At 39.9% G+C, this 55,202-nt stretch overlaps 3 protein-coding genes across 5 annotated transcripts; 2 read left to right on the top strand and 1 right to left on the bottom strand.

Annotated features, from left to right (window-relative positions):
* Nucleotides 1-12,039: 12,039 nt before the first annotated feature.
* On the top strand, nucleotides 12,040-30,076 carry LOC106940430 (uncharacterized). 2 transcript variants are annotated; one of them, XR_001423088.1, is made up of 6 exons: nucleotides 12,040-12,563; nucleotides 19,955-20,036; nucleotides 20,187-20,704; nucleotides 24,579-24,632; nucleotides 28,583-28,763; nucleotides 28,996-29,085. XR_001423088.1 is itself a non-coding variant. In XM_015023178.1 (5 exons), exons 1-5 carry the CDS (start codon nucleotides 12,495-12,497, stop codon nucleotides 29,119-29,121), a joined length of 849 nt encoding a protein of 282 aa, XP_014878664.1. In that variant the 5' UTR covers nucleotides 12,040-12,494; the 3' UTR covers nucleotides 29,122-30,076. The 2 variants fall into 2 exon arrangements, 1 of the variants encoding a protein (XP_014878664.1); XM_015023178.1 differs by lacking the exon at nucleotides 28,583-28,763 and having other exon boundaries at nucleotides 28,996-30,076.
* Nucleotides 25,384-37,695, bottom strand: slc4a1ap (solute carrier family 4 member 1 adaptor protein). 2 transcript variants are annotated; one of them, XR_001423087.1, is made up of 15 exons: nucleotides 36,936-37,695; nucleotides 36,265-36,463; nucleotides 36,056-36,184; nucleotides 35,917-35,977; nucleotides 35,701-35,840; nucleotides 35,474-35,634; nucleotides 34,705-34,774; nucleotides 34,402-34,591; nucleotides 34,228-34,324; nucleotides 33,911-34,148; nucleotides 33,381-33,452; nucleotides 33,018-33,106; nucleotides 32,870-32,939; nucleotides 32,123-32,564; nucleotides 25,384-25,394 (listed from the first exon to the last, which is right to left on the bottom strand). XR_001423087.1 is itself a non-coding variant. In XM_015023177.1 (14 exons), the coding sequence occupies exons 1-14, from the start codon at nucleotides 37,632-37,634 to the stop codon at nucleotides 32,515-32,517; spliced, it is 2,265 nt and encodes a 754-aa protein (XP_014878663.1). In that variant the 5' UTR covers nucleotides 37,635-37,695; the 3' UTR covers nucleotides 31,886-32,514. The 2 variants fall into 2 exon arrangements, 1 of the variants encoding a protein (XP_014878663.1); XM_015023177.1 differs by lacking the exon at nucleotides 25,384-25,394 and having other exon boundaries at nucleotides 31,886-32,564.
* Nucleotides 37,696-38,787: 1,092 nt separating this feature from the next.
* Nucleotides 38,788-42,313, top strand: supt7l (SPT7 like, STAGA complex subunit gamma). Its single transcript, XM_015023176.1, has 5 exons — nucleotides 38,788-38,878; nucleotides 40,018-40,478; nucleotides 40,938-41,262; nucleotides 41,380-41,617; nucleotides 41,896-42,313. Exons 2-5 carry the CDS (start codon nucleotides 40,042-40,044, stop codon nucleotides 42,183-42,185), a joined length of 1,290 nt encoding a protein of 429 aa, XP_014878662.1. The 5' UTR covers nucleotides 38,788-38,878; nucleotides 40,018-40,041; the 3' UTR covers nucleotides 42,186-42,313.
* The last annotated feature ends 12,889 nt before the right edge of the window (nucleotides 42,314-55,202 follow it).

Raw genomic sequence — 55,202 nt, forward strand, 5'->3', positions numbered from 1 at the left:
CCCAGGATTTTCTGCACAAATTAGTTATTTTAAAATTTACACAACCCAGTGGAGCTTTCTATATCCAGCTTCTTTTATGAAACGTCACTTGGTATTTATATTATCAGAGGGAAAAGCAGAAGCTCCGAATAATTACACATTTAATGTTGAAAATCCTAATTAAAACAGCAGCTCTCATAATGTTGGTTGTTTTTTTTGTTTTTGGTTTTTTGGACTTTGAGGACACTTTTACACCCACATCTTTACTTGCATTGGAGTGCTGAACCAAAACACATTCTCTCTGGGGATTCTGTCAGCTTGTCCTCACTTTCTGTCTTCAATTCATTACCAGTGAGGTTGTTCCAGAAAATGCTGCATGATCACATCACACCATGCCCTTGCCTTGGCTGTCACTGGGGCTTTTGAAGAAACTCATCTGCGACTGAACATCTTTATTCAGCTGTCCACTCTCATTGGGAAAAGCACAAGAAAAATCTCTCTCAGAGTGGATGTTTTTGCTTTAAGGATGACCCAGATTTGACTGTTCATGTTCTGCCTCGCTGTGAGAAGATCTAATCTCATGTGTACACTATGCTGGAAGTCTCATTTCTTCTTTGTTTTTGTGTAAATCCTGTGAGCAACATTTGCATTTGAACATGCTGTATTAATAGTATCCTGTGTGGCATTTAGAAACCAGCACAGCTGATTTATTTGTTGCCATCATTTTTTAGCTGGCATCCTATCCAACGCCTGTTTAAAGTCATCAACAAGAGCTGGTGAAGGCAAAAACAAACAGCAGAAGGGCCTGAATGGTCTCCCCACTTGCGTAAATGGGAGCAATTGAGTCATTTATGATGTCACACACCGATGTGCATCTGATTGCTATGGTTACACCAATCTCTGGATAATGAAGTTCTCATATTGGATTTCCACAACACCAGCAGGTCTGTAGAGATAGGCGTACTGTCTGTCTAAGACGATAATTTAAAGAGTTTACTGTAACAAAAACACAATGCTTAATAGTTGACCTAGTGTTTGTCAGATTTCAGCTGATGTGAGCAGCTTTGAAATGATGTTCACAACATGATGAGTTTCATTTGTTTTTTTAAGTTTAAGTCTGACAAATGGTCAAAAAAAATATTTTGACTAAAAGTTTGAGTTCTGCCTTGTGAGGACTTCAGCCTCTATGCTTACAATGAAGAAGAGGAGATTTTATTCTGGGGTGGGAGGAAGATTATTAGTATTTTTTGAAAGAATCGACATGAAAACTTCAGTAAAGACAAAAGAAGAGAAAACATGTAACACTAATAAATTATCCCCTCACTGCTTACAAACTATATGAACAGGAAGTGACAGACCTGATCTGCATCTCTTTAATAGAAACATATTTTTCTACGATTAAAACGTAAACATTACAAACAGCCTGACTCTGATTGGACCATTAAAATAATTTTAATGTTCCAATCTGAACTTTACCAAAGTCTCTTAAATAAACTTTTGTGGCAGTAATGGCCTTTATGCACAGTGACCAGACAGAAAGTGGACGGACATAAGGGAGTAAAATATGTAATAAAGATCATCGTCAAAAATCAAATCTTGAATGATTGAGTAAATGACTATTTCTATGTCACACTGCCATAAATGTTATTACCTATTGGTCATCCTCATGAAATAGACTGAACCTCTTTACTGAGTCCAGTCTGACTTTTCTAATGGACTAGGGTTTCTCTGAGCTTGATTTTTCTCTGTGTATTTGAAGATAGTCCAGACTTTTGGGGTGAGGAGTTCTGAGGAGGTACTGATCAGCCAATCAGAAATGAAGAGTCCGGTAACCATGGCAGCAAGCCATGGTGGAGCAAATATTACAGCGAAAGGGTATCTGAAGGACAAAACGTATGCAGATGTAAAATATTAATAATGGAAAAAAATGGTAAAACAACAGTTTCGAAGTTTGCAAAACAATTTAAAAATTTGGGAAACCAGTAAATCAATTTGAGAAAGCTGCTCTAAAGGTGGGAGGAGTAAAACAACGAGTTTGAGGTATTTATTTGGCCTCTATTTTTCCCAGATTCTAGGCAAAAAAGTGCCATAATTCCCAGTTTGCAGGATTTTAAGTAACTGTTACTGACATCTTAGTGCTAAATAACATGGCACACCTTAAGAGGTCAATGTGCCTCAGAGCCTGGATTGTACTTTGGACAGCAGTGGGTCAGGGGGTAAATGAAACCTTCAATTGGCTGGTCATATTTCTCAATTCTGCCTTACAAACATATTTCATATCCTTCATGGATTTGTTTAATGACCTTGGGATGATTTTGTATCACTTTTACATTACATGTTGATTACTACTACTGTCAAATAAACGTAAGTACTTAAACTGTGCATATGGCTTTGAGGTGATTTGTAGAACCCAAAGAAGGTCAAAAGGTTTTCTATATTTAGCCCATAGATCCGCCTGACGAGTCCATAATCGGCTGCTGCCTTACAGAGTGATGACCACCGTGTTTTCAGGAGTAATGTTATAAAACAGGCATCCAGTGTGTCCTCCTCCCATCTGTTCTCGCTCCTCGGTCTCTATTTCTCCGTGTTCCATGACGCAAAGCAAGAGTGGGAGTGGACAAACCTTCTGCTCCCCGAGAGGACTGAGTGGGCTGCCGCCATCCGCTTCGTACGCAGTGGCGATGCAGCCAGAGATGGAGGTTTATGGCAGAGAGGAGAGTGAGGGCGGAGGGAGGTAGAGAGGAAGGGGAGGAAAGGCTTTTGAACAAAAGTGAGTGAAAGTCTAAGAGAAAGACATGGTGGTGGAGACAGAGAGGCAAATAATGGCACTGAATGGGGAGGCAGGAGAGGAGAGAGAGTAAATGATAGCTCAGACTGAAGGATGTTTTTAAAGGGGAAGAAGGACGGCATGAGGGAGACATGGATGGGTGAGGAAGGAGCCTGTTAATGAGGAGATTAGGACATGAAGCAAGAAGAGAAGACTGATCTTAAAAAACAAGCCAGAATCAATATGATAGTGCCTGAACATCTAAAACGTAGCTAACACACAGTATTAATATAGCAAATCCGTAAGACATCAGAACCATAAAGCCAAGAACATTAGAGCTTCTCTTAAGCTTCTTATTTATGTCCGTTACCTTTTCATAAGTATAGAATCAACTTAATACTTTTATTGTGACTAATCACTGATACCAAATAAACCAATCGTTCATTAATTTTCCATACTTTGATTTGTGAAATGAACAAGTCACTCTTTAAGAAAGCCCCAACCACGAACCCAAAATTTAAATAAATTGCTTAAATTAATATAAAGAAAGTAATAAGTGGTTAATGGAAAGAAGTGATACAACCATGGCTTATCCTGCTGCCAAAAGAACAGTTCTTTGTGTTAGTTTAACTTTCAACTGTGTTTATTTCAGTTCAAAAGTTAATTACAGCACAAGCAACACACACATAATCATTTGTAGATCAAATTATATGACAGTTTTCACAGAAATATTTATATATATATATTTTTTTATTCTGCAAAGATCTACAGTTTGGTTGTAAAGTTTACGGTTACATTAAAAAATATCTCAACATGTGAAAATGTTAAAGAATTCTATGATTCTGATGTCATTAAGTTTTCCTTTGTAGTATAAAAATGTAGATATATTTATTGTTTTAGGCTAAAGGACATTCCCTAATCCAGACTCATTTTTGTTGGTGGCCCATACTTTATGACCATCCTACCCTTCACAGGCTATTTTAAATTTATGCATAAAACTCACTTCTTTCGCAAGTTTTTAGTTTCCGTTTCAGGATTCTATGTTAAGCGATGTAGTTAATGACAGTAACCATTACAAACGCACACAAGGTTTTAACAGATTTTAACTGAACCAGGATGTTTGCTTTGTAGATCTCAACAAGCATTTACCAGATATTCCTGCAATTCCTCTCATCAGTCTCTTGGACCAGTTTCTGTCTTGTCTTTTTTTATCAGCTATAGAAAAAAATCAGTTATGGTAATGTCTCTGGTGTCCTAAATTGTCTCTAATTATGGATGGCTTTCTTTAGTTGTTTTTTGTGTGTGTGTGTGTGTCCTTGCCTTGAATAACATTTTTGCACAATGAGATTGTTTTAATCTTTTATAACCTCTCTGCAAAGTATGGCTTTAGTTAAATGATCCAAATAATCAAGTGTTACGAAAACCTTAGACAGCAGTCAGATTAACTATACTTGAGAGACGGGTGAACACAAAAAGACTGAATGTGCAACTAAAATATGATTCACCAAAGAATTAGTCTGATGAATTGTACGCATGTAACCCGACTGTAATAACTTTTTATTTTTAAACGTTCTAATGTTTGTTTTCAGTTGAATTACACAGGATATGTCACATTTAAGTTGGACAAAGTGGGTGTGTATACTTTGCATCCCTGCTATAATAACCTTGGCCATTCTTCTTGAGCAATTTGTCTGAAGGTTTTTTTTGTTTTTGTTTTTGTTTTGTTTTGTCTATTCTTGTGTTTTGTATTCTTATCAGCTTGATGTTTGTTAATGCTTTGTTCAGTCAATGCTATTTCTGATCCCAGTTTTCCCCTGTATTTACCTGGTTTTATTCATTCCCAACAGTCATCCTCTTTCAGTTGCTGTAACCACTCACCCGTTTCAACTCCAGCAGTCACCAGTAGATGTACTGGTGTGCTTTGCCCATTTTATCTTCTGCTGATTTCTCACTGAGTTGCCTCCAGTATTATTCAGAAAATGTGATATTTCATTTGGATTATCTAACTATCTTTAAATGGCAGTGACTGCCTGCACTTGGGTTCTACAACATCACAAAATATGCCATACCTGTTGATTCTCATGTAATTTTCTTAGTTTTATGACTTGATTTGTTGTGGTGCATTAAGCGAATTAACTCATAAAACCTTTTTTCCTCAATGCAATGAAAACATTCAGTTATGCTCATCCAATTTAATTGCGTCTGGACAATGATCCGAGACACCCAGCAAATCCCTCTCAGACTGACCAAAACAAAAGAAAGGGCGGGATTTCCAAGTGGCCTAGTTAAACTCTGGGTTTAAATTCCATTGAGATTATGTGGCGCAACATCAAGCAGACTGTTTGTGTTAAAAACTCCCCATTTTGGATTTTCTAAAACCCTTCTGCAAAGAAAGTGGGCTTGATGGCAGCCCTTTCAAATGTTGCACGGCTGGCTGTTAGATTTAGGAGACAATTACTTTTTTCACACATGTCAATGTTGGTTTAGAAAATTTTGTCTTTAATAAATACACTATTTACTTGAAAATTGTATATATATTAAATTTATTTATTCAAGTTAACTTTGTTTGAAACTAAAATTTGTTGAAAAATCTGAAATGGGATTTCAGTGAAAGACAAACTGTGGAAAAATGTAAATGGGCAAATCCATAGAGTGCTACAAACTCCTTTTATTTTAAAATTGCTCCTACCTGTAGTTTTGTGTTTTTCACTAATCTAGCTCTTCCCAGTTAAGAATAAATGGTCCTCGCGTTGACCTCTATCTATTTTCTGATCCCCCCCCCCAGTCCTCCTGCCTTCTGCTGCTTATCTTTAGTAACCAAACCCCCTCATGGCCCATTGATGGCTATTTTACAATTTGGCTAAAAGCAGCTCTGATGTAACAAGCGACACCTTCTGTTTCCAGGCAACCTCAGCAATTATGCCTCTGCCAGGAGAGAGGGAACGGGAGGAAGTAGCACCCCTAAGCCCCCCTCCTTTGTTCGTCTTGGCTGGCCCTGGCTCCATCCGTCATCTAAGCGCAGTGCTTCCATGCAAGGCCAGTGATGAGGGCCATAGCAGCATGCTGCCCTTCCTGCCGCTCTCATTAAATCGTCTCTGTTTCCTGTACTGCAGCGGTCTGGTGAGGACGTCTATGAGAACTTGACTGGTTGCACAGAAACTCTCTGCTGCCCTCTTTTGTTCAGCAATGCTCAGAATGACTTTCACAATCTGATAGCCTGTAAATTACTAAAAGGAGTATAAAAAAACAAACAAACTTAGGAACACTGATTAGAAAGTGCTTCACACCATGATGTAAATTGTAACCATTGATTAGAAGTGAAAGTGATTTTAGCATTTGAAGTCGATTTTATTTCCTGTTCAAAAGTAAGCTTTGTTCCTGCGCTAGATTTATGCTCCATGGCTTCAATCTGATAGATATAACTTCCAAAGCTGTCATTTTCTACTATTTTCTGCTAATATCAAACAAAAGAGCCTGGAGCAAATGTTTGGGCATCTTGCATCAGTGGAGTTGCTTGCAAAATTGCCAACTCCCAGAATTTTTTTTCAGCAGGATAAAACATACCTGGACTAATACTCACTTTAAAAGAAAAAAAATGTTTTCAAAGATCAACATATTGTGGCTAATAGAAATAATTGCACATGTGCATTGCAATTTTAATCCATGAAGTTATGCCTTTAAGGAGTGGCATGGCACATAAAAAGTTTGCTTAATTTTATCCATTTTCTCTGTGAGAAGGGAGGAGTGTCTCATTGTTTGTCATGTGGTGTCATTTGATAAAGATAATCATGGTTTAAGGAACAAGACTGACCAGTGGTCAACGCAGCTATTTTTGGTGGCAGTGTCAGCATCAGCTGTTTAACCTAAAACTTAGATCCGTAGTCTCTGTTTTCCTCAGCCTTCATCACAATTCTGAATGACATAGTGCTTAAAATGATAACTTCACCCTTCACATGATAGCACATTTTAGTCACACTTGGATCCCTCTTTACTGCAACAAGAAGAGAAGTGCAAAAAAGAAAAGCATGTGTAGGTTTTATTTCCTCCAACAAGACTTATGACATTTTTTAGAGGTCAAACGTCTTAAAAGCAGGGTTATAAAAAAGCAATGTGCGCCATTTGTTTTTGAAAAATATAAATATGAACACTTAGATGTAGTTCTTCCATAAATTATGAAAATCCATTCTTCAACCAGTTATCAAAAGTCAATAAATGCTATTTGTATGCTTCAGAAAGCTTTTAGTTTTAGTTTATTACTTGTTCAATGTAAGACTTAAATATTTCAGGAAAATATTTAGCACAGTTACATTTTTTAGTGCCAAATCACAACAAAATGACATCTTAGGGTATTTTTTTTAATAAAATGACTGGAAACAAAACTTTAGTACATTCTCCTTCATTCTAGTCATTCTTCATGTGATAATGTGCTGCCGTTGCTCAAGTGCACTATAGTGTAAACAGAATCTGTGAAGCGACATAAAAGAGCCAGAGACTGAGACACGTATTGCGTAAACAGGCCGGTACTTTGTGATTTTAAAAAAAGACTGAAGAGAAAATAGCGGCCTGGAAGACTAAAAGTAGCCTCTCCACCACAGATGGCCCCCACGCTTTCCGCCAGTGGGTCAGTGGGTGAGCGAAGAATGGAGGCAAGAGGAGAGGAGAGGCTGTGGCTGTGTGCCGCCATCCAAGGGAGAGCGTGGGCGAAGTGGGCAGCAGGAAAAGAGAAACACAAGGACTTCTAAGGCCAAGTGGGCCGAGGTATTTTGTGAACAGTGCTAAAAAGAGACATGATGACGCGCAGAGGTCAGTCAGATGATTCGTCATGAGCTATTTCAGCAATGATGGAAGGAAAAATGTTGACATCACAGTGCTCACATCACTTTTTCACCCACATTCTTTCTGATTATGCAATTGTTAAAGCAGATACATTTGATACGGTTTGCTGGATGTGATAATGTGGAAAATTAGTGAACCGCAAGGTCAAAGGAGCTGAAAACTGACCTTGTTTGATCACCTTTTGGTGGGTTTTGTTGTCAATATGAGGAGCTTTTAACCTTTCATCTGCCTGAAAATATTAAGATCTAATTATTTGAAGCAAAAAAAAAAAAGAAGAAAAACTCCCTTCTGAATATTTTAATGGTTTTTAAATTATCTTATTGAATTTATTTAGTGCAAATACACAATAAAATTCTTCTTATGGCACTTTACAGAAAAAAACAAACAAACAAAAAAACAAAAAACAAATCATTCCCAATGATTGTTTTTTTTTTTTTTTTTTTGGTCCTGTCCAAGCAGACGTAGTCAAACACAGAGAGATAAAGTGACAATTAATAGGAAATTATTTTTGCACAACTAAATATCTTAGAGTCATAAGATTGTTTTGTGTCTCACTGAAAGAAACAATAACCTCACACAATTACGATAAAGCAGGAAAGTCCGAATGAAATATGTAGTAACAGCCAAAGGCCACCAGAGGGAGAAAGAGGGCCCTACTCATTCTGGTTGCGTTTACTGCCACAATACCTCGTAAGCAATAAAATACGTACACAAAGTTTGTAGAAAGTTTTTTTTTTTTTAACTTTTAGCCATTTTAGAGATTTGCATTGGCTTTATTTTAATTACTCCAATCATGCCTAACTTTACCAGACCTGATGAGCAACAGATTTAAAATGTTTCAGTTATTTGATCTTAGAAATAAACTTGACTTTCTTGTAAATCAATGGGTTTCCTCCCTAACTTAATAAAACAAGTCAAATGACACCATTTTGTTAACTTCTTTGTTTAAAAGCTCAGAATTAAATCCTTTCATTGCCACACTGTTAGATAAAAATTTCCACTGCTTTTGAATCTGTAACTGTTGCAAATGTGACTTCCTCTGAAGTAGTCATCCAAATCTGCTTTGTAACTTTGCGATAGTAGCATTAGATGAGCCGAAGTAAACCCATTCCTTACGCTTAAGATAGATCAAGTCCTAACAGCATTTCTGTCTTAACAGCTGTCTTACAGGGCCTTGTTACTGATGAATCCTATTGTGAGATTAGTGACAGCAACAGAAGGGTACATATAAGGAGATCTACAGCAGGAAGAAAAAGAAAAAAAAGCCAAAATGTGTCTCAAATCAAGAATGGACCCTAATGAAGGAAAAATTCAGGATTGGAACTGAATGGGTGGAAACAAAGCACCTCAACTTCGTCCTACGAGACATCCTCCATGTTTAATTGTGCAGGAGGACTAATTCTTCTGGAAGTTAGAAGAGCAGAGCAGAGCATGTCTTGAAGATTCATCCTTTCCGAGAATGACTTTTCTTAACACCTCTAACACTTGAATAACTCACACTTACACCTCTAACACTTGAATAACTCACACTTACTCTGTTCTTCTTTACCGGGTTAATGTGAACTTTGTCCCTTTTAACTGATTTAGCTCTTAATGCTCAACACAGGGTTTGAGCTTACTTCAAGTTCCCTGCTGTAAATTGTTGAGTGCTGCTAGACTGAACGTCTCAAAAAAGCACATAAACTTTTCCAAACTCTCACCTGATTTCAAACCAAAGTGGACATTTATGAGAATTATGGTAGTTATTAAATTGAAAAAAAAAAAATAAATGTTGTGCAGTTCAACTAGAAGGGCAAAAATATAAAGACGTGACTCGAGATGCAAAGGAGACCTGATCTAACACGTATGTACACATTTGAACCTGTGTGTATAGATTGTAGACTTGAGAAAATCCTGAATCTTCATCACTGAATCTTAGACAATTTTTTTTACATATTTCTCAAAACTTGGTATCAGCCAGAAGGGAAATGCTGCCCTCGTGTGGTATGTTGTGATTATATTTTAGAAATATTCCAGCTTGCTTTACTGTACTAATGACTTTATTCAGCATGCATTTGCATGCTGTGTGCGTATTTCCTCTCTCAGCATTACGTCAGATAGTTTCTGCTCGCTAGGAAAAGCAATGCTTACGCTGGTCCTGAGTGTAGCTGACCTGCTGGCTATATTCAGAAGCAAATTGGATTTGCATTGAGCTTGACCTGGAACCAAGCCACAGGTTGCTTGGAAAGTTTACCAGGTCATTGACCGGAGGAGTTAAGGGAGAAAGCCTCTCTTGTTCACACACAAACACACATGACGAAGCTGTTGTGAAGGCAAACCGGTAAAACATGTTAATAGATTCTCTGACAGAATGACAAGGAAGCTTCCGTAAAGCATAATGCAGCAATCTCCCTAACTATGGCAGAAAGGTGAATAACCTTCAAAAACCAACAAATATTTAGCAATACAAATCAATATTTGCAGTGCATTGCAGAAAAACAGAGGCTCTTTTTACAAAATGCTGTTGTGAAGACCAAGTTTGCCACATGTGCTCACAAGCATCGACATCTAAAGTGAAGAATATGCTTTCTAGGATGACATCACTGAAACTGAATACCTCACTTACACCAATCACACTCGGCATTTTCCTCCTCTTCACATCCCTGTCTCTTTGGCAAGAAAGGTCTGTGTATTTGCAAGTTCTGATGTATGTTTAAAGGATGTTGTCACACTCTGTATCAGCAGTGAGCTGATTTTTACTCTAGCTCACAATTACTTCCAGAGTAATCAGTGTCGGTATTTCTCCAGGATAAAATTGAATATTTATTTGTCTTGTTTAAAGATCTAATAAAAAACAATCCTACAAACAAAACCTGTAGGATTGCAGGTGTGGTGGAGAAGTGGGGGCCGGTGCCTATCATTGACTGATGAGAGGTGGGGAACAACCTATACATGCCACTAGTCCGTCACAGGGACACACAGAGACGCAAAGGACATTCAATGCTGCATGCCAACAATCAGAACTTAGGGCAGTGATTCCCAACCCTGGTTTTAGGTGTTTCCTTGCTTCAGCGCAAGTGATTTCGATTGACGGTCACAGGTGTTTGCTGAACTGCTATCATGTGAATAAAGCAGGGAAAGCTCTAGAACATGCAAGGCATTGTGTTTTGAGGACTAGGGTTGGGAAACACTGCCTTAGGCCAAATTAAGTATTTAGTTGAACTAATTGTCATTCTTTTGGACTATGGGAGGAAGCCAGAGTACCCGGAGAGAACAGGGTACAAGCACATGCATGGGGAAAACATGCAAACTCCATACTGGGAGTTTGGAGTTTGTGTGTTTGCAAACTTCAATGTTCTCCCAGTATGTATGGGAGAACATACTGGGAGTTTGCGTGTTCTCCCAACCCCAGGTTATTGACGTAATTTGTTTTATGAACAATGTCTGAGAAAACTGAAATTTTGTTTCTAGTTAGGGGGAGTATTATGGCATTCTGTTAACCTGGAATGTTGATGGGAAATCTATTAACATTTCCCATATCAGTCTATCATAGAAAAGTATTTTCTATGACAACTGAATTTAAGGCATCAATAAGATTAACATAAAAGACTGCCTGAGGAAATGAATCCTTCCTGAAACGAATAAACGTGATCAGAAAAAAACGGGGGTATGGGAGTGGGTGAAGCAGATAGAGGCACATACGAATGAGTTGTAAAATCAAGCCATGTTTTAAATGTATCTATGTATTTGTTTAAATGTAAGCAAATAAATGCATTCGTTTACATATATGATAACCTAATCTTATTAGGTTCATATACAACTACATACTGAAATGTAGATGTGAATAGGATTCATGGTGTTCTGGTTGTTCTAGCTCATTGGTTTGAAGCAATAATAAAATTGCACCTGCTACTGAGTTCTCTCATATGAAATTTGAAAATGTAGGTTGCTGACCTATTTTGTTATAATAAAAAAAATATTGGAACATCTTAATTTTTATTGGGAAAAATGTTTCTGTTTATCTGAAACTTTCTAGTGAAGTACGGTAAATAACAGTTTGTCGCATGGCAAATGAGCGCAACTGTGCTCTCCTCTGCTATTAAGACTTCAAAAATAAAAGAGGCTCTTCAAAGTTAAGATTAGGTTACCTAAGAAAAATAAATGTGGGCTTGAACACACTGTGAAAGTCTTTGAGGAGAAAAACATTTTTTCTTTATTTATTATCGACTTATATTAATTATAGATCGTTTTTTATTTAACTACCATTTTTAAATGTATTTATTAATTTATGTCATTTCTACGATCATAAACTAAAAATGTCAACAGGGATCTCTCCGCAGTGTGGCTTTAACTCTTAGCTCCGCCCATTGGCTCAATATGGGCCAATCACAACACACTACGAGCCCGTAGAAAAACACTTAGCCAATCGGTGTGCACTACGGCTAGAGCCGGAGCAGGATTTCTGTGTTTGTGTGTCCGATGATCAGTCAGGCTGTGTGTATGTGTGTGAGTGTGAGAGTGAGTGTGTGTGCGTGTCTGAATGCGAGCGAGTTTGGTGTTATTTTATTATTTTTAAAGGAACATCTTTGAGTTAAAACTGTGTTAGAGTAAAAGAAGGCTTCCGGAGGAGAACATGTTAACCTACCTGGCGCATACGAACTCAGATGAAGTGGTAAAGAAGTAGTTTGCTGCGTACAGCTCATGAACACAAGACGCATCTACGCAGTTTAACTAAATTCGGTTTAACATCTTGATCGACATCGGCTAACCTGAAGTTCAGATTGATTTTTTAAAATTTTGTCGTAACTAGTAGGTTTTCAAGTAAAAATGCCTTCTGTAGGTCGCTCAGGTTAGCTAATGAACTTGTAATCGTCATTTAAAAGACATCAAAGTAGCTTATTATTGGTGATAACCATAAGCTACTTTACATAAAATGCTAAAGACACTGACGAAAAAGCTGAGAAGACATTCACTCAATGAAATCCATCCTTTCCAGCTGAAGGTAAGTTGGAATCAGTTTCTGTTAGAAAACATGGTTGTCATTGCAGGGAAAACATCTGAGAAAGACATTAGCCTTAGTGGGTGCAGCTTGGCTTTACTTTAGTCAGATTGAAGTCCTTGTAATGACTCCTGCAAGGGGTAATAATGAGTTAATTACCATTCTTTCCTTTTCAGTTCTCCATTTTGCCTCGGTAATTTTATTTAAATTTTTTTTTACTTTCGTGTGTTCTCAAATCTGTAGTTTTCTCTGCCTTTGAGTTCATTACGACTCATTCAGTACCATGTTTGAAGGCATTTTCAACTCTTTTCCAGATGTGGATAATATAGCTTTTACTCATGCTTTGCTGTGTGTGTGTGTGTGTGTGTGTGAGTGTGTATGAGTGAGTGAAGGAGAGAGAAGGAGAGTAACACATTTGCACTCATTTTCTTCAGGCTCTATAATTGCTCTATGTGTCAAGACAAACATTGAACAACAATTTGGATCTATAGACAGACTAGAAAAAAAACAAACATAGTACTTTTAAAAACTGCTCTGAGCCATAATTATCCCAACATCTACAATTTTCCACAGCTGAACCCACGTACGTGCTCTCCTTTGTCACTGCTTGCTCAGTTTGCACAATGCCCCTTTTTTACTTAGGAGACGAGTGAATAGTGTCCTCCATGGGTCACTAACTTGCTCCATCTATACTATTGTGCATCAGCCGACTGTATGTCAGTCGCATGGCTGCCATTTTGTGCCAAATTGCTCCCGTTCAAAGGGCCCAGCCGAGGATACTGACACTGAAATCGTGCAACCTCTGTTGTCCACATTTGTTTATGTTTATGTGTTCCCACTCGGTGATATAATCATTTCCTCTGGATGATGGGAAATATGAAGTTCTCCAATGCAGATCATTATGAAAACAACCCCCTCAAACCCAGCAAACCACATTAAACTATTTGACCTTTACCAGAGACAAGATCCATACAAAAATTGGGAAAGTCTTACTGAGCACTACACTGCGAGTCGTTATTGGGTCACAGAAATGTGTCAAAGCGAGTAAATTACCACTTCTTTGTAGTACCCAAATGACAGTGGATATTTGCGACTTTTAAAAATCACTCAGCCAGTTTTTCCATGACAGGCTCTGATTAGAAAATACTTTTTCTAATCTTTGATGTGTTAAGTGCATCAAAACTGTTGAACGTTCTATTTTTCAGTGTATAACTGCATCACCCATGGCATGGACGTTGATGGACTTTTTTCAACTTGAATAAAAAACAGAAAAAAGGTTGCGGACATTATTCTGATGTGAGTAGTGAATGGAGATAATCTTGTTAATCCCTTTATTTTCTGTTAGATTCAAAACTACAGCCACTATCTAAGAGGCTGTAGTAGATTTTATCATGTTTGGCCTTTGTTAAACTGATTTAGTACATCAGACCTCAAGGAGAACAGAAACTTTGCATCGACCAGGACAAGCCAGACTACTAAGCATTGCTAAGAAAGTGTAGGTGCTTGTCCATGCAGGTTCATTGGGATGCTCTTGGCTCACGTGGCAATAGATGGAGTACAATGTGGAAACCACCACTTCATCACAGGGCTCACATTGTTCTTAGGTGTGGTCACCAATTTACCTAACAGTCATAGTTTGAGACTGTGGGACAAAATCAGAATACCCAGAAAGAACAGGCAATCTCCATGCAAAAAGACTCCACGCTTGGGATTCGATCCCAGGACCTTCTCGCTACCATGCAACCTACTTTATGTTTATTAATTTGAGAATTACAGGGTAGATGAGGATGGACTTCTCATGTTTACAAAATCCTGAAATATAGTTTCATTGGGCCATTAGACTCTGGTATTTTTAGTATTTTAAGCTATGATTTTCATGCAGCCATTTGTTTGTGCCCTGGAGATTTGACTCCTTAAAAATGAGGCATTTGCTCATACAGTTTTCATCTCTGATTGTTATTTAAAGATGATAATATTCACTTATGTGCTTAAAAAAAACTCATAGATTTTCAGAGCAGTAAAGTTGTCTTCCATTAGTATTACAATTATTCACCAATGAGCTTCATCATGTTTTACCAGACATGATGCGTATAGCTATAGTAGTGATCATGTTTTGATCCAGTTAACAATTTTATTCACTTTGCTAAAGTGCTAAGCTAACATTAGCAAGCTTACTTTGCTGTGACTGATTGATGGATTGACTTCTAATACAGTTCAGAGCCGGTTAAATGGGGCTGATTGCATGACAGTGGGTTGAAAACATGTAGATTATTAGGGAAACTCTAGATTTGCTACATCGTGTACACAGGCAATAATGTGATTTGCAAGCTGTGCACAGAAAAATAGTAATGATTGTTGCAGACTCGGCTGCAAGTGTAAACAAACAAACAAAAAAATCCATGGCCAGATTGTTTGCTTCTTGTACAACTGATATAAAATCAGTCAGCAGATCAGGAATGGATAGTGAGATTTGAGTTTACTCTTAATACTAATAAATTATAAATACTTGAACCTCAACATCTTGACGTTTAAGTCATTCCTAAAACTTTAGAAGCATGGAACAAAGAAGCATTTTACAGGTTTGCTAAAATATAAAACAAAACAATCCGATAATGCAAATGTGAATGCTACAGCTGCCGTCATTATTTATTAGCCAGTTGCCAGGACATGTCGGAGATTAATTTATATTGAATTGCAGTGGTCATTGTAATACCAGCATGTGAAGCACTAAAATTGTCAAGGACTGCATAGATGCAATATTTAGTGGACCATTGCATTTCAAATCCAATATATCCATTCTCTGCTTCCTCGTAATATACATAGTTGGCCAATTGTTGCCAATATAGTTAGTAATAGTTAACCAATGTAATATAGTTGGCCAACTCTTACTGCCCATAACCTCCACACTGGATAATGATTTCAGTGAAGTTTATAGAAAGTAAAATTTTCATAAAAAGAAAAAAAGAAAAGAGTGAGGAAAATACGTTTGTCTCAACAGATGTTGCCAATGTGACGGTCGGTACAATTATTTCAGTTGCATGTTTTCATACTCAAACCTTAGTGAATAGCCCCAATCGATTGCATGGTGTAGTCAACTCGAGTCTGTCTAAAGTGTGGACTGCAAATATACAGGTTATACAGTAGCAAACCTAAACTTTGCTGTGAGAATTCTAGAAGGTCCAACCACTTTCCTTTGTATAAATGCAACCAAAATCTCCAGTTCAGTAGACAGCATGAACAGGAGCCAGTTTGTTAACAATTAATTAACATCAATTGTTAATGTTTAAACAGCAAAACTTGGCCCATTTATTCCCTTGTACATTTATAAACCCTGATCTGGGGTTAGCATCTTAATGAAAACTATTTATCTGCACTTTGACTCAGGAGCCACATATTCAAGCTTTGCATCACAACTTTGCGCATGCTTGTGCCATGTTCTTTCTTTGCTGCTTCTGGTGCACATGTGCAGCAGTTTCTTGGAGGCTGATTTGCATGGAAGAACATCTGAAGCAGCATTAGATCCTTGTGATTTGTGCTGTATCTCAGTTTGTAAGGTTGCTCTGCCCATGCAGAGCCCACTAAAGCTGGCCTTTTATCTCGTACTTTATAAAATTACTTCCAGCAGAGAAAGCGAGCCCATTGTTCAAATATTTTCACTGATTGGGTTTTACTCCTTAAGTGAGCCCATAGTTTTTTTTTTTAAATCAGCATGGCTTACAGCAGGTTCTCTTTGATGTTGTTCCATCTTGTTCGTTAAAAGTAGCTGCTTATTGCTAAAAATGGCATACCAAAGTCGGACTTCTCTGAATTCTAGACTTCTTCTCCTGTTTCCAAGGGCTGGTTTGCACACAGATTTTAAATTGGAGTTTGGTCTTCGTGCAGCAATCCAGGCACTCGAGGTGATCAAAAATCGGCCTAACTTGAGTTAAAAATCCACATGTGTGCAAGAGAAAAGAAATCGACCATCTCTGATCTTGTACCGGTGTGTTTTGTGAGGCAGTGTCCGTGTCAGTTTGGAAGGACGGAGCAAAGCTGATATGTGTGTGAACTGGGTGGTGTGAGTACGCTTTGACATTGCCATTGATCCAGCTTAGCAAGCTGCTCAGTGATGCAGGGGGCTGACAAGGATTTCATTCAACTGTTCTTGACACACAAGCACACAACTCTTTGTCCGGGTTAGTGTGCATTAATAAAAAGTAGTTTTTTTAATGCTTAAATATAAAGATCAGAGAAGTCTGTTTAAAGCTTAAACAAGGATGGACAAAGAAAGCAATTGTTATGGGCCAAGAAACGCCGTCTCAGTTATTATATTTGACAATGTCATTTTGTCTCCGCGTTTTGTTGCATCTGCAGAACCCAAAAGGAAGCTGAACTAAAAGTGAGTGCTAACTTTGTAAAGATTAGTGTCGTATTCATCTGAGAAGGATGTCTTGACCCCAGTTTCTATTCCTCTGGGCCTTAAACATTTAATTGGTGATATAGATATTAGGAAAATAGCATTTCATGTTTTTTTTCTCAAAATTAGATTCTCTAAGAAAAAAAAAATAAGTCTTGCGTACTTAGCTATTGAAATCATTAGTAAATACCATCTATATTCTTTTTGAGTTGCCATGTGGCTCAGTGATATAATTAAATAAATAGTAAATGGTTCTTATGGTTTCTTTAAACCATAAGAAGTCAGAACTTGTACAAAACATCCCTCTGACTGCTACGAACTAAAGTACTGACGCATGCTTAGCCATGTAGAACTTTGTGCTTTTGACTATGAAAAAATAAAAAATAAGTTACTTTTCTAAATATACTTTTTCCAATGTTATTGCTTTATTATCCAGTAACACATGTACATAAATAGTTTAAAGCAAAGACGGCTGACTTGACTCCCTCCACAGAGAATGTAAGTTACAAAGAATTATTGCTAAAGAAGCTGGCTGTATTCAAGCTTGTGAATAGAAAGTTGAGTGGAAGGAAAAAGTGTGAAATAAAATGTGAATGTATGAGCCTATATAACACAAGAGCTCCTTTTTGTAGTGAATTAGTAAAAATAGATGCATAGTACCCTAATGGAGTTACTAGGCATCTCTTCAGCGACTGAAAGTTTACCTTTTAATTTTGAATATATAAATATTTTGTGTGCTAAAATGCTTTAGCACTACAGTGGAGTTTGAACAAGATACTTCCTTCTCACCTGTTTTTCATATCTACCATCAGACGACCTGTCTAACCATAAGCTGATTGTCAGTTAGGCAGGATCTTGTTTTTTGTTGCAGCAAACTGTGAAATCATGCCAGAGCAGAAACATTATCAGATGTGGGTCACAGAAAAGCACATGCAAAGTTTTCAGGTTCCCTCTTCCACAGTAACAATCCCTCCTGTCAGATGCTGCAAATATGCAACAGACACTAAGGAATGAGTCCAAAACGGCACATTGTCAAGAAACCTACTTTAAATATGCAGGAGCGAAGCTCACTGGCTGTTCGCGTAGTTGCAGTGCGTCTGTGTACCGACTTAGACTCCCGTTTATGTTGATTTAGTGTTGTGTTTTGGTCCATCAGTGTGTTTTTCACTATGCCTACATGTGAGTTGGTCCAGTTTAGAGTCAGAGATGCAGTATTACTATGACATACGCCCGTATCCTACACAAGGGTCCTCTGATCCATGAGCCTTTGAGGTGACTCCCGGGGCGAAGGAAATGCCAAATCATTACTGTCAGCTTAACTTGCTGTCAGAGGGACAGTCATCGCTCTGTGGAGAAGTTTCCAGACAGAAGCTCCAAAAGCTAAATATGGTAGAAGAAAAATGAACTCATTTCAGGGAATACACATGGCTCTCTTGAGGACATCTATAAGTACTTGAGGGATGATTATAGTTTTATTGCTACTTTCCTGCGCTTTTGTTTCTTAGAAAAGAAGAGTTTGAGCAGTTTCATTGACGATGGCTGACAATAGTTAATAGCACTTAGCAAAGACATTCCCTGCATGAAGTTGTTGCTCAGACTGAGTAATTTTTTTTATTTATTTATTTTGTATCGAAACCCCTGGAACCGTGTGGCTCAGGAAAGCCTGACGGTTGTAGAAATACCGTCCAGTTGAGAATTCTGGACATTCCAGCCTATTAATGTATATAATTAGGACGTTATTATTTAAGTATATTTTGATCCACACATATGATTAATTAACTGTGATCTGTTGTTTGGTTTACTCTGCCATGACTCACTACATAGTAAGTCTTCCATGTTCTCTTGTGACTACATCCAAAATATATTAAATCTGATTTCAGACATGAAAACGGGGAAGTTTTGGCTTCGTGATGCAGCAGGACTGTCGAAACAGAGCTCTGCTGAAGAGGCTGCTAAACCAAACAGTGGAATTTCCTTTTAATATCATTTGAATACAGCCTTTGGTTTGTTGGGATTTGGAGCTTTGGCTCCTGTTCCCCCTTTTCACACGTTCTGAGAAGCTTCAGAGCGAAGAGTGTGTGTGTTTTACACACTGTAAGCATATACACACACACACACACATACACACATGCACAGATGGCAGCTGCTCAGCGAAGCCTCTGAGTGGTAATTACTGAGTGTGAGGCGCATTACTTAACTCTCAGCGTTGCATACAGCAGGCTATCTGTATTGTTTCTGCTGCTATAAAAGAGGAATTGATTTTATTTATATATATTTTTAAGCCATGCCTCTTTAGGTCGTGGGAAACAAAGTCTGCAGTTTGTCAACAGGATGACTCAACTTTATGTGTCTATTTTTATTGTGCAATAAAATCAGCTTTTGTTCTCACTGCAACATGAACTGTTGTAGATTTATTGCTGTAAAACAAACACAAAAAACCCCCCATTAAAAACAGTCAAAGAAAGGTAATTGTTTCACGTGTCTAAAATGCAGCTTGTATGTATGTAAACATTTTCTGCAAATTAAGGTGCACTCTGTACACTTTAAATTTTTTCCAGTTGCTCTGTGTATTAGTCTGGGACTACTGAACACCGAGATACTAATTCTGCATTAAGTTTGTCTTGATAGATTTTTGATCTGGGAATGACGTTACAGCTAAAGGCCGACATATAAAACTGAGATAATCGCCGCCGATTTTGTTGCTTTTTGTAATTAAAGCTGTTAGACACAGCCTCCTTTGGTGACCATGTTGCTACAGTGTGTAAAAGTACCAAAATGTAGAGAAATTTACTGGAAATTTACTAGTCATTATGAGATTATGAGTAGAGTGAATTGTTTTGATTGGTTCAGTTATACATAGACCTCCAGCAGAAGAAATGCAACTTGATTTTTTAATAATGTAATACAGTAGTAGTCGCCTGCCTTACTTAACTGTAATATGTGACAAGCTGAATGTTTTTTTTTGTTTGTTTGTTTTTTTGCTGTTTTTTTCTTTTAGATTTCCTATCATGGCAGTGGAGAGGGAGGGGAGAGTGATGACTCAGAAGGCGAGAACCAGGAGCTCGCACAGATTGATAGAGGTACATGAGCCATCTAAATCATTTTTCTTGTAAATAATGATTCACATAATTCAGGTTTGATTTTACTAAATGCACGTAGATAGTTGCATTTGGATTTTTTTTTTTTTTGACTGGGATTCTTCCTGCTCTTTCCTGCTTCAACATCTTCAGAGAGACGGAGAAATTGTGCCCTCACCCCTTTGGCCACCAGCCAGCAGCACAACCAGGGTCCCGTGTCTCCGGCCCGGTTACGACGCCTCCGCCTCCTACTAGATGCCAATCTGGACCGTCACTCATCAGAGGAAGAGCTGGAGCGGATCAGCTGCGGCGACAACAGGAAGTGGGTGTCCGGCTTCCCCCAGCGCCATGGCGACCATCACAGTAGCCCCTCCAGCGATGAAGAAGTGCGGGACCTGTGTGGCTGCCGGTCGCCCCCGGCCTCGGTCAGACCTCTGGTTGAGCCCGGTGCCGCTTGCCTGGCGGCCTCTCCCAGCCCCGTCCTGTTCAGCTCCAGTCCGCCGCGTAACTTGAAACCACCCCCAATGAGGTTTCAGCTCCAGGTGGCTCAGCCACTCGCACGGCCCATCATCCTGACCCACTTCGACCAATCAGCACCTTATAGAAAGTATCGGCACAGCTACAGCGGAGAACCGGGGAGACCCAGTCTGGACCTGGAAAAAATGCAACAGGTTAGTTTCCCAATTTGTCCTCCAAAGTCTACTAACTCTGCAGAATTACAAAGTGCAGAAGAGAAACAGATTGCTTGTTTCTTTTCACAAATTACTCACCAAGTGGGAAAGCTACTTTGGAACTTTGCAGGTTTTAGTTGTGGTTCAGCGTAGCTTTTATTTCCTTTTATAGGTGTTTAGAACCTGTCTTAGAAAGTCAGTAATGAGTAGGAGCAGCACCTTCAGTTTGAAGTCAATACAACATGTTGCAGGGAGAAATGTGCTTTTGCACACCGTTTATATGTATTTCAGAAGAGAGATATTAAGTTGTGTTATTAGTTCTGCTTTAATTCAAATTCAGACTTTTAAATTGGACTGCAGAGGCGAAGCGTTCAGTTTGACAGAAAATGAACAATAATAATTATTATTGCTTTCATATTTTTAAAACTCTGTTTATTTCAGTTAAATAAACTTTTAATGTAAAGTAAAACTTAAAAATGATCTTTTTCATCAGTTAGTGGCAGAATTGGTACATTTCTCAGATATTATTTGCTCCATTTTATGTCCGATTTTATGTATTGTCATTCCAAGTGAAGCTGAGAAAGCTTCATCTCTGTGAAATTGCTCTAATAATCGAGGTAGCAGACTGACGGTGATCTAAAAAACAAAGGAGCACACTGTTTTAGCAAGAGTTGGAGTTGCAGCCATTATCTCTTTGCATTAAAATGGCCTCCCGTGGAGGAAACAGCTGCAAAGAGTATCACCGATAACTAATAACAGTTTTCTGGCTCCTTAATGACTTCAAGTGGAAAGCTTCAGCCTGCAGTGATGGAGACTTCTGGAGGTTCAAGGTCATCTCCTCCTGAGAATAACGCTAGAGAACTGTGGTGCCACCAGTGCAGAGGTTGCTACATATTGGCAGCAAATAAGTCACACATGTCTAAGAAAAGAAAATATGACAGACTTGAAGGAAGAGAAAAGGATGGCCAGCAGAACAGTAGTCCGAACATATTTAAACTGGAAAATCCTCATTTGATCGGAAGATGATTTGCCTGTTAGAGAAAACAATGACTCAACCAGTGTGTCGGGTTGTTCTTCTTTGAAATAATAAAAATAAAAACCACTCTGTCAGTGGGAACTATAGAAGTTACGTGAAGAACCGGGATCAATGCTGGCATTTGATGTTTAAAATACTCTATCTGTTCTTAAGCATACCGCAGAAACGTGTTATGACACAAAGGGAAACTTTTAAAGGAATAATATTAACACTAAGAAGCATGCAGGACAGCACAAAATGCAAAGAAAGCCTTCCATTTCCTTAGCTGGACACTCTCCACCTCGGTGGTCCTGCTGGAGAGGGATGAAGGAGAGGGAGGGACGGACGGCAGATGTCCGCCCTCATTTCTCACAAAGGCTGGTGAGCGAGGGGAAACGACGAAGGGGTGGGAGGCAGAAGGAGAGGATTAAATAAACAAGAGAAAAACGACAGCCGCTAATGAGTCATGGAGAAGCTGGTCCGCTAATCATTAAAATCCAATAGACCTGTTGGCCCACACAGTGGACAGGACAGTATGCGTGCAGGGAGGGGCGCGGGGGAGGAAGATGCAGGTTTCAGGGCTCCATATGTCCATGCGTTGTGTTTTTTTTTTTTTTTTTTTTTTTGAGGGAAAGAAAAGATGATGGGAGACGGTGGGCAGTGCTGATCGAACAGTGTGTGTGCATCCATCATCCAGCCAGCATGTGCACATCCTCCTGCTCCTTTTGCAAGTATCCGTGTGTGTCTGTGAGCGTGTGCACGCTCAGTCAAGTGGAATGGGAGGTGCTGCTGGGTATACAAAAGGGGGCCTGCAGAGGTAGCAAGCAGACTCAGCCGGAGTTTCCCCCAATTAACCCTTTACATGAACGGTCCTGCAGGAGAAACTGGAGAACAGAGTTTAAAAAAATGCGGTTAAGGGTTGGCAAATTTCAAGAATTTGGTGCAAGAAAGCAAAAGTTTCATATGATAATTGTTCTAGGTAAATAGAAAAATATGCAAAGCTTAAAAACATTTATTTTTTTGGTAATTTTCTTACACATGTCCCCAAAGAGTTTGGCCACAGCAAGAACAAAATGCTGCATTTATGCCTGCCATAATTTCATTGAAAAAGGAAGGTTAAAAGGTCAGCGAGTTGCTTTCTTTAAGTCCCCCACTAATCCCTCGATAATCCACGTCACAGATGAGGTTGAACCATTTGTTAGTGTAATAATCCATGGAAGAGCAACAGTTTGCGTGCCAGATGCAGGTCATATAGAGTGTACACTTGATGCTCACGTTTAATGTAAAAAAACGTGTTTTAGGAGACAAAGCAAGGCGTCGTAGGCTTGAAATTTGACCCATAACTGGAGAACCCGCCGGAAGAGGCGAGCAGATTTCTGGACCAAACTGACCGTTCTTGCCTCTTTCTTGTAAACAAACATTTGAACATGTGCGATTTAGTTTGGAAGAGGGGGCGTTCATACTTTCTCAGCAGCAGCTGGGCCATAGTCACAGTCACACTGAAGACTACACCACTTGGATTTTAATTTAAGGTTGGCTGAAATTTGATCCCGTATAACTCCTGCACGAAGATCAATCTATGATCTAAACTCTCTGGTTTCGGAAGGGTTGTTTCTTGTTACATTGCAGCCATGAACTTCAATGTTTTTGTTGGGATTTTATTTGACAGATGATGACCAACACGAAGCAGCATAAATGTTTTACCAGTGAAAATCTGAAAAATGTGTCTTGCATTTGTATTTAGCCTCATTACTCAGATACCCCTAAATGACATTTCTTAAATAGTCATCTCACATTAGTCGTGTTTTTGCACAACTACATTTTGTTTCTTCTAGTATTTCTCCATTCATCAGCCCATCTACTCTAACCAGCTTTAGTCCTTGTGAGAGCGTTGCCTCAGCATGATGCCGCCACCACCATGTTTCACAATGGTGAAATGTCTGCGGGTGTAACGTGACAGAATGTGAATCATTTTGCAGGGTAGGATAATTCTACTGTTTTGGCATAGAAGACGATGATGTGATGATGTAAAAGGTGATGTGGTTGATGGTTTAAAAAGAAACAACTAAATAAATAAAAAAAAATAAAAACCGTGTCCTGATAAGTGGACAAAGTTTAGGTTTATATGAATGGACAATATGGGATCCCAGATGAAACCAGGTGCTGATCTGAACTAAAGTAAATTGTGACTCTTAATCTGGCAGATTGTTGTGACAAACCAGCAACTTCTTATTTCACAGCCGCACATCACATCTGGGTGAAATCCACATAGAAACGTACAAGAGCGTATTTTGAAACCAAGCCTCGGCAGGGAGCCTAATTTCTGTTTTCACCTTCACGTTTAGGTGGTCTGCTCTCCCAGTTGTGCCACTGACACAGAATAGATCAGGGTTGGCATGAGGTGAGGATGGGGGCAAGTGGACGGCAGTTCTCTGTCCCACATCACAACAGCAGGAGTCTTGTGTTTCCATTCTTCCCCGAGGTCCTTGGAAGCTGCCTCCCCAAACTTCAGACAATTTGATGATTGTGTGGTCCCTCCGTCCCCACTGTGTGTCTTTCTTTTTCTTTTCTTTTTGTCTGAGAATGGCGAAGCTGTGTGGACATGGAGGGCAGAGGGAGACAGGATATTGCATAAGCTCCGAGTGTTTAGTTTTAGTCAGACAGCTGGATTTACATCCTGATTCACCCTTTTGTCATGCTAAGATATCACATTTCACGACTGAAATGTTCTGAAATCTTCTGTATTCGGTAGTGTTCTGTGGTTCACTCTATGTTAAGTTCACTCCACCTATGCATGTATGTATAAATAGCATTTTTCAGAAAGCTGTTCGTGCTGCTGAACATGTCTGTTCTCCACAGAAAATGCTGCTTAAGAAGAACTGTGGAGGGAAAACGCGGACAATGAAGATTCGGGTGAGTTTCTTGCGACGACGTTTTCATAAATTAGGCATTTCCAGCTAAATTACTTGTTAAAATCACTTGGAATTTCAATTTTAAGAAACGTATCTTCTTTCTAAATAAAATTGTAGAAACAGACATGGGATCTATGCGGGGTGTTTGGCAGGAGGTTCACTACACGTAGCACACTTTCCTGGAAAAGCAAAGTAGTTATTTACACATAGTTCTACTGTCGTTTTGAGTTGGTAGTGATAAAAAGTGATCGCTTGTCAAAACTGTATATTTACGAGGTTGCGTTGACATTTTACCAAAGTTTAATGCTGCTCTCAAGAGGGGCTGCAGCTCTGTGTAAACGATTATCTGTGGGATTTTCAAAATTCTCTAAATCCCAGCTCCGCTTTTCATAGCAGCTTGATCAGAGACTAGTGCGGTGCTGCCTCTCCCCCACCTGTTGCTGCTCACTGCCAGAGACTGCTGAAAGGATGCACCTGCATTTTTCTAGCTCTCACCAAAAAATGACAAACATTACGATTTGGTATTTTTTCTGCCCACCAAAAAACTGAAAGTCATTGCGTGGAAGCTAAAAGCAGGCCAAAATATCTTTTTATTAACAGAACTATAATTAAGTGTTACAATGTTTAATTTGTGATTCATTTAGCAGCAGGTTAATGTGCTTTTATACACAACACAACCAGCTTTTCAAGTTATTTCTTCCTCCGCTTTACACTGATAATGCAGCTCTTTTTCTTTTTTTTTCTCTACAAGAAAACATACACTCTGCTCTCCTTGTTTAATTTTTGAAAGCAAATTAATTGGTTTCAGGTGAATGTAAACGCAGGCGCAGGTTGACCAGGAATGACTCTTTGTCGAGCGGGACGCAGAGGACGGTGGTTCTCGTTACGGCTAAGGTTGCTCCGTTGCCCTGTGAACAGCCGAGCCGGTCCTGTGGCCGGCTCCTTGATCGCCATCCAACTCCACACTGGGACGGCATCTGGCCTTGCCGTTCGTTCCCATGCCCTCCTAGCTGCAGAAAATCTGATAGCACCATCAGCTCCGCACCGCAGCGATGCTTTCAAGCTTCCTTCGTCAGGTTTATCACACCCAGCGACCTTTGTTGCCCCCAGCTTAGTTGCTTTAAGAGGGCGCTGAAAGCTTTGCGAAAGTGTCCTGATGGATCTGAAGAAAATCTTCACTAAAAAAAAAAAAAAAAAAAAAAAAGGTTTTTTTTTTTTTTTGTGTGTGTGTGTGTTGTTGCTGTTTGAGGGGAAGCTCGACTGGAACGAGCCTCGGCTTCTTGGCGCGGAGCAGCCCACTCCAGAAGGACGCGCAGTGTGCTGAGAGAAGTGACGTTATTATCACGTTGTGTGGGATAGTGTCAGTGGAGCCTTATCACACTCTTGTTTATGTATACACACCAACTGTGGCTGCAGCTCGTGTGCTTCGCGCGCCCCAGCTTTGTGTGTGGAGATGGAAAGCGAGGATGATCTTTGAGTGAGTGGCGGTGAGAGGTAGAGGAGGAGGAAGAGGAGGTGGAGTGCGTGCGGCTCCCTTGTGGTGTTTTTCCAGGGATGGAGTCATTTTCCATTTATAGCCTGGGCCGGCTGCGATCTGTTTAGCTCCACTGAAACACACAAGTATTACTCATTATCCTTCATTCTCTCTCACTGGTTGTGTTGTCCATGTCGGTGACGTCTGCAGGCACTGGGTCCTTTCCAGCTTGTAGATTTTTCCTTTTTATTTTTTTCTTTCCTTGTAGCTGTACACAGCAAGTCTTTGAGCTGCTTGGAAACAGTTTTTTTTTGTTTGCGCCACTCATCTGTTTCCCCGCCTTTTATCTGCAAACGCTCGATTTCCTGGCTGCGGACCAGAAGAGACACTGGAGCTGATGGGGCCCTACGTTTCAAGCAACTCAAGCATGAGAGTAGTCGCAGGGGTCAGGGAGGTCGGCAGTGGTGTGTATGAAGAGGAGGGGTCAGTTGGTAAAACAGATTTGGCTGCTTCTGACTGTTTTTTTTTGTGTGTGTGTGTGTGTGTGTGTGTGTGTGTGTGTGTGTGTGTGTGTGTGTGTGTGAGAACATGTTGGAAGCAGAACTGATGACGTCTGGAGTCAGCCGCCATGAGAAGTTTTTAGCTGAGCCGAGTAACGACTGATGGAAGTGAAGGAAATGGTGCCGTTATGGTTGCGGTGGATAAAAGAACGTGCTGCACAGCATTACTTCAGTTTGGGCTGAGGTTAATTACAAGGATATGATGCAGGTCTTCAGAAAAATATATAGTTTGTTGTAATAAAAAAACAAAAAAACAACAACAAAAGAATACTTTCTGCCAACAAGAGAAGTAAAAAGTGCCACATTACACACAGGCATACTTTAATGGGACCTTATGTCCAAACAAAGTAGCAAATACTTTTGAAGAGTGAGGAAAAGGTTATAAGACATTCCTGAGTATTTCTAAGTGAAAATCTGAAAAGTGTGGCATGCTTTTGTTTCTTAAAATCAATAGTTGGTAGAATCACATTTTCCTGCAATTACAATTTCAAATCTTTTGAAATGGATTCCTATCAGCTTTCTACATCGAGAGCCTTGGTTTCGTTAACCGAATATTAAAATTTTTTGACTGTTGTTTTTTTTTTGTTTGTTTTTCTTTTAACAATGACTGAATAGTTTGAAGACCATCCGTCATTTTACAATTCACACTCCTGACAACTTGCTGCAGAAGCGCAGTTGTTCAGAGCATCATGTCAGACCTGGATGCTACAGTGGATCTCATGATCTGGGAACTAACACCGCATCGAAGGGTTATGGAGGTTATGGAGCGAGTCTGTGACCAATGCAGCTGAACCACTTTAAATTTAAATACACGAATACTTGCGCAAGCACTGTATGACCTGAAGATTTTACAGCTACTTTGTTCAACTACGGAGTGAGTAAGGCAAAGAGAGCAGTGTCAATATCTAAAACCAGATAAGGATCACATCCTGGAAGCTGTTTTATAATCAGAATAGGTTTATATTTAGAGCAAGAAGTAAACTCTCGGTATAGCCAGGCTGCTAGGAGTCAAAGTAATAGCACTGTTTCCTCTTATGGCATTTAACCATGAGCACAGCAGGGAAATATTCAGGGACCTTCCTGAAGTTAGAATGTCAGTCCTCTCTTTTCAATCTTGCAAAGGCAGCAAACAAGCATTTGTTTCAAACTCTTATAATTTCTACAGATGCATTTTGTTTTTTTTTTTTTTACAAACTTTGGTTAATTATGATTTCTCTTTATGAACAAATATAAGACCTAAGAACAACATTTAAATGATTTCTTGTCTTTCCGTTTTGAGTATTTATTTGTTTATTTTAGAAGCAGAGTTCACATTTCAAGCTAGCATTACCATGTTTTGTTAGCGAGGCTAGCGTTTTGAAAACTGCAGTCTCCAAACTCTCGTAAATGTTGAGTCCCTTCACTTAAATCTGAAATCTCTGAAATGTGAACACCTGAACTGATGGTAAAATAGTTCAGTTTAAAGGGTCTTCACTCGGTAACAGCCTGTACGCCGAAGAGTGTTGCTGTGAGTGCGACACAGAGTGTTGCGGCCTAAACATACCCGTGTGGTATGTTTAGTGATCTGGGTTTTTGGGTCTCCCTTCTTACAGTTCTGATTTATGTGAATGTTCAATCAGAAAATGTTTGCAGTGTATTTAGAAGTTTTAACCAGACTTCGCTTCCACTGAGTTTTGTCAAAATTGTTCGGACTTTCAGAAATGTCCTGATTACCTCATTATAGTGTGGCCGACTTGTTGCAGCCACCATATGGAGAAGATCTTTTTAGTATTCACTTTTATGTTCTCAGTTTCCCTCATCTCACTTTTTCCTTTTTTTTCTTTTTTCTTTTTTTTTTCTTTTTTTTTTTTACCGTTTAAATCAACACCACGATTCAACTCTCCTGTGGTTGTGGGAATTGTTGCTGAGTTACGGCAGCTGGATCCCTGAAGCCGTTGGCTGAAGTTATAAAGCTACACCTGTGGCCTCACTACGAAGGATTTATCTGAGAGACACCAGTCGGCCACAGCGATACATCCATCTCAGTTTTCAGTTTCTGTGAGGAATTGGCTCGCCGCAGCCCTGGAGAAAGTGCAGCCTCACTGCCAAATCCAACAAAGTAATTTCCTGCTGTTTCCTGTGGGGAGGAAAATGACTCTGGCTAATTTTAGAATGGAGGGGTGGTGGAGGTGAGGGGAGAGAGGGTGCTTTCTGCAAGTGGGGAAAGTATTATTGTCCCGAAATCCCCTCCAAGATTGAAACAAAATCAGTAGAAGTGTTTCTCCAGAGGAGTCAGAGACATTTAATCCTGTTGTTTATGAACGAATCATTTATTTTTTTTCTGTCTTTAGAATCTTACCGGCAGTCGTCCTCCGCCCAGGTACACCTACGACCCCGCCATCTTCGCCTTCCGCTCCCTGAGCACAGCACCCCCCTGTAGATCCTTGACTCCGTCCGAGGACCCTCCTTGCTCCTAAGCAGACGTCGTCACAACGTCCACCAGACTCCGACCCGGACCGCTTCACCATCTTCTTCTTCTTCTTCTTTTTTTTTTTCTAAAGTCTGTGGCACGTGAAGGACCGAGCTTCGGAAAGGTGTTCATCTAAAGGTGGAACTGTTGCACTCTCAGGTAATCCCTCCCTGCCCCTTGGGATCTCTGCCGGAGCCAGGACACGACTCGGCAGAAATCACTTTGTATAGTTGTAATTCAGGATCATTCGTTACACAAACACGGACCAAGAAGGGGGTTAACCTTGCTGAAGACTGTTTGGATCACACACAGAAGGGAATGATGCATGTTAGACAATCAAGTGGTTCCAGGGTTTCTTCCTATCTAAACAACTAAAAAAAAAAAAAAAAAAAAAGACGACTCTATCCTCTTCCTGTTAAACTGAGATGGCAGTCGCATTTATCTGTCTGACACTACTTCTCTGGATGTGTTGCTGCAAACACCGTACTGTAAGGTCGCGCTATAACAAACATGTATGACCGTAGTTGAATAGTCGACTCTCGATGACGACGACTCGTCGGGAGTTCCTCGTATTCTCTTTTCTTGCATGTATCCCAGACCTCTGCAGAAACCGAGATCTGGTGGAAACATTTATGACTGTAGGGTTGCTGCACATTTGGCTAATCTGTTGTTCTGGATAGCCTACTCGTAGTGTGCCATTTCAGTTTAATTTTTTATTTCCAGTAATGTACCTCGGTTACATTCTAGGTAGAAGAGGACCACTGGTCTATCTAAAGATTACTTAATGCCTTGAAATGACATTCCTGCTATATTAAGGTCTGAGGTACTTCCCACGCCCTGAAACGAGCTCAAACGCGTCACCGCTGTAACTAAGACTTCGCCGAAATGAATGTAACATTGTGACATGTTTTCGTCCATTGTTGCACTAAAACACAATCCAATAAATGCTCTGTGGCCTCTTCTTTGTGAGGTGATGTCATTTTATTTCATAATGTGCTTAAAGCAGTGCAACACCTTGCAAAATTATTCACACGGTTTAGTCTTCTGTTTAGCAGAAGAGACGGATGGAAGAAGCGCAGAGGTGTTTTGCAGAAAATGAACACGGGGACATCACCCTGAACATACCAGCCCTGTTATGAAACACGGTGGTGGCTGCATCATGCCATGAGTACGCTGTCTTCAGCAGAGCTGGTTAGAGTCTGTGGTAGGGCTTTGCAGGCTCTTAATAGTTTTGGCTAAAATGAAAAATGTAATGTTTTGAAATGTAAATATTACAAAAAAATGCAAATTTAAGCACATTTTCGCTTGTTTTTGTGGAAAGATGTCATCGAATTTTAACGAGAGTAACCCTAAAATTACCAGTAATATATTTTTTAAGATGTTTTCTGACTTTTTCCACAAATAGGAAAAAAATGTGTACATCATCTTTGTGCTGAAGTTGTTTTTCTCTACTTTATAGACAAAGAATTACTTACTGGTGGTCATATAAAAATACATTTCCTGTAGAAGATATTTATTGAAAATTTTAAATTTGTTTTTTTTTCTTTTTTTGTCAAAAGATAATTTATGGTTCTGAAGTTATCTTTAGCTGGACTGATGGTAAAAAAAAAACAAAACAAAAAAAAAAAAAAAACGGCTCTTTGGATTGTAAAGGCTGTAGACTCCTGGTTTTTAGGAACATTTCTAGAGCTTCATACAGGAAGAAAACCAGTTAGAAGCTGCAAAGACTTGAGATTGGAGCTTCACTTTCTAACCCTAAACATACAGCCAGAGCTAGAATGGAAAAAGTTTAGATCAAAGCATATTTATGTGATAGAATCTGTGGCATGGCTTAAAAACTCCTGTTAAGACGCTTTCCACTCGGTCTGACTGAGCTTCAGCTATTTTGTAAAGAATGTGCAAAAGCTTTAATCTCCACATGTGGAAAATCTAAGACGTGCAGCTGCAATTGAGGAGTAGTCCATCCGGCCTCTACACCTGCTTGCAGGGTCGCTGGACAGGTCGCACAGGTTAAACGATCATGCACACACTCGTACCGAAGGGCAATTTAAAGAACCCAATTAACCTTAGTCATGTTGTTGGGAGTCTGGAGGAAAGCCGGAGTACCCAGAGATGCAAACGCCTTGAAGAATAGCTCCAGGCTGCGATTCGAACCCATAACTGTTCAACTGGTTCACCTTGTCGTCCCTTCATGCCTTGATGTAGGTATGTAAGAAAGGATGAGGGGATGGAATGATAGATGGAGGGGAAAACTGATTAGTTGGATGAGACGAAAGGAGAGAATGGACTGATTAAAGAATATATAAATGTTTAGGAAAAAAACTGATAAAATAGATGGATAAATACCAAACAAGCTGATGATTAGTTAGCTGAGAAACTAGATTAACATATGGAGGAATAGATTGAATGAGTAGAGGGATAAACAAAGAGATCCATTAAACCTTTAGAGGATAGGAAAAGAGAAAATCCAAAATTTCTCAACATTCAAAGACTATCTAGTCCTGAGAGATAATTAAATTATATTCCATACCACAGAGCAACCATGCATATGAAACAGTCTTTGATTCTCCAGAAGCCCACTTTTAATATGAAATATCCCTTTACTAACACCTGGTGGTTAAACAGAAGATTGCAACCAACTAAAATAAAATCCAAATTTATGCAAAACAAAAACAGAACCGCTCAAAAAAATGTTCTCGACTGTCTTGCACTACGGCTTATATGAGCAGATTGTTTTCGCCACCAGCTGACAGAATTAAAAACTTTTGCTCTTTGTAGTTATGCACTACTTTATTATTTTACAAAATAGAGTTTCCATTCATTATTGTTGTGTTTAAAAGACAGTTGCAGAGAGGGTGGGACGTGTGGCTGAAGTTTAAGAAAACAACACTGAGTGGGATTTCACAGAGAAAGGAATCACCGAGCTCTCACAGAGACAATCTTGTTAAAAAGAGAACTTTGAGAGGGTTGGGTTTGGACTGTATGTGTGTGTGTGTGGGTACGCTCACGGAAACACACACTCCACTTAGCTTGAGTCATTATCAGCTTACGTTTCATCTAGTACGCCATCCAAGTGTCCAGATGGTCAGAAAAGCTGCTGCTATGCTCTCCCTCTCTTCCTGATACACACATACACACACTCCCTCCCTTTTGCAGGGGAGAAGCGGTTAAAGGTTACGCCAGCGATCGACTGAAGCCGAACGGGACCGGGGCGCACACCAGGTGTCAGGTCGGTTCGTCTTGCAGGAAGAGCAGCTAAAGAATAAAAAGCCGGATGATTCGGATGCTGCTTTGTCTCCTCTGATCCAAACAAAAACTGGTAAATTCAACCGCTTCCCTTCCAGCACTGAGGCTGACGACGAGCCGCTTCCTTGCTCGTTGACGTCTGTGTCGGCCCTCCTCAGTAGCCGTACTTGTCGTTGAGGTGAGTTCGACCGTCTCCTGTCTGACCTGTGAGAAAAGAGGAGGCTGTGTATCACTTCCTCGTCCAATCAGACGTGTCTCGGTATCAAAGCTCCCGCCTGGCAGCTGTTTCAACACTCCTTTTATTCATGTTTATCTTGATGCGTGAGAAACTCTGATGTGCATTCCTCGGCGGCACAAATAAACCGTAAAGGCCAGTTTATGACATGCAGCCCACATATTTCTTCCTCACCTTCCTCAAAAGAGATTTAAAGGAAGGTTTTAGAGAAATGTTTAAGGAAACAACTTTTTCACAGAGCTGGGTGGGGTCAGCTGACCGGCCGGTTGTTTACCTGCAGGCGGCAGCCACACAGAGTAGTCAGGGTCATCCTGTGGATACTGTCCTGACAGCTGCACTGGAGGCTGTGGAGACACATGAAGGACTGGAGTCAGTTCATACTGAACGCCCAGCTAACACATTGGGAGGTGTGAGGGGCCTACCCTGCTGGGGCCCATCACTCTCTTCTTCTTCCTGGAATTGGGCCCTGCTGCTGCTGCTGGTGGCTCTGCTTCGCCCCCTGCCTTCGACTCTGTGAACAACACGAGTGACACTGCAGCCTTACGGTTGCCTCCAGCTTTACAGACAAGAAACAAATTCACACAACGATGAACTCTGAGCAGCTGGAGGTCATTGTTACAAGTTTCCCCTTTGGTGCTCGGTAATGTTCTGTCAAATTAAGGTTAAGAAAGACTGAAGGTTTGGTTTAGTCTGAGTCAGTTTCTAAGAGTTAAGCCACACCCTGGTTCCCTGGGAACCAACAAAGCAGTAGCTCCTAATGCAGGATGGAAGACCGACAGACTCACCTGGGCTCACGGTGGCTGACGGCTTCAGAGGAACCTGCGGCTCCGCTTTATCGCTCTTCTTCAGCTTTTGCTCTGAATATGATACGTAACGTAAAATGATCAGATTATAGAAGAAAAGACAGGCAGATTAAAAAAAAAGAAAAAAAGCAGAAGGGAGGAGGAAAGGAAAGACAACTTCTATACAGAGAAATAGAGAACAAAGTCTAGAAATAGAAATATTTTTCCATGTCTGTTTTACTTATAGGCATGGAAAACACCTAGATAAAATTTGCTACTGAACTCGGTTCATCACTGGTTCACCATCTTTATTTTGGGTTTTAAATTCTTCTTTTACAACATTTTTATTCTGATGTCCAAAAAGTGTCTGAAAAACCTAGAAATTACCTTTGAGGAAAATCCGAAGTAGTGAAAGAAAAAGGTCGGAGGAACCATGTAAATTTTTATAAGAAGGCTGGTAGATAATGCTGCCACCTAGTGGCATGAAAAGGTCATAACCAGTCTGAAAAGCAGGAGCAAACGGCTGTTTTTACCTTTGACCTCCTCTGAGTCTTTCAGCTGACCCAGAGGAATGCTGGATTTTTCACAGTCAGTTTTGGTTTGGGCGGCGCTGCATTCATCTCCATCATCTTTACTCCTATCTGCCGCCTCCTCCTCTTTTTCCTCTTCGTTCTCCTCCTCTTCGTTCTCCTCCTCTTCCTCGCCTGCGGGTGGAAGCTCTTTCATGTTGAAGAGCTCAGCGGGCAGGTTGGGCCTCTTGGGAGGCAGCTTCTACAGCAGAGAGGAGAGGCTGAGCGGCAGAAACCGGAGGACAAAGACGAGATTTATCTGAGGGATCCGGAACGCTCACCCCTATGGTTCCCGTCTTCAGTTTGAATTTGCTTCCTCCCTTCATGGCTCCAAACAGCGGTAAGCTCTTCTTGGGCTTCTCCGCCTCAGAGCTTCCACTATGATCGCAGCAACCTCAGCTTTAGAAACAGATCTGAATCAAACAGTTGAGCTTTTGACGGGGAAAACATCTCACCCGGGGAGCAGCGAGGGCATCTGTGCCGGTCGAGTCAGGTCCACCAGCTTACGGAGCCGCTGGGCCTCTTTGCGCAGGTCGGCCACGTGTACGTGGAGCTTCCTGCGCTCCACGCCGTCCATCGCAGCCTCGCTCCGCACTGCCGTCATGAAGGCGTCCAGCGAGTCCTCCGTGCAGGAGGACGAAGAGCCTGCAAGGAGGAAACATGGGGGGGGAAAAAAAAAAAAAAACACCACGGCTTTTCAAAGAGGAATCTAAAAACAAATGTAGAGTTGTTTTTCCTGCAGGTGGAGATGGACGCACCTGGGGTACCGCTACTTAGCTTTTTCTGAGCGTCTGCCAGCTCCTTCTCCACAGAGGACAGCTTGGCCACCTGAGCAACAGCAAATGTGAAATGTTTAATATCTTCATATTGAATTTTAAAGGAATGATAGTAAGATGGTTTTTGTCTACATTCACATTCAAAAAAACATTTATTTTCCAGCTCGTAATGGAAGAAATCTGGCAATGTTGGGCTTTTGTTACATTTTTCTTTATTTTGCAGGAAAAATTTTATTCTTCACATGATTTTATTTATTTATTTATTTATTTTTTTTTTTTTTACAGAAAGTAGAGAAAAAGCAATTTGCTGGTAAATTGTTGTTCGGAATTGGCAAGTTGAAAGTTTTACAACTCTAACCTCTACCCAATATAAAACTCGGTCAAAGTTTCATGATTTTACTAATAAATATATAACAGGAACAGAGAGCCAGAAAAATGGCACTCAAATAATTAAGTCCCGGCAGTTATTCACGACAGGGATTTTGTGTAAAGTGACACTGTGATAAAAAATAATGTGCATGTTGTGCAGCCTGATCAATGATGAAAGCTGACATAAACAATCGTCTGTAAGAAAATTAATTTTGTTGCCCTCTACATATGCATCTCATTTTTTTTATTAATCTAATTTTAATGTGCATGATGAAAACATTTAATCCAAAGTTACTTGTACACCTGTCTGTAGTTACACACCAAGTTTTTTTTCTCTCCATTATTGTTCCACATTGCGTGTAAAACCATGTGTCGTGCTTACCAAAGACTCATAGGTCTCGGTCCGCTCCTCGATCTTCCCGGCCTTCTTCATTCGCTCCTGCCTCTTCCTCTCCACTGTGCCGGTCCGATCCAGGAAAGTGTCGTCGTCGCTGTCGTAGTAGTCCTCGTCCTCCCAGTTTTTCTTCTTTCGTTTGCGCGAGACTGAAACCAAAGCTCAGCTGTAGCACCGGACTCCAGCGGATGTTTCCCTCTGGGCTGAGCTCTCACCTGCTTCCTGCCTCAGCAGCCCTCGGGCCTCCAGCATCCGGCAGGCCTCCAGGCAGCACTGGACGGCTGCCTCCTTCTTCTTCCCCGTGTGCGTCACTTCGGCAACCAGCTGTCGGCCCAAGGCGTCGTCCACTGGCAGCCTGATGGGACGGAGGTGAGTAAAGCTTAAAGGTGTTTTTAGGGAAACTCGTGACATTGGTGCGTCAGATCACTAACTTTATCCTGCAGAGCCACGTGCCGTGATTTTTGTCTTCGTATTCAAACTCCAGCTCCTCGCCTGCAGGCAGAAACCCCAGGTTAGATACTCGGATGAAACACAATGACAGAGAGCCGGCTGGGTTCTGCGGAAAGTCACCCTCTCTGTCGTAGAATCCCTGCAGAGCCTTCTTCGGGTCTTTCAGGTAAGCTGCCTCCTGGTCTTCGTGAAACTCAGTTGAGAAGGGGTTTTCCTCGTTCTCGTCTTCCTCCGGAGCTGCATCCTCTTCTGCGGGATGGATTTATAGACATAGAGGCATCAAACGAAGCGAACGGGGCGTTTGACTCAAAGAAAGCACATTCACTCACCCATTCCCCACGTGCATCCAGAGTCTTCCTTTGACGCTTCCCTCTGGCTCTTTTTGCCTTCGCCATTTTCCTCATCCTCTTCGCCGTCAGAGAGGTCTCCCATCATTCTCTTCTCTAGCTCTGCTCTCTGTTTGCGGGCTCGCTCCCTCAGCTCCGTCACCGTCAGCTCGGACTCCTCTTCCTCATCAGACTCCGGACCCTGTGGAGGAAAAGCGAAGGATCTCGAGTTGGGGACAACCTCGGATATCGTTTCTGCTGGATAATCGACTCCTGAAGGATGGTCCAGAGTTTAATTTTAATTTACTATAGAGAATTCAAACAGCTTTAAAGATGAGGACATTATGTCAGTTATCTGTCTGGGCAGGTTTCAGGTTTTTTAGTAACTGTAAATTAAATCATAATAGGAAAACTAAGTACACCCCCTACAGGTTTAATTGGATTCAAGAGGGGACAGTGGCAGTGAGGTGCTGTATATCTTAAATGGACAATAATCCCAAACACAGATCAACTAATAGTTACTGTTGTTATTGAACCCATGGGCTGCACTTAGTTATTCTTTATTTCAGCATCATAAAACGGCTGAATGAAGACTTTCTGGTATCGCGTTGCACATAAATTACATGATTTTTTTTTTTTTTTCTGGAATCACTTATCTGTAGAAGAGGACCCACCTGCAGGATAAACAGCCGGGTGCTTCCTCCAAACTTCAACACGTGTCCCACCTTCAGTCTGATGTAGGTCTTCGGGGGGATCCTGTTCTTGTTGACCACCGTGCCGTGTGTGCTCCCCAGGTCGTGGACATAGAAGCCCCTCTCCTCACCCACGCAGCCCTCCTCCCCGGTGTGGCCTCGGTACTGGATCACCGCATGGTACCTGGAGATGGACGGGTGCTCCAGGGAGACGTCACACACAGGTAGCCTCCCGACCACAAAGTAGCTCCGGTGTGTGAGGGTAACAGTGTCCACTATGGTGCCGTTTTTGAGGATTTCCAATGCGTAGGGGGATTCTGGTGGAGGACCCCCCCAGGGGGGCTCTGTGTACGGCAGAGGGGGGAAGTTCCCAGCTTTGACAGAAGCTGCCTTCGCTTTAACTTCTTGTTTCTTAGTCTTGTCGACACCTCTGTCATCTTTTCGCTCATTTTCTCCAGCAGCAGCATCGGTGGCAGCTTCACACACATTGTCCACCTTGTTTTCTGCTACGTTGTTTATGCGTTTGCTAGCAAGCGAAGGCGCCGCAAAAATAGCCGGTTTTTTAAAGGTATCCCCTATCTTTGTATCGGATTTGGTTTCTTCTTTCCCCGTGGGCTTGTTCCCCTCTTCAGTGTCTAAATTCTCCTTCTTTTCTACTTCTGACTGTGTTTCTTCCTCCATATTTACCTCACGTCTGTTAGCACGGAGGAAGCGTCAAGGTTTATTTGGTGCAACTGAGAAACTAGTCCGGGTATTAAGTGCCTAAAATGCAAACAAAAACACTATCAAAGCAAAAATACAAGACAAAACATGTTATTAACTTACATTAGATTTGTTATGTTAAAGCGCTAAAAATATAATTTTAATTCTATCAAAGACTGAGTTTAAAAGGTAACGGAACAAATCTGCAAGTCCGCTTTAAAGCCCGGACAAACGGAAATGAAACAACACTGAAGTTACCATTTGATCTGTATCATATTAAAGGACCATCCCACCAGTTGTAAGGAGTCGTCAACTCTATTTCACAATTTAAAGTACTTAATATGGACAAAGTTTGATTTTGCCGAAAATAAATCCAGATTATTTTAAACATGGTTGTTTGATCCCTGAGACCTTGGTATAAAAACTCTAAAATGACTATTTATTAATTTAGATTACGCTATATTGTCATTGTACAAGCAGCAGTACAATGAGTACAGCTCTTCTTAGGGCATTTATAAACAGTTAAAACACATAAGACTAGTGTGACCTGGACAAAAAATATTTATGCATTTATTCAGTAGAAATAACAGACCATTAAATAAAAAAATAATGTGAATCATATAGATAAATAATAAAAGAAACATTTATCATAATCCAAGCTAAATAAATAATATTAATCTGTAAATGCACTTCTCACAAGTCATTGGATCGTCTTTTTTTAATGCCTAACTTTAGAGATTTTCTTTTTTTTAATGAAATTACTTTTAAAATTTGTTAAAAATAATGTTCTTGTTTAATTTTTTTCTTGAGTTTTTCCATTTTCACAAAAAGAAGAGGTCTAAGCAAACAATAATTTGTATTTTAAATAATTTGACTTCAATGTAGACTGATGAACATTCAGTGTATTGGAGTTCTAATTTGGTACATGGTCAAAACAGCATTGAAAATGTTCTTTATTAATACATTGTAGGCTTAAAAAATAAGATGCGTTGTAACGTTTTAGACCTTGTCAAATAATCCACTTTTGACCACTGTAGTGTACACAATTTTTAAATTGAAAATTTGAAAAAATTGGTTTCCTAAAAGCTGCGGAATGGCCCTTTAACAAAGAAATCGCTGGGTTGTACGAATCAGATACGAACTTCAGCGTCGTTCAAAGACGCTAGCCTAGCTGCTATCCAGCTTCCGATCGAAACTGAAGACTTTTTGGTTACCATCCGAGGGTAACTTTTAAGCTTTATTTTATGTAATTATTATCTATATAACGAAATACTAACAAAAAGTGCCTCAATGTTAGCTTAGCTCCTTTGTTGTCGTATTACACGGATTTGTTCTGTATTTTTTTGCACAAAACTCCAAACAAAAATGTGCTAATTTTTCTTTTATTCAACATTTCCAGATGTAAAAGGTTTCATTAATTATGTCTATTAGTTCGTATGAATTAACGAGAGGAACTCCATATTTCGGCTTTGCTGAATCCAAAAGTAATAAATAATTTTGTTTTAATTTTGATATATTGTGTTACTGCCATCCGTCTCGACTTTCATGTTAAGGATCCAGTCACTGACACTTTATGAAAATTTGGACTAAACTATCTGAAAGTTTTCTAGTTAACAGAAACATGCGCATTTTGAAATAGAAATGCAGAATGTGTAGTTCATTTAAATATTTAGCTAATTTACTTACAGAAAGCAGTTTGTCTGGAAAGTTAGTTACAGTATCTTGCAAAAATATCCAGTGCAATCCGGATACTTTTTACATTTAAATGTGAAGTACAAACTTCAATGTAAAATTTAGTGAATTTGAATGCGATTTTTTTTAGACAGATCAACACAAAGTAGGAAATAATGACTGAGTGGAAGGATGCATGGATTTAGTGTCTTTTACAAACAGAAAAAGTAAAAGTTTTAATTTCTTGCATTTACGTGGCTTTTGGCAAACTGTTGTAAGCCCAGTTTAAACTTCTGTTGCTTCATCTTCATGATGATGTTTGTTCACTGAAGTTCTCCAACAAATTTCCAAGGCCTTCACAGAATACTTGCAGTTACACTTGAACTCTTTAATAATTAGCGGACCTTGGATGGTAATTAACTGCAATACATTTTAATTTGAGGTACCAAAGTAGAGAGTGCTGAATACAAATAGAAAGTAGACTTACAATACTTTTTCACATAAAATCCAAATACATTGTATTGAAGTTTGTGATTGCAATGTGACAAAATGTTAAGAGGCCTAGAAGTGTTAATATTTTGACCAGGCAATGCATGTCAGTTATTTTGGTCAGATTTTTTTTTTTCTTAATCAACCTGAAAATACTTTATCTGATAAGGAATATATTTCTTCTCCTTTCTTTCATGTACAGTCTCGACTCAGGTCTGAATCAATCATGATGCGTTACTGGGGTGAGATCCCTGGACCCTCCGGGGCTCCCCCCAGTCGCAGCTCCTTCGACCTGCTCCAGCGAGAGTTTCGGTCTGTGGAGATGCAGGACCCGCCCCTGCACCAGCCGTCGGCCCAGCGTCCCCGGCCCACCACGATGCTGGATATCCCCTCAGAGCCGTGCAGCCTCACCATTCACACGGTGCAGCTGTGCCAGCACGCCCGCCGCCTGCGAGCTCTCCTGGCGGCGGCCCAGGGCCAGGCTCAGGGTCAGAACTCGGCATCCTCAGAGGGCGGCAGCCGACCAGAGGAGACTGAAGCCAACCTGCCGCTGCGTCCTCCCACTCCACCCGCCGTGCCTGACGATCTGCTGCCCGTAGACAGCAAAGACCCCCACCAGCCCTTTCAGCTTCGCCATAGTGACCCTGAGAGTGAATTCTACAAGTAAGTTTGAGATGTCGCCTCTTTAACATTCAACATTGTGCCAATGACAGATAAGGATACCTTGCAAAAAGTATTCATACTCAAACCTTTTCAGATTTCAAACCACAAACTTTACTGTGCTTTCTTGGGCTTCTATGGAATTGACCAACACAAAGTAGTGAATAACTTGCATGTCAAAGAAAAATGTTGCATAGTCTTCAATATTTTTAACATATAAATCTGAAAAGTGTGGCATGCATTTGTATTAAGCTTCTACTGCTGTGGCACCCCTGTCAGTCAGGCTGAATATTCCATTGGTAGGCGAAGTGGGAGCTCATGACTCTTGATATATAATCGGCAACAATAATTACCAACCATTTATTTTCTTTTATTTATTCTGTATACTTTCACAAGACCCTTTGAGACAAGACTTGTGGTTCTGTGCTGAAGAATCCCTTTGTGTTTCTCTCTCCCTTGCAGAGGGAAAGGTGAACCAGTCACAGAGCTGAGTTGGCCCTCCTGCAGGCAGCTTCTCTATCAGTCGGTAGCCACGGTGCTGGCTCATGCTGGCTTTGAGTCCGCCCAGGAAAGCGTCCTGGAGACCCTGACCGACCTTGTCCATGAACACTACCTGCGCCTCACCCAGCTCCTGCGAGTAGCGGTGGACCGCGAGGCCAGGCTGGGAGCCACGCCCTTCCCGGACGTGGTGGAGCAGGTGTTCCACGAGGTGGGCATTGGCAGCATGCTGGCCCTCCAGCGCTTTTGGCAAGTCAGGATCAAGGACTATCACAGCTACATGCTGCAGGTGAGATGATTTCAAGCTTATTTAGCTCTTTATTTTTATTTATTTATTTATTTATTTATTTATTTATTTATTTATTTAAACAGCAGAAAACAGAAACAACAGTTTTTTGTCTTCTAGGTTACCAAAGAGCTGTCAGAAGAATATGAGCGGCTGGTGAATCCAGAGAAAGCTATGGAAGACTCCAAACCACTAAAGATCAAGGACGAGCCTCTGAGTGACATTCCCTTCCCCGTGAGTGAGGAGCTGGAGGCCGACCTGGCCTCTGGGGACCAGGCTTTACCCATGGGGGTCCTCGGGGCCCACGCAGAGAGGCTGGCAGCAGGCTTGGATTCTGACCACTCCCCTCACACTTCAGGTGAGACCACCGCTTGTTGCATCTTAAAGTGGGGTGTTTCTAGCATTTGTAGTCACAATGTGTTATTTAAAGACTTCCCTTAATCTGACATATATGCTAAAGATTCAACTGAAAAACAAACATGAACACAATAACTGCAATAATCTGGCTGCATATGTTAGCAGCAACAGTTTGATTTGCTCATTTACATCCTTTGATTAAAATCATATTACATAAACGTTTGATACATTTTTTTGTTCAGAACAATAACTACAGTTTTAAGTTTATTTCTTCACAAGGTGGTGGCGCGGCCAACAACTCCCCTCTTTGGCCCCAAGTAAAGATGGAACCCCAGGACGGTGACGAAGGTCAGGGTGCTGGTCATCATCATCACCACGGCGTCCTGAGTGGCGACGTGTTCGAAGAGGGGGATCCCATGTCCACCATGAGCGAGTCTGGAGGAGCCATGGCGCCTTCACCAGGAGGGGCGGCGTCTGAAGGCAGCTACGCTTCGCATTCGCCCGACTCGCTGATGGGAACGTCGCCAGTCTTTAACCAGAGACCCAAGAAACGGATGAAGAAGATGTGAATATTTAAAACTCACAAAATCTGTCTTTATCGTTCTTCAGTGAAGACAGGATAGTGAGGGGAATTTTGTACTTTTTTTTTTTTTTAGAAGTGTTTTATGTGTTTCCCAGAAATAATTGTGAAATGTAATTATTGTACTTTGTTAATAAAAAAAACAAACATTTTCTTTACTATCTTGTTAGATTTTTCTCATCAGGATTTTTTTCATTAAACTATACAAGAATTCTCACAGTTGGTACCATGGGAAACCAGATAATTTATGCACGGTTAAAAAATAATAATTACGGGGTATTTACAGAGCATCTAATTCCAGAATATTTACCAGGGTTCTGTGGCTGCACAACAAACCCGAGTCATTAAACCTCCACCACCATGCTTGACAGTTGTTCAGCCATTCAGGATGCAGGAAAGTAAATATCTCTAAATGCAAAATATAAGAAATGTTTAGTTATCCCCTACATTTGAAAACTGGCAGTTTGTGACCTAAAACTATTTGATGAAATTTTCAAAGCTAATAAATGAAGACCAGAGAGAGAGACAAAATACAAATGTGGTTGACTCAGATGCAACTCTGTTGTGATCTTTTGCTTCTCTGGTTGCTTTTGTTAAATTATATGACGGGGTAAAGATGAGCTGATTTTCTTATAACTTAATATGAAAGAACTACATAGGCATCTGAACACATGAATTTGTTTTTTGTTATCCTGAAATACCCTATATTACCATTAAAAGCACAGTAATTTAAAACTGCACCGTCTTCCTTCCCCGTTCCTTTGCTTAATATGGAGCATTCCAGGATTCTCGCCCCCTCCCTCTCCAGCACTCTTTACAAGTATTCGAACACAGTGAAACGATCAACATTCCTGTCAACCTGAAGCTGCCTCACCACATTAGCGTCTGTTCCAGTAATGAGGCAAAGCTGCGGATGCAACACCAGAAGCAATTATGGCCTGGCTGTTTGCATCGTGCAGGCATCATCAATCCAGGCTTAATGGCAAATTAATTATGCAATGCATAACTTTGCATCCAGAATGAGCAGGGCCTTGCTTGAATGCAAGTGATTTTCTTTTGTGTGGACCTCTTTCATTTTCACAATTGGACAGGTAATGGTCTGTTCCCCCGGAAAGTGCTGATGGGGGTCGTATATGTATTGATAATCAGTTTGAGGTATTGATTCACGCTTTTTGCAAAGCTGTGAGAGCCAGGTGGTGGTTTGACGCAGCTGGAAATCTATGTGAGCAATCCAGAATATTGCTGGAAAAACTCAATATTATAAGCAGCCAACACTGGCTAGAAAATGTGCCAGGTGTGATGATTGATGTCCACCATTATGCTTCAGGAAGCTGCCACCAATAACCCATGTGAGGCCGTACTTTTTTTATTTGCCAGATTTTTCCCCTCCTCAAACCATGGGAGGAAAAAAAAAAGAAACAGCATCTCTTATTCATTTTAGGGTTAATAACAATACATAATAAACATGATCTGGTCTGTACTAAGTTTGAATTGAGGTGCTTCCCTACTAGTACCTTATGATTTAAGAATGACGATGAAATGATGCTGATTAAAGGACTAATTTTCCTCCTCATCACCATCATCATCATCATCATCATCATCATCATCAGTGTGACTACCTCTTTGTTAGCTTGCTGTTCTGGAGCACACAGGTGTGCTTCAGGTGTGTCTGCGAACCGAACATAATTGAACCAGTTGTTCAATTCAAATCAATCCACAATCACCTCAAAGTTTTTTCCCAATTGCTTTATTTTTTTATTATTTTTGAGGTCTTTCATGATATTCAACCCTTTCAGGACGATCTTAGGGAGTTTAATAATTAATAATTGCGTGGAACCTGTTGTTTGTTTTTGTATTGTTGTGATTAAGTTTAACTAATGTTAGATATTATTTTTTAATGTAAAAAAAAAAAAATAAACATTTTACAGGCTCTGACACGTAAAACCCTGAAAAGACTTTTGATGAAAAACTTAACAGCTAACGAGTTTTGTTTTGAAACAGTAACCCAAGCTATTTTCTCCGCAAAAATAAGCATAAAATGACACATTTGGATTCTAAACCCTTGAACGTACTTGTGATTTTAATCAACTACATTTTTCAGCCCCTGTGAAAGCGCATGTAGCCGCCCGCCCCCTCGGTTTGTCAACAGCTCGCGAGTTGCTTTGAGCTGCAGAGAAAAAGGTGTAATTATAAAAATGTCAAGATGTTGCTTTTTTGAAGCAGGGGTCTCAGAGTGGGGCCAGATCGTGCTGAGAGCCAAAGAAAGGACCCAGCAAATGATTAATTACCAGGCTAGGTGCAAACCCATTCATTTGCCATGAAATTTAATCTCTCCAGCTGAGATGTTTGCGAGCAGAATGAGGGATAATACCTCCGCAGCGAGCCTGGAGAGACCTGCAGGGCGGTTAAGGTCTTTAAAGTTTCTCTGTAATGCTGATCCTAAAGTACTATCTCTGATTCACTCTAATCACATTAAACAGCCTCTACACATGCATTTAAGGCAAATAAAAATTATGGGATGATGACTTTTAAGAAACAGATGAATGGCCAGACATGTGGGATGTGACAGGAATGAAGCAACAGCCATTTGACTGCAGTTTTGAGACAAGAAAACTGATTAGAGTGGCGTCAGCAGTCTGAGTCAATCAATGGATATTTACTTTCAGGTGATGTGGCAAAAAGATTTTTAAAATAAAGCTGCAGATGAGTCTGAACATGGTGATCATTAATCTCTTCATCTATTGGTTGAGCTTAATACCTGGGAAATATCAAAGATAGGAGTCAACAATCAATAAAGTCGTGGTTGATGTAAAGTCGTGTACCTCACAACAATGTGTGTGTGTGAAATAACTTTGAAATAGGAAGACCACAAAGCTAAAAGTCAGTCGTATTGATTTAGATGTGCAAACTCTGAACTGTAGATGTAGCCCTGATATACAGAGTGGGAAATAAGTAATTGATCATTTTATGAGTCATCAAAATGCTTTTTAAACACAGACAGCTATTTACTTCTCTTCCTATGCCTTTTTGCACATCATTTGGCTCTTTTCACATCAAACCTTATTACGTATATTTTCTCTTAGGGACGGCTTTACTTCTTTGTGGATTGCTTGAATTTTTTATTTATTTATTTATCTTTTTACTAAAACCTGATGTGAATTCTGATGTGAATTCAGGTAACCAACCTGGTTACCAGGCTTGTCCACTTAATACGGCTTTTGGTTCACTCCTCTGTTCAGAAGATCATCATATTCTCTTGGCTTGTTGGCTGTTGCTTGACAAGTCAAACATTTAGTTGCCTTCACATATTCCCTGTACTACATGATTCTTCTTTAATCCCACTATTTTTGGTGTGTTTTGGGTCATTCTTCTGCTAGAAGACCCATCCATGACCCAGCATCTGCTGAGGGCAGAAGGTTCTCATCCAATATTTTCATGTACACCTTACATGGCATTCCTTTTTATTAAAAAAATATTATTTTTTTTTACATATACTTTTTTGTTACATATTTGTTAAAGCTAACATAATATTGTTATATAACTGGTGAAAAAAAAATATATATACAGTATATATATATATACTGCTCAAAAAAATAAAGGGAACATTTCACTTTAATTTTGTGTGTGGCTCCAAATCCAGGCCTCCATTGGTTAATAAATTGGATTTCCATTGATGATTTTTGTGTGATTTTGTTGTCAGCACATTCAACTTTGTACAGAACAAAGTATTCAATGAGAATATTTCATTCATTCAGATCTAGGATGTGTTATTTGAGTGTTCCCTTTATTTTTTTGAGCAGTGTATATTATAATCCATGTCCTGTCCATGCTGTGTTAAGCACTCATTCAGTTCACCTGCCAAGCCTGATTGTTAACCTGTTCCACCTGGGCCTTGCCCTACTTAAACACCCCTCAGCCTCTGCTTCCTTGCCAGATTATTGACAGCCATGAGCCAGTAGAGATCCAGCATTTCCTTCCAAGCCTTCAGTGTTTCCTTGACCCCCACCTCCCCCCTGACCACGGATTAACCCCTCCTGCCAAGCCCTTCATGGATCCCTTCTATTCTGGATTTCTGGACCCTGACCCAAGCTCAGATAAAGGAGGTGTTTGATGACCTCAGTGCTGTGTTTGATGACCTCTCCCTGAGCAGAAACCAGTATCTGAAAAAATAAACTCTTTCCCTTTTTATATACTCCTGTGTGTGGTTGAATTTCTGGGTCCCCTCTGAGTGTCCATATATATAACTCAAAGCCTTTATTTAAACAAGCACAGGGTTTCAGTATTTTTGTAATTTTCTGGAAGTTCATTGTAGACTTGAACCAGTACACATGAGTGGTCTGGAAGTTTGATACATCAACAGACCTTTAATGTATTTTGGTGCCAAGCTATTCGGGGACAAGAGCATTAAAAACGAACGTTGAAATAAAAATGCTTCACAGTTTTCCATGCCATGTCTCCTTTCTCAGCTCTGACTAAATAACGCCTCCCAGTCGGCCACTGGAGGGCAGTGTTGCTCCTTAACCGCAGCTGCACTTTTCTCTTCAGCTCCTTATTCCACCCCCACCACCCCTCTTTTCTTTTTGCATTCATCCTGTTACCACAGAGACCGGGGCACTCCCAAAGCCTTCTGAGCGAGAAACACTTCATGGCATCACAGTGCTGCTGAGATGCTACCAAATGAATACATTCCCCCAACTCAAGGCAATAATTAGCTTGCTGCTGTTGTGTCCATGTCTGGGCAGGAATGCACTGTAACATCAAAGAAGGAATTGACAAAGAGCACAATCACAAGGATTTGTGCCTCGTAATGTGAAACACTTCTGCAGGCTTGCTTCATTTTCCCAATCTCACCCTCTTCTGATTGATCCGCCTCATAATTCTGCCTTTTATTTGACTAATTACCTGTCAATCATTGCAAGCAGTTGTTCAGGGCTTTGCATTTGTAGAGGGAATGATTAAAATTAGGGGATTGGTGATTTTTGCATTTCATTGCACCAAGTCATAACATAAGGCTCTCAAAGCACTGAAGGTACAGATATTATGAAGAATCCCTTACAACAGCATGAGTTGTATATTATGAGCTCATAGTCTTCAAACTCATTAAATTGACACAGATTTTTGCATGCCAGACACAAAATTGCTTGTAGATGAGTCAGAATGCTAAAATATCTTGGTGATATAATTTGTCCTTGGAATAAATGTTTTTGTTCCATAAGTTAGGCACAAGTTACCTCCAAAACCAACAAGGAATCAAAACAAATAGTCACTTAGTGGGCAGAGACTTCCTTAGATGCTTTTCTCATTCAAGTATTAAAGTCACGGTACTCCAACCTACCTTACTCTCTATAAAGCAAAACCTTCAAGGAAAACCTGTGGATATTTTTAAGAACGTCTATTACATCAACTGCCATTTTTACCATCCCTTCCTGTCTGTCATGGTACATGTAGGAAATAAGCCATAAAAGTTCTGGATTGATTACTAAGAGTGAACAACAATGAAGATACAACTCAATGAATCACTGTTTATAAGAAATACATGTTTTTAGTCAGTGCAGCACATGTTTGTTTCAAATCACACAGCATTTCAAACATATGAAAGTATCTTTGCATGTTTTGGTCTTATCTTATGGATATATTTGTATAAGTTTATATGTATATTTTATGTTCTTCCAATTGAGAATGCACTCATCTCTGTTGTTCTGTCACAAGGCATTCACAAATAGGTTGGTGATTGTAACTTGACAAGGGATATTATTAGTTTTTACTAAGCTCTGTATTTATGTGCAACCGACACATGATGGACCGTCAGGTTTCTGTTGATTTTCAAGAAATCAGTACAAAAATAATCTCTTTGTTCCACGTTATACCAAATTCAGCTGCCATACTTAAAGAGAAGTCTCAACTGAGATTAATATGAGCTTAAATATGAGTGTTAAAAAAAAGATTTACCCGACATCTGAAGTAGCTAAAGCAGCTGTGAAGTCTGCTAGGCAGGTTTATTCATTGCTGCTTCAGTCTGTTCTTCCTCTCTCTTAGTTTGAAATCCTCTATGCCAGACATGGCAGAACAAATGTCTGCATTCTCAGTTTTAGCAAGACTTTAAAACCACTCAGTCCATCTTGTGTGATTTTTAAAAATACTTTCTGTGAATGTTTTACACGTAAAAACTAAAGCCAGACTGTAGTTCTATGCGTCGCTTCATACCGAAGGACTGAACCCTCAGCTGCGGCGAAACAATTGCACCTCGTTTGAGGCGTGAACTTTCAAACGATTGGATTTGACTTTACCAAATCCCTAACATTTGGCAATGATGTATGTCATGAACAAGCTCTAAAACGTTTACCAGAAATATAGTGTATAACCCAATGGGGAATATGACATCATTGCCAGCTATAAAAAAGTCTTAAACATTTAATTGTTGACTTTAATTGCTCAATCTTTGGAAGCGTGGCCAACACAGACTGAATTCTTCGTTCACTTCCCCTGCTGCCATTGCCAAACCATAACCCTATGTAAGCAGAGTACAATTTTAAAACGGCACAAAAATCAACATCATCCAGAATTTCTTCAGTTTGCCGAAATTCAACTGGAGAAATGGAGATCAATAAGAGAAATCTCAAAAGGAGCACTGAAGGGAGATTAGAATCAAATGGCATTGCAGAGGAAGACAATAGTGAGTCTACTAATCCCCCTTCAAATTGATAATAACTCAATCCATGCAACCGAGTTTATAATTTTTATGAAGTCTTAGGGATTCAGCTACTAGACCACATAAACGTTAGAGGTGGATTACTACAGCATTAAATCTCCAAATATCTTTCCCTTTACTTGACAACAAATTTTACATCCTAGGCAAAATGTAGAAAAAAAAAATGCTGACATTTCTTTACTGGATAATAGGACAATATTATAATAAAGTCCTAATACTCTCTGAAAAGTCAGTTTTCCAATGGAAGGCTGGATCGCTAATCCTCACCAACATAGAAGCAACATTTTCAGCAACAGTAAAACTGAAAAGCAAACCATTTTACCGCAGTATTCCCAATCCCCATCTTCTACCACCGTCATCAGCTTCAAATGAAAAATCCCCAAATTATGTATGCCTGATGCTAATGTGGCACTTATGCAAAGTAACATTGAAATACCGCCTTTTTGTGTTTTTCCAAATAGCATACAAGAATAATTTATTTTTGTGTTTCAAATAATTTCTTTGAAATAGAGATTTTTTTTTTAAATTTAACCCAAACTCACCAAAAACAATGAAATAGCCTGTTTGTCACCAACAGGAAAGTCTGGCTTCAGTGTTGTCAGTAGCAAATGGTCACACAGCTGCTGCTTTCTGCAAGTGCTTGCAAATGATTTGCGACTTGTTTCCTCACTCTGTTACTGTCTTTTTCTTCAGAATAAGAGCTGAGAAATTTAGGGCAACATGGAAACACAGAGGAGAGGAAATAATACACAAACAAACTCAACATTACAAACAAACCCAACATGTTTTTTTTGATTGTGGCTACATAACCTGCAGTGAGCATGCACATGCTGGAAAGAATAGGGTTGAGTATTGAAAAAAAAATTGGTCTCAAGCATTACTTCAGCATATTTTTTTCTCTAGTAAAATGTAAGAAGTATCTAAGAAATTACTCAAGTAGGAGTAAAGAAGTTCTTGGTAAGATAAGACAACTTTAGTCCTGAGTAACTTAGAACATCTTATTTAATAATTTAAAGTTATATCAGACAGATAAAAAAACAAAGGATTATTAAACAATGTCTCTCTGTATCTGGTGCATTTTGGTTAAGTCATGTTTGTTCTTCATTTAGTGAAGTTACTCAGTGAGTAAGGCATGCAGAAACTTTACTCAAATACGTCATGATAATATTATTTAAAAAAATGGTGTAGTAAACCTAAAAATACCTTTCTTTTTCAAAAAGTTAATTGAGTAAATGTGAAAGTAATTAGTTACTACCCAGTTCTGGAAAGAATATGCAAATTTCCCTCAGAACCGAGATCGAAACATGGGACTTTATTCCAACAACTGAGCCTTTGTGCCTGTTAACCAAGAGAAAGTGATTCAAGTTTTATGGCTGAACTCGAGTCATAAATAAGCCACAAAAACAAAGGCTGAGGACTTGACTTAGAATTGCTGTCTCAAGGCTTTAGACTTATCTTAGAGTCATGGGGTTAGACTTAAGTCTCACTCTGTAGCCCATATAATAAAGAATGAAAGCACAGAGCCATGATAGGCGATGCACTGCAAAGTTGATGTGCTGCATCATATTTCATAGGTCCTTTCATATCTCCTTGCTTTGTCCATATTGTCCCAAGAAAGGGTGTGATGATACCGTAGCCTTTGAAAATTGCAGGTCACTAGAAACTTGACCAAGCTTTGTTACTCAGAGGCTTGACATTGGACATCTGAACTTGGGACCAGACTCGAACATGTCCTTGAAACACTTGAGACTTGCTTTGGACTTAACTCTCAAAAACAAGATATTTAACCTTACTTTAGACCAGAGGGTAACCTTTCCCTGAAAGACTTGAGATCTGATGTGGACTCGCCACTCTAAGACTTTGCACTTGACTTACACTTGCCCAAAAAAGACTGCTAAACTTTGCTAATCAAATACTCAAGACTTGACTCTTGACTTGTGCGTGTCCTTCAAGGTTTTGATACTTACAGTAGACAGTACACATACCCTACAACTTAAGAGTTAGAGTTAGCTTTATTCTTCATGCTGAACATAACTGAAGCTTGCCATTCAAAGAGTTGAGGCCTAACTTGCACTTGCCTTGACTTGTGACTTAACTTGAACGTTTGTTTTGTAGAACTGAGATTTGACTTGACTGCGACAGACTGTCCAGGATGTACCCCGCCTCTCGCCCGAAACGTTCGCTGGAGATGGGCACCAGCACCCCTCCTGACCCCGCTAGGGACAAGAGTGTACATAAAATGGATGGATGGGAGATTTGACATGAGACGGGCTCTCAAAGACTTGATACTTAACTTGGACCAGGTAAAAACTCGTGAACCTCTCTGTAAGACTCTAATCTAGTTACACTTTTCCCCTAGGGGTAGTAACTCAGTCCTAACATAAAAATTAAGGCCACAGACTTTGAGGTTATCCATTTCATTAAAATTGAGAATTAAACCTGAAGCCCACTGAATTAGGGTGAATTAGCTACACTTTGTGGCTACATTTATACACAGTGTCCATAGAAGAGAGAGAGCCACTGACAAACTGCATGGAGTCCAACATTCATTAGCAAAAGAGTTTGAGTTGTCAAGAGTAAATATACCAAGCTATTTCTAAGGCTGTAAAGAGATGAATTGATTCCTAGTACAAATGCAATACTCCTGAGCATGTGAACGTCAACTCCAGACAAAACAGAAAAAAGCTTTGTGAAAGGTTTATATTAGCGTTGTCAGGGCCGAGGAGTCAAATCGGGATTAAAAAGACCTTCACAGCGACAGTTCCAGGAAAAAAAAGAGACAGGCTACTGGGTTGATCCACCTTTGTTTTTGGAGTCTGGCTGTGTGGAATCTGACACAGGAGCTTTTATCAATGTGTCACGCTGTGGTTGTGAAGCTGTGACACTCGATAGCAAAAATACTACTCCATCCCGTCCTGTTCTTCTGGGCTTCAACACATTCTCCAGGCCTGTCAAACACTTTTTAGACTGTGCAAATCTTTGGATCTGACAGAGTCTGTGACGTTCACTTTTTGTTTTGATATGCAACAGATGATGGGCATTAGTTGACTTTCCCTCCATGTGGGTGTACATGTGCAGCAGAGTGGCTGGATGAGGTTTTTTAGTGCTTGAAGTGATAAAAAACTTGACCAAATCTTCCTGTGAAATTGCCTCTGACCACACTTCAAGGGGAAAGTCAGGTTTTCTCCAGACACATAAGCATGAAAGCAACATGTCTCCTTCTCTACCTCCTCTACCTCCTGCTCCTCCTCCTCCACCATCATAATCCTCTGACAGTTGATTGTTCGACTCCCACTCTAACTTAGTCATGACTTTGTTCAAAGCCAGGAATCTAACTTCAGTTTGCAGAAATGTGTTGTCTTCTGGACCTTTCATGCCTTCCTTTGCTAATTATTGTGTCACAGATGATCCCATGCTGGGAGCTCAGTGCTTCTCCTTGTTCACTTTGTCAGGTGTAAAAAAGTACATTGTAGCTCATCAGCGTCTAGATGCAACTTTCCTTTTCCATCCCTGCTGTGTCCTCTTTGTTTCCTATTCCTGAACTTTCAGAGCTCTCTTTTTCGGTTGAGTCTGCGATAATAAGTCTCAACAAAGGGTCCGCCGTTTGTCAAGTTAACCTTATTGATTTGTCGTCTCCTCTCTGGTGCATCTCACACTGCTGCCTCTGAGAAAACTTTCTATACGGTGTCTAACGAGAATCCCTCGGAAATAGAACTGCAGCTGCTGCTTTTTGCTGCCTCTTATTAAACAAACAAAAAAAAAAAAAAAATCGACTGAGTAAAATTCACCCTCCTGGCAAAATGAAAACCCTCCTGAAATGAAAACTGAAAAGAAAAATATATCCTGCTTTGTCTGCTTGCTGAAAAATGGTCAAGGAATGAAATGGACTTCAAGAGTTGGACACTGAACAGCTGAGAGATCGGGTTGACGTTTCAGGTGATGTTCTTCTTCAGTCTACAGAGAGAGACACGCACAGTTGCTCCCGCTCATGTTAAAACATCTGGTTTATGAGATCATGATCAATAATTTCCAAATGCTTTTCAATAATAAACATTTGTCATTGAGGAAAAGTTTAGTAACCCACTTCTGTAAGTGTGCACATACTTACATCATCACTTTGTTGAAGCCTCTTTTTATTCAGTCTTCTTTGACTAGACAATGTTTTGCATTGCACCTTCTTGTTCGGATTTGTACCTGGTCTCTTCCTTTTCTATTCCAAACCTTATAGCCTCTCAATAAGTTCTTATCTAAACCTTATAGCAGGCACGTGCAGCCAGCACCATGACGCACTGTGTTTGCAAGACATATCCAGAGATTCACAAATAACAGGCTCCCAAAGCTTCAGTAAAACTATATATATATATATATATATATATATATATATATATATATATATATATATATATATATAAATAAATAAAAGTAATTTCTAAATAATTGTCATTGCAGAAACAGAGCCATATGGTCACAATATCTTAGTCCCAAGCAGCGGAGTCATTGTTATGTTTTCTATAATTACTGTACGTTAAGTTTAATGAAATCCCTTTGAATTTACTCCATAAAATATATTCTGAAGCCATAGTTGCTTTTTTGTACACTCAGAAACAGGTTATTGAAAAGCTGTGTCTCTAATTCTTGTGACGTGCGCTCTCCGGTTTGAATGTGTGGCCTTCAAATGGCTCGGCTACACAAATGATTCAATTACTCCTCCTTTTAAATGTGCAAGCAGAGATAACGTTTTGCTGCCAGAGAAGGAGGAGAGAATGAAATTAGGCTCAGCTAACTTCTCTTCGCCCTCTACACTTGTATTATGGTTTTCTATTAAAGCCCCCCATCTTTGTCGTAATGAGAACAGTCCCTTTACAGGAGAAGCATCCCAACGTTTGCACAAAACTCACTTTTGTTTGTGTTCATATGAACTCTGAGCATAAACTACCATGGAGGTGTTAAAATAATGCATGAGTAAAAAAATAAAATAAAATATGGTTTAGTAACTTCTTTTAATTAAAAACCTTTGGGGTAAAAAATGTCCCCCTCTAACCCTCTTGTTTCTGTGCTTCACTTTCATTCGGAAAGGGAATTATTGTTTCAACCAAGTCAGACAGTTAGTTTCAAAGCACATTGACAGAACAAAAAGAAGCTTGATGAAGCATGAAAAAAGGATATGTATATGGAAGTTATTTTTAAATTTGATTTTCAGCTTTAAGACCAAACCAGAAGAACTTCTTAATATAAAAGGAAATTTGGTTTATTTGGAGAAGGTTTTAAGGGATAATGGTGCAAATATCCCAAAAAATATGTTGGACTTATTTGGAGTTGGCGAAAGTGAAACTGAGCACTAATATTTAACATCAGTTATATTTGTGTCTATGTTTAAAAAACAAGAAAATGTCATGTCATAGAAAGCAGAGTAATGCATAATATTCATTGTACTTTTCATTTAAATGCAGCCCTCCACATTTATTGTCTCCCTCTAGTAATGATGTGCAAGAAGCCTTACAGTAAACATCAATAGAAATCTGGACAGAAATCTAAAAATGGGTCATCTGGTCTATGGGCTGATTGATCCAATACATATGGTCAAGTAATCAATTACAAAAGACAGATACAATCTTCTCGGTTCTCTGAACTGGAAATCCTACAGAAAACCTGAACTAAGCAGAAGAGAGAAATAGAAACAAGGACCATGCATGCAGTAGTACACAACAGTGTATAATTACTTACTAAGGAAGGATCTGCTACCTCTTGAAATAAATTTTTATCTTACCATACAAAACATAATAATATAGGTCTGATCAAAGCATTTTGACTCTCTTTCCTAAGTGTGACACACATTAGCTGTCAGAATCAGACCTTCACCTTTTTGTGGTCGGTTTCTGCTCAGTTCTGATTTCCTTCGCGGCATCAGTAGGTATTTCCATTCAGCTGCTTCGATGAGGAGCACAAATTGATAAACAAGATCAAATTGCACAAACAGGCAGTGGAAGGGGAAGAGCTGTTGTTGCTATGGTAACTCCCAACATCGCATCTCATTCTGGACAAGGAAAACCTTGATCCAGCGGGACTTAAGGAGTGACAGGCAAATAAAGTGATAGTCGGTGTTAGTAATAAGGGGAGGCTGTTGTCACCTTATGCTGCTTGCACTACACACACACACACACGTGCACACATATATATGTTTTATTTGGACTTTGAATTTTATCACAATATTTTCTGGTACTATTGTGATAATAAAAATGACAATCAAAAACTATTTCTTATGTATTTTTTAGGTAACTCTATGGCTGGGACTGCATG

The sequence above is a fragment of the Poecilia latipinna genome, unplaced genomic scaffold, assembly GCF_001443285.1.
Source record: "Poecilia latipinna isolate Pla-1442-1.1 unplaced genomic scaffold, P_latipinna-1.0 Scaffold3223, whole genome shotgun sequence".
NCBI lineage: Eukaryota > Metazoa > Chordata > Actinopteri > Cyprinodontiformes > Poeciliidae > Poecilia > Poecilia latipinna.

Bases quoted from the DNA above. Each gene is read 5' to 3' on its own strand.
- slc4a1ap (XM_015023177.1), bottom strand. From the start codon at position 37,634: ATGGAGGAAGAAACACAGTCAGAAGTAGAAAAGAAGGAGAATTTAGAC. The intron at 35,841-35,916 runs GTTAGTGATCTG...CCGTCCCATCAG, and splicing joins ACGTGGCTCTGCAGGATAAA to GCTGCCAGTGGACGACGCCT. The intron at 32,565-32,869 runs GTAAACAACCGG...CTTTTCTCACAG, and splicing joins TGTGTGGCTGCCGCCTGCAG to GTCAGACAGGAGACGGTCGA.
- LOC106940430 (XM_015023178.1), top strand. From the start codon at position 12,495: ATGCTAAAGACACTGACGAAAAAGCTGAGAAGACATTCACTCAATGAA. The intron at 12,564-19,954 runs GTAAGTTGGAAT...TTTTTCTTTTAG, and splicing joins TCCATCCTTTCCAGCTGAAG to ATTTCCTATCATGGCAGTGG. The intron at 20,037-20,186 runs GTACATGAGCCA...CAACATCTTCAG, and splicing joins GCTCGCACAGATTGATAGAG to AGAGACGGAGAAATTGTGCC.
- supt7l (XM_015023176.1), top strand. From the start codon at position 40,042: ATGATGCGTTACTGGGGTGAGATCCCTGGACCCTCCGGGGCTCCCCCC. The intron at 40,479-40,937 runs GTAAGTTTGAGA...TCTCCCTTGCAG, and splicing joins CCTGAGAGTGAATTCTACAA to AGGGAAAGGTGAACCAGTCA. The intron at 41,618-41,895 runs GTGAGACCACCG...TTTCTTCACAAG, and splicing joins CCACTCCCCTCACACTTCAG to GTGGTGGCGCGGCCAACAAC.